Source organism: Mya arenaria, chromosome 5 (assembly GCF_026914265.1).
Source record: "Mya arenaria isolate MELC-2E11 chromosome 5, ASM2691426v1".
Classification (NCBI taxonomy): domain Eukaryota; kingdom Metazoa; phylum Mollusca; class Bivalvia; order Myida; family Myidae; genus Mya; species Mya arenaria.
In genome coordinates, this window is record NC_069126.1 from 78,095,964 (window position 1) to 78,161,640 (window position 65,677).

Sequence of the window (65,677 nt, forward strand, 5' to 3'; positions counted from 1 at the left end):
ATTTATCAGCGAATAAAGTAAAACAAAACGTTTCAACAAAACATTTCCTTGTGTCACTGCTTTATGACCTTTACCGAATGTAAACATCCAGTACGGTTTCAGGTAGTACTCGTTACTGAAACACGGAATGTGTCATTCTTGGTAAAACTAATTTCACTATTATTTCACTGAAAGTTCCATTTTAATCCCTTTAAAGCTTTTAATAATGTTTAAATGTTTGCCTACAAAGTACACGGCGGCCATTTTTATTTTCGTGAAAATGACGTCAGTGTGCACGTTCTCGTCTTCGTCAGGCAATTATGCCATAATCGCCCTGATGTGCCGTAATAATCTCACGGGCGGAGACAATAATCATTATTGCGGGAACGAATTTCCATAGTAAAATGTTACTATTTATAGTAACATGTGTATTATTACGGTATTAATTCTGATACAAAGTCGCCTAAATTGCTTTTTATTCTAGGACGAGCTAAAAAGGATCTGTCAATGCAGTTGATATAATGCTTGAAGAAAGATAAGTAGATGAATATTATAAATACAGAAAATCATAACAAAAATGTTCAGTATTTTATCAATAATATGAATGTTGCTTTAAAGGCAATTTAAATGTCAACGCTTATAACTAATTATTCATATTAGTGAATTTGTATTAAGAAACTTTTGACCGCAAGATAACCTGATCATCTGCTGTTTCTCATGTTTAGATTGTTCACAGGAAAGTAGCGCGTATGCGATTAAATATCTTTGTGGAACAATTGTTAATATGCAACTTATAATCGTTAATAACAGGGAATGTTTTTCCATAGTATGAATACAGATTAATATATCCAATTGTTATCTGCCAGTGTTTTCCTAACCGTTTCATGAAAGGGGCTTGACACCAGATGATGTTATTGCAATATTTATGCAAAAAGCTCAAAAAGCAAAAAGTTTAAACATAAACCCGCTTTAATGGCACTGTGTAAACGTCAAAGACATACAACATAAAATCGCAAACAAGAAACATAGAAGAACCTTTTGCTACTGAGCTTCTTTTTGTAGTTTTTCACATAAGTATTGATAATTCTTGTTTTGTATTGAGGTGATACTGTTTTTGCCGATTTTGGAACCATCTAAAGTCCAATTCTTTAAAGATGATATAATCGCAAAATATGTTCTTATTTTAACATTCTGCATCTATTTCAGCGTGCCGATCACATATTGGCCAGTTATGTTCACTGCGAACTAAAACAATGAAGGAGTGTTTTACATCTTGGGCGGTATTCTGTCGATTGCCGTGGTTTCAGGCATATTTGCAGGTGGCCCTATATATGGCTGTTCGGGGGTTGATAAGAAAAGAAAGAATCTCTGTTTAAGCGAGGCACTTGAGTGTGTTCCAACAGCTGTGTGATTATTCTCCGGCGTGTATTGAAACGACAGGTGTGATCAATGAGTTTAGGAGTGCATCGAACACGTCGTCTTGGTTATGCTGAATTATATAACATATTGTTATAGGTCACTTAAGACTGGCATGGAGATTATTATGTTTGGAATTTTATTGACCTAGGTATTCTTGAGACGTTCAATGGACTTTAAGAGCTTTTAATTTCACCGTTTTATCATAAATATATACAAATGTGTGGAGATTCGTGCATGGTGTTCTCTTATACCCTTTAAAAGAAATTGCCATATAGAAACGCTAACGAATATAATAAACGAACAATTGTTTTGCATGTTGCTAGTGACAGGTTTTCCATCCATTGTTATATGTAAAATCAGTGAGAATCCGGGAGATGTTTTGTACGGTTGTAGTAGGCTTCCAACTACTAGAACTTAGTTTGTCGTGGACATGACTTACTATCTCGTTCCCACTACTTAGCTATCTGAATGCCATTACAAAATATTTACACCTCAACTTCCATTCCTTAAATGAACGTCTTTTCGGCGATTCCGTTCATCAATCGATGAACGCAACATCTTCGGATATGTTCGGATCGTAATTCATTGCATAACAATATACATGAAAAATATTTCTCTTGTTATTGTTTATATTGTGTCAGAAGGTCCCGTAAAATATAAATCAACATTTTAGAAAGTGTTAGTTTTTTAAATTTTAAATGTGTAGTTGCCATTACTGTTTGATATTTACGTTTAAAAGTGATTTCAAGTGGTTGATCTTTTCCCACGATATTGTGACGTCATTTGAAAAAAATGCTTCCGGTTAGAGTCGGGTCGTTCTATTTACAGAATGGGTTACTGAAAAGTTTTTTTTAAATGAAATTAAGTTTTTTTAACAATTCTTGAATGAAATATTGAACTGTTGGTGTAAATATAAGTAATGCATTGCGGGCTTGATGACATTATCGTGATATGAACGCAATTGGGTTGGTCAAAGTACTCGTGGAGTAATGACATCAAGCGCACAATTCATTCCTTAAGTTATGTCATGGCCGCGACATACAAACAGGTCTTGTGCCAAAGGTACTCGCATCTACTAAAGTGAACGTATTTTAAAGTCCGCAGGAGGGCTCAAACCCGTTCTTGTAATGTTTCAAACGTTTGATAATGTACGAAACAATCGCATGATATTCTAGTAATGAAGTTTAGTAACGCTGACTACCTACCAAATATACCTAAAATACAGGGACTTTGTGAGAGCAAAATTTCTTCTTTTTTATAACTTTATCTCTAATCTCTATATTTTCCACAATGCACGTTACGCTTTTCAGTATTTTTAAACATGAAATTAATGTTGTATGGTATAAAATATACTATTTGCATGCGCATGAAAACATAATTACATTAAAACTTATTAATCTAAACGTAATTTTCACAACTTGCGGGAGGGCCGATTTTTAATGATGTTCATATTGGTGAATATTAATGCCTTATTATATGTTGAAATAATAAAAATAAAATATTGTGCATATACAGAGGGGATACTATGATATGACGCTTTTCTGGTGATCTATATCATTTCGAGTTCGGGGAGTAAACACGTATCCGTCGAGACGAATACATGACACACCGAACGAGACGGAAATACTTTTTGCATAACGTATTTAATAAGGGATCAATGTCGTATGATTGTTTATTATTTTGAAGTTAAGTAGTCGGCAACGAATTTGGGCGCCAAAAGGAAAAATCAATAAGTCATACATTAATTTAAGCTTACTGAAAAACAGTATTTAGCTTTTCCTACTCAAGTTTCCAAGTTTATTTCGTATAACTCATGTCACAAAACATGACAAAAAGAGTATTGAAATATATCTATATACAACTATGTAAAGAACGAGATATTCTCAACATTTTAAGACATAATCTATAAGAATAAATAAATTCAATCAGTGTCATCCAATATTAACATTAGACCTTTATAATGGAGGAGGCATTTAAAGGGAAACAAAATGCATCAATGTATGTATCATTATGAGAATCGAACCATTATCTCTTTAATAAGCTTACAGAGTTTTTTTTCAAAATGTATACCTGAATAAGGTCTTATTTGCATTACTTGTTTAAATTTAATAATATTTGGATGTCTAATATATTTATTATCAAGACAACTTTTTCTTTAACCAGCAAATTCTTGACATTCCAACAAATAATGATATTCATCTCCTATGCTATTGTCGTTACAAAATAAACATTTTCTGTCGTTGTATTCTACATTATTCCAACTTCCAATTTCCACAGGTAATTTGTTATTTCTAGTTCTAAATTTTATCACATATCGCAAGAGTTTGTAAGGTGTCTGTACAAGATAATTTTCAAATTCAAACTTTTCTTTATACAATCTATAATTTATACATTTTCTAGAAGTATTTATAGTAGAAAACCATTCATTAATAAAGAGATCGGACAATTTTTGATAAACAGTTTTCTTTAACCATGATCTGTTTAAAAAGTCATGACTCTGCCAAATGTTAATATGCCCGCATTTAATCAATATTTCCTTAATATTACGAATCCACTGGAAATGGGACTGTCGTGGATTTTCGGAAAACATAAATCTACTTAGGACAATATTATATAAATATACAGTAAGTTTAGGTAACGGTGGGGTTATTAATTTTGACCAAAAGTCAATCAAACGTGTATTAATGTCAATCTTTAGAGGTTTAACACCAGTTTCGCCATATACAATACAGTTTGGTGTACTGCTCTTGACACCTAACACATATTTCAAATACTTAAGTTGCACTTTCTAGAGAATATTAATATTACGATAACCCCAACATTCAAATCCATATAACAAAATAGGTTTGACAACTTTGTGAAATAAATCAATTTGCAATTCAATAGAAAGACAATGATATCTAGCTTTCTTCAACAAAACAAACATAGCTTTAGTGGCTTGCTTTGCGATATATTATTTTGCTTTGAAAAACGAACCACTTCTACTAAATAACACACCTAAATATTTATATTCGTTTACTATTTCTAATTTATCATCGCATAGAAGGAATTCGTGTTCAACACGTCTTCCCTTCGAAACAATAAGCACTTTTGTTTTAGTGGTGTTAACAGTAAGTCGCCATCTTTTACAATAATTTTCATATATGTTTAGAGCATTTTGCAGATCTGTATATGATTCTGCCAATATGACTGTGTCATCTGCATAGAGCAATACAAATAACTTTAAAAAATATATCAAACGAACATCATCATCATGTTTATACACAATTGTACCCTTAACAATATTACTATTTGCAAAGAAGCTATGTAAATCGCTCACAAACATAGAAAATAACAACGGAGAAAGGCTCTCGCCCTGCCTTACACCTATAGTACAAGGGAAATAGTTTGACTTTACACCATTAACACGTACACAACTTTAAGCATTTTCATACATATTTTTTATAATTTGTATAAATTTCCCTGCTATACACATTTTATCTAATTTAAGCCACAAGCAGCTTCTATTTATGGTATCAAAAGCTCCTTTAAGATCTATGAATGCACAAAATAACTTTTTCTTTGAATTATGAAGAAGGTCTATTAACATATTTATGACAAACATATTGTCCACTGTTGAATATCCTTGTCTAAAACCTGATTGATATTCACTTAACAAATCCTGATTCTTGACAATTTTTTGAAATCTGTTATTCAGTATTAAGGTAAACAATTTACCAAAACAACTAAGTAAAGTGATTGGTCTATAATTTACAGGATCAGATGTATCACCTTTATTTTTATAAATTGGATGTATAATACCAACGGTCCAGTTTTGTGGTACGAGACCTTTATCAAAGATAATGTTAAAAAGTTTAATATAAACTTCTTTGAAACAACAATAAGAATATTTGATATGTTCATTTAAAATATTATCTTCACCACACGCTTTATTGTTCTTTAATTGTATAAACGCTTTTTCAATTTCATCATATGTAATTGGTATATTTAACTCATTTCCGTCAATATCAATATTTTCCATATTATCGTCGTTCAGGTCAATATTATCAGAATTAGCGTTTGAGTTAATATTTTTGAAATGATTATACATATCTTCTAAAGATGCATTGACATTACTAGACTGTTTAGATTTTAAAACTTTCCAAAATTCTTTTGGCTTAGCCTTACTCATTTGCTTCAGTCTAAAAGCCTTTTCTCGTCTATAAATGTTAAAATTGCTATTCAAAACTTTCTTATAATGTTTACCTTGTACATTCAAATTTTCTTTATTTGCATCATTTTTCTTCAATTTAAACATAAACCTAGCTGTATGAAAGTTTCGTCTTGCAGTTTTACATTTAGCATTAAACCAACAACGTGATTTATTGTTTGTCTTTTTATCAGAGTTATTTAATCGTGATTCACATCCGTTTGTTTTTATTGCAGAATCTAGAAAAACTTGACCAATACTCGAAACAACATGGTTCAATGCATCTATACTTGTATTGTTTTCATTTTCAAGACTAGTTAACTCTCTAAGTACATCCTCAATCTTATTTGAATTGATATTATTAATAAAATCATCTTTTTTGCTAGCATTCCACAGTTTTGCAGCAAATATATCATCACAGGAATGTTTAAAACTAGATTCACACTGAAATTTTAACAACATATGTACAGGATTATGAACATCTGAAAACATGTTAGAAAATTCATCTATGCTTAATTGGATAACATTAGCAAAAATATTAGGCGTACAAATAAAATAATCAACCGTGCTTACACCTTTGCAAGTTGTTTTGCCTTCGAAATCACCAATCGTACGGCCATTCAAAATGTACATATTGTTTAGTTGTAAAAAGTCAACTAGCTTTCGACCATAATCATTAGTTATTAAATCCTTATTAAATTTCTGTTTGCGTACATTAGCTGAAAAATATTTTTCATTTATCTGTAATTCTTCATAAAGTTCATCTAAATGCATTTCATGAAATATATCTTAGTCACTGTATATATACTCATTCATGTCTTTTGTTTTCGAATTAAAGTCGCCAAATATGCACATTTTATCAAACCTATCTGCAAAATGGTCATTATCATTTTGTAATATCAAAAACGGGTCGGCACTAGCATAATCCGAGTTTTCGGGGGGCAAATATACAACACCATACAATATATCACCTCTGCCTGTAAATGGTCAGACATAACAAACCATAACACAAGGTCACTATCTGAATCAATTATAGAAATATACGGTACTAAATCATTCTAAATGCCTAAGCATATCCCACCTGATTTTCGTTTAGCAATAGTTTTCCTATGTTTAAAAAACAATGTAAAATTTTCGAGATCTACTGCGTCTAAAGAATCAGTTTTCGTTTCTTGAAACCCAATTATGTCAAAATCATCAATATATGTGCAAAATTCTGGAATAGTTTGTTTCGAAATAAAACCACAAACATTAAGAGATAAAAATTTAATAATCCGTTCTTGGCCTAAGTCTTCACTTTCTGACCTAAATGTATTGTCATTAACACTCTCCTCCGGCCTGTCCTAAACACCTACACCGGCAGTTTGCACATTTTCCTCGGGGTTCGCCATGCTTGACGAATCAGGCCCGACGGGGGTAGAAGTGTCGTCTCGGGGTCGTTTCAGAATAGTCTCGTCAAGCGGGGTTGGTGGTGGTACTCAATACCCGATAAATGTTTTGTCATTCTGAATGATATGTTTACCGGATATGAGCTAAAATACACTTATTCATACTAAAGGGAGATGACTTTATAATGTGTTTTGATGAAAATTATACAATTTGATAGCAAAGAAATTCATCACATGAAGATTAATTTTAACAAAACCGATTTCCTTGTTGAAATATAAAAAACAGCCCTTTTCTCAATTGAAGCAGTTCTGGAAATTTAATGACATTTTCCCGCTGAGGAATCACGTCAAACCTATTAAACTAGGCGAGAAAGTGTGTGTACGAGTTGCCTTTTTAAATAAACAAAATCAGCATTACAAATCAGGTTTAAATTTGGACTCGGACATCAATGTTGCAGATATACCTTTATCAATAAAGCGATTACCGTAAATGAAATAGCAGTATTGGAGTTTGTCGCACAAAAAGTGATACAATTCCGGCAAAATATGCTTTGGGATAAAACTGATTTCTATTAATAACTATGCAAATTGTTTATTATGCGTTCGCAGTCAAATTCAGGCGATCATGCCCTACATGAGTAATTGCAGATTTTATTAAATTTTAATGTTAACACCAATCACAAATTCTGCATGATTCCTTTGTGATTTTGATAGCAATTCGAGGAATAATTGCACATTCTACAAAATAATAGCACCTACAATTGCCGCGAAAAAATAAACGAATGGAGAAAAAGAACAATTTCCGTCTACTGCTTACCGCCGGATACTACTATCAAACCAGTTTACATGATTTATAAAATATTTTACTGTACAATTACACAAAACCAAAAAAGATATTGTTTTCTATCCGAAATACAGAAGGTTTTTACTGTACAGTTCTGCGTGTAATTAGGTTATGCCTGTTTGTCTTTTCATGCATGAACTAAACAAGCATAAAAACCTTTACATGTTTCTGTAAACAATGGAATTTAAAAGTGGCAATGGATGTTTTTTTCTTCAAAAATTGATTTTTTGTTGGTAACCTCTCGCTGGTTACTGCGTCTTATAATAAGCCATCGTTTCATTCTGCTACCTTTGTAAGGCATAATTATTGAATATCCTCGGTGATTTTCGCGACATCAGAATTTAAAGATCATTTAGAATGAACTTATGAAAAATAAGTATTTCTACCACTAAAAACGGAGTGTTTAAAGAATATCAATATGTATTTGTTGAATCAATGGACGTCACGGATGTCAAACCACATTTTGATTGTGTATGTATTATTTTTGCAATGATTTATTTATCATGTTATACATTAAACAGAAAAACGTCCAATCATTGTTGGCTAAGACCACAAATCCGAACACTTAATGAGGCATCTAACAGTTTCTCTTGGAGAGGTTTTGTTTAAGTTTAATTTCTTATGAACCATTTTAGTCAATGTGTCAACATCCGTCAAAGGCTCAAAATCTTATAAATTTTATGGACAATAGATCACCATTCAAGTCATGCTATTGAGGGCAAATACACTGAACAAATACAAAAAATACCGAACACTTAATATTTTTCTAAGATAATACACCATTCTTAAAAGGTCTTGCTTAATAATGACGAAAGGATGTAGAAACTTAATGCTTTAAGTTTAGATTGAATCAAAAACTAATTGAGTAAAATAACATCAGACAATTAATTGGTTCTAACCTGCGAAAAGTCAACCTTACGAAAATTCATGTACATGAATTTGTGAGTAATCAGTATACAGTCGAACCTCGTTATGTCGACTTTTTCGGGACCTAGTGAAAAAAGTCGAGATAACGAAAAGTCGACTCATCCAAATTACAAAAAAAATATCACCAATCCCAACACGTTTGCGTTGGATTGTCCGATGTTTACATCCACAATTGAACGTTCTTGTTGAAAATTTTCGTCGTGAAAACAGCAAACTTATTATTGAAAAATAAAGTGAAACAAAAGAAGACTTATTTGTGTCAAATTTATTTCTTTTGCGTTTATGGATCACACAAAACACATATAAAACCACAATTGCATACATTTGTACATTGTAAGATTTTATACCGGGTCCTTCTCTGAATTGGTCGAACAGAGCAGTGGAACTAACATTTGAAATTTTGAAGTTATTTTTTCTGTTCCCATTCGGGATTGATATCAAATAAAATGTTCATGTTTTATACAATACCAAAGAGCTTGAGCAATAAATGTCTCTTTAATTAAATACATAAACAAACAACATTAATTATTCGCACTTACCAATTACATTTTTGTATCCCCCAATTATAACAGTTTGTTATATTGACACGCACGATATTTTGCGACATGCCGCAAACCGTCATGAATATTTTCACACCTACGTCTCGATCTACAGTTCGACATAAAGAACATAGGAAATGTGTGAAATTCGACCACTGGGACTGAAAAACGAGGTCGACATAGCGAAAAGGTCGAGATAAAAAAATTGACACAAACAGATTTATTTTATATAGAATAAGAAGGAATAAATTCGGGACCGGAAAAAAATCGACATAACCGGAAAGTCGACTTATCCGACGTCGACATAGCGAGGTTTGACTGTACTTTTTGAATTTTAGATGCTTAAAACTTAGATGCCAAGTTAAATGTTGTTTTAGCTGTTTTTCAAAACACGTGTTTCGCAAACGTAAATCTTGAATTCATTTTATAAAAAAATATTAAATGTAGGTCAATGTCACTGCCAGGGATCAAATATGTGCATGCGAAATGCAACGTCCCCCACAAACTACAGCTTGATCATTAACTGAATTTAAATGAAACATTGAATGGCATTTTTGAAAACAAAATCCGCGATAGTGTTGCTAAGTCAAGCGTCTGTTTTGATCTTGATGTTGAACGCGTGTTTAAACAGGTTTTCGGGATTTATATCCTGTTCGGATTTTTACCATCAACAAGTACCGTTAACTTATGAATATTTTTGTTGTTGTATTTAGATTTGTTTCCTTTAAATTGCACAATTTGGTAGAGTAACATCTTAAAATATAAAGCCTTTTCACTTTTATTGTTATTTCACTTTTATATGCTTAGTAAATGAATTGGGCTTTCTCTGTTTCGACGTATCTATTTCAACGTAAACGCATATACTTATTTGCTGCTAACTTGCCACAACTGAGTCGCAGATTGCCACTTTAGTTTAGTCAATTTCAACAACATTCAAAGGCGATTTATCCTTTATTAACACCTTAATCCACTTCAATATTTCTTATCAAGTGCCTTAATGTTCATACAACAGATAAAGAGATAATTCTCATGAGAACTTAATAACTAAGTTGTAACGAGAAACTGCTGTTTCCATTTCATTTCGTACATTTCTTTTGCCAAACAATGACTCATGTACATTTGTAGCTTTTCGCTTCTGAAATGTGACGGACGTATTATTACAGAATTCGACTCCTGGTAATTGCGACTGTTAATGAATTTATATGGACACCATATTCTCATTATATGAGCAATTTCTGAAAATACAAGCGAACAATTCACATACTTTAAACCATTGATTTTACTCAATAACAATCATTCGATTTCGGCTTTCAACACCATGGACTCATTTCGGACACCTGTGGTCATAATGAAAATGAATTTTAATGATACATAATTCAAATGTTTAGATACATTAATCTTAAATCCTTGATAGACTTTTTTTATATAATATATATGCACTGTGTTGTTTGTGGGGTTTTGTGCTGTTGTTCCATGTTTCTTGTTTGAGAATTTTTCGTTTTTATATTCAATGTTCTTAGCGTTTACCCTGTGCCATGAAACGAGGTTAATGTTTAAACTTTTGGCTACCGAGCATGTTTCTGTAATTTTTCACATCAGTATTGAAACAGTTACATATGAATAAAGCTGCCCAAATATATCTGTTAAATATATCTAGTAAGACAGGTGCGTGAGAAAAGATGTCAATCACACTATCAAAAATCGTTTCAATAGAGGTGAGAATAAAGATTATCTACTCAGCATCAGTGAACTTCTTTCAATTTTATTAATGTCAGATTTTGCAAAACTAAATTTACCATTTTAACTAGCATACCATACTAGAGATACTATCCCAACGACGTAATTTGACCTATTTATCCGTTGAAGACGCACTAGTATTACAGCCGTCAGTCAGCGTCGGTTGTATTTAAAACACAATACCCGGTGATCTAGATACTTATTTTGATTGCGCCCCTCATGACCTGACGATAGGCCTATCCAAAGAAACGTTTTGTGGATTTCCAGACATATTCGTAGGCATTACAGCTCCCGTCGATTTCTAGCACACCAATAAACGGTCATTAGTATTAACACGTACAAAGCATTTGCATACTCATCCACATAAACACTTTTTACTTAATGTGTCATATTTAATAAATGTAACGATGTTGAACATTTATAATTTTGTATATATTTATTGTCCAAAATATAACATGAATACTATGCATCATACACTTACATATGTCGTGTCCGGCTTTACTTGGTGAAGAATAATTTCTGGCAGCAGGCTTATTTTCCTAGGCCGTCATGTCGTTTCCGACAATGCCGTTTTTAACGTAATGCCACACACACGGCAAGACAGTGACATCATTGAAACAGACCGTAAGCATTATAATGATAATATAATAAATATAAATTTTAAAGAACTTGCCGCAATAGTAATGGATATTTGAAATAGACTAATATGTTCACTCCTCATAATGAGATGCCTACGTGCGTTCGCCATTTTAGCTAGACTTCGTGCGATTGCTACGTGCTACGTGCATGAAAATGCGTTTGCCTCATGAACATGCGAACGTGCGTTTGCCTCTTGAAAATGCCAATGTGCGTTTGCCAAATTAGAAATTCTTTAGGAAATGCATTTTTGTACAAAACTGCATCGCACAAAATATTCATAACACAAATAAACACAATTATTGAAGAGCTTAAGGGAATACATCTGTAAACCTCTGTAAACAATGTGGCTTTTATCTAAATATGTGACCTTTTTATACTTCAATTTAGAATTGGTATGATATCCTTGCTTATTGGTCAGGTCAATACCTTTGTTTATGTGGCACTATTTATAATTTTTAATTGATGGTAAAAATCATATTATTGAGAAATATAAATCGTTTTGGAAGTGTTTTCTTAGCTAAATGGCTACGTAGCTGTCAATGTATTTAAGGCATAGACCATGTACTTATCATAAATTGACAAACATTACTGTTGTGAAGTGGTTTCAAAGACGGGGTGAATGTCCAAAGTTGTGAGGAGGTTGTGATCAATATGGGAATGTCTTATTCTAAGTCGTCACATAGTTGGAATTTTCTCAATTGTATAAAATATATGCAGGCATACCAGAAGCGCACCTCGCTAATAATCCGACGGTCTTTAACGACGCGAGTGCCAGCCCCACACACCTTGAAAAAATAATAGTAATAAAGACACATTATTTTACCGCTTATAAAGTTAAGACTGGTTAATATAAGAGCGGTAACATTGAAGTTCAATGTAGGTTGAACACCAATCACCTTCCTCGCACCCCCTAAATCCGGTGATGTTTCCTGATCAAACCCTTCTTCAGTGAGTTAATGCTCATACAAAAAACTATGTATACTATTGTAATGGAATAACGTATAATGTTTCAGAACGATTCCAATTTTAATTCATGTGATAAGAGATCAAATTATTTATTCACACTGAAACTGTCCACGTTTGCCCGTCTACATAGTTACCTTATCTGTTTGAAATCCAAAAGCTTCTGTCACGTTGCCAATTGCCTTGTATCTTATCAAGGAGTGCATTTTTGCACAATTGCACATATTGAGCTAAAACTTTGTGAAAATAGTGGAGAAATATATTTTAAACCTCAAATTATAGAAAAAGTGGCGCCTATTATATCTGGACATACTGATGTGAGTTTCAATAGGTGAAATAAATAAATGTAAGAACGTATAGTGTTGCTGTTTCATGCAAGAACTTTTGTCGTACGCATTTTGTTGCTCTTTTTTTATCTAGCACCGCTTTTATACGTATTACTCGTGTGATCATTAACAACAGCTGTTGAACGTGTAAGGTTGCTTTCATCATTAACAAACGATGTTGTACGTGTTACGTTGCTTTCATCAGTACCAAACGATGTTGTAGGTACTCGGTGGCTTTCATCAGTACCAACCGAAGTTGTATGTATTACGTTGCTTTCATCAGTAACAACCGATGTTGTACGTATTACGTTGCTTTCATCATTTACAACAGATGTTGTACGTACTAGTTATTTTTCATCAGTAACAACCGATGTTGTACGTACTAGGTCGCTTTCATCAGTAACAACCAATGTTGTACGTACTAGGTCGCTTTCATCAGTAACAACCAATGTTGTACGTACTAGGTCGCTTTCATCAGTAACAACCAATGTTTTACGTACTAGGTTGCTTTTATCATTAACTACTGATGTTGTACTTAATACCTTGCTGCCATCAGTTACATCCGATGTTGTACGTATTACGTTGCTTTCATCAGCAGCAACCGATAATGTACGTATTACGTTGCTTCCATCAGTAACAACCGATGGTGTACGTAGTACGTAGCTTTCATCATTAACAACCGCTGTTGTACCTACTAGATCGCTTTCATCATTAAAAACCGCTTTTGTACGTACTAGGTCGCTTTCATCATTTACCCGCTGTTTGAACGTACTAGGTCGCTTTCATCAAAACACGCGATGTTGTACGTACTAGGTCGCTTTCATCACTAAAAACCGCTATTGTACGTACTAGGTCGCTTTCATCATGAACAACCGATGTTGTAGGTACAGGGTAGCTTTCATCATTAACAGGCGATGTTGTACGTACTAGGCCACTTTTACATTTACAACCGCAATTGTACGTACTAGGTCGCTTTCATCATTAACAACCGCTGTTGTACGTACTAGGTCGCTTTCATCATTTACAACCGCTGTTGTACGTACTAGGTCGCTTTCATCATTTACAACCGCTGTTGTACGTACTAGGTCGCTTTCATCATTAACAGCCACTGTTGTACGTACTAGACCGCTTCCATCATTTACAACCGCTGTTGCTCGTACTAGGTCGCTTTCATCATTAACAACAGCTGTTGTACGTACTAGGTCGCTTTCATCATTAACAACAGCTGTTGTACGTACTAGGTCGCTTTCATCATTTACAACCGCTGTTGTACGTACTAGGTCGCTTTCATCATTTACAACCGCAATTGTACGTACTAGGTCGCTTTCATCATTAACAACCACTGTTGTACGTACTAGGTCGATTTCATCATTTACAACCGCTGTTGTACGTACTAGGTCGCTTTCATCATTTACAACCGCTGTTGTACGTACTAGGTCGCTTTCATCATTAACAACCACTGTTGTACGTACTAGGTCGCTTTCATCATTAACAACCACTGTTGTACGTACTAGGTCGCTTTCATCATTTACAACCGCTGTTGTACGTACTAGGTCGCTTTCATCATTAACAACAGCTGTTGTACGTACTAGGTCGCTTTCATCATTAACAACCACTGTTGTACGTACTAGGTCGCTTTCATCATTAACAACAGCTGTTGTACGTACTAGGTCGCTTTCATCATTTACAACCGCTGTTGTACGTAGTAGGTCGCTTTCATCATTAACAACAGCTGTTGTACTTACTAGGTCGCTTTCATCATTAACCACCGCTGTTGTACGTACTAGGTCGCCTTTATCATAACACGCGATGTTGTACGAACTAGGTCGCTTTCATCATTAACCACCGCTGTTGTACGTACTAGGTCGCCTTTATCATAACACGCGATTTTGTACGTACTTGGTCGCTTTCATCATAAACAAGTGATGTTGTACGTACTATGTCGCTTTCATCATAAACAAGCGATGTTGTACGTACTAGGTCGCCTTTATCATAACACTCGATGTTGTACGTACTAGGTCGCTTTCATCATTAACAACAGCTGTTGTACGTACTAGGTCGCTTTCATCATTAACCACCGCTGTTGTACGTACTAGGTAGCCTTCATCATAACACGCGATGTTGTACGTACTAGGTCGCCTTCATCATAACACGCGATGTTTTACATACTAGGTCGCCTTCATCATAACACGCGATGTTGTACAACTAGGTCGCCTTCATCATTACACGCGATGTTGTACGTACTATGTCGCCTTCATCATAACACGCGATGTTGTACGTACTAGGTCGCTTTCATCATTAACCACCGCTGTTGTACGTACAAGGTCGCTTTCATCATTAACCACAGCTGTTGTACGTACTAGGTCGCCTTCATCATAACACGCGATGTTGTAAGAACTAGATCGCCTTCATCATAGCACGCGATGTTGTACGTACTAGGTCGCTTTCATCATTTACAACCGCTGTTGTACGTACTAAGTCGCTTTCGTCATTTACAACCACTGTTGAACGTACTCGATCGCTTACATCATTACAAACCGCTGTTGTACGTTCTTGGTCGCTTTCATCATTTACAACCGCTGCTGTACGTACTTGATCGCTTTCATCATTTACAAACGCTGTTGTACGTACAAGGTAGCTTTCATCCTTAACCACTGCTGTTGAAAGTACTAGCTCGCTTTCATCATATCACGCTATGTTGTACGTACTAGGTCGCTTTCATCATAACAACCGATGTTGAACGTACTAGGTCGCTTTCATCATTAACCACCGCTATTGTATGTACTAGCTCGCTTTTAACATAACACGCGATGTTGTTTGACTAAGTCGCTTTCATCATTAACCACCGCTGTTGTACGTACAAGGTAGCTTTCATCATTAACCACCGCTGTTGTACGTACTAGATCGCTTTCATCATAACACGCGATGCTGTACGTACTAGGTCACTTTCATCATAACACGCGATTTTGTGCGTACTAGGTCGCTTTCATTATTAACCACCGCTATTGTATGTACTAGCTCACTTTTAACATAACACGCGATGTTGTATGACTAAGTCGCTTTCATCATTAACCACCGCTGTTGTACCTACTAGGTCGCTTTCATCATAACACGCGATTTTGTTCGTACTAGGTCGCTTTCATCATAACACGCGATTTTGTACGTACTAGGTCGCTTTTATCATAACAGGCGATGTTGAACGTACTAGGTCGCTTTCATCATTAACAACCGCTATTGTACGTACTAGATCGCTTTTATCATAACAAGCGATTTTGTACGAACTAGGTTGCTTCCATCATTAACACCGCTGTTGTACGTACTAGATCGCCTTCATCATAACACGCGATGTTGTACGTACAAGGTCGCTTTGATCATAAACAAGTGATGTTGTACGTACTAGATCAGTTTCATCATAAACAACCACTGTTGTACGTACTTGATCGCTTTCATCATTTACAGACGCTGTTGTTCGTACAAGGTAGCTTTCATCCTTAACCACTGCTGTTGTACGTACTAGCTCGCTTTCATCATATCACGCTATGTTGTACGTACTAGGTCGCTTTCATCATAACACGCGATGTTGTACGTACTAGGTTGCTTCCATCATTTACCACCGCTTTTGTACGTACAAGCTCGCTTTCATCATTTACAGACGCTGTTGTACGTACAAGGTAGCTTTCATCATTAACCACTGCTGTTGTACGTACTAGCTCGCTTTCATCATATCACGCTATGTTGTACGTACTACAATCACGGACAATATTCCTGATATACACAGTTTACTGTACGCAGATGATGTGGCAAATTGTGCTGATACTGCCATAAACCTTCAACGACAATTAAACGCTATTTCCGACTTTTGTAATGAATATGGGATGCAGATTAATCTGAACAAAACTGAAATTATTGTATTTAGAAATGGAGGCCATTACACCAGTATGAAAATTGGACACATAATGGTAACATCGTCAGAATTACATCGATGTACAAATATATGGGTTTATTGTTTACTCCAACATTATCTTGGTGCAAAGTATTACAAATGCCTGAAAATAGATTCCCTAGAAATTCATATATTATGATAAAAAATCTGGATAGTTTAGGATAGGCGTACTTGGGCAACTTATATAAAAGAAATATTGTTTACATATGGCTTTGGGTATGCTTGGATTGCCCAGGATGTGGGAGATATAAATATATTTATGTGTCATTTTAAAATAAGGATTGCTGATTGTTGTAGACAAACATGGCTTGGTGATGTAAATAATTCCTCACGTTGTGATACTTATAAATGCTTTAAGTCTTTATTGAATGTTGAAAAGTCTTTATTGAATGTTGAAAGATACCTAAATATAAGTTTACCGTTTCCTGTACGAAAATCATTGGCTAGATTTAGAACATCTAGTCATAAACTCCATATTGAAATTGGTCGATTGTTTTGTATTGACAGGAATGATCGCTTTTGTATTTATTGTTTATTGGATAAAGACATACTTGTTATTGAAGATGAATATTGTGTATTTTTTAAGTGTTCAAGATTTAATGACATCCGGAAAAATTATTTGTTCTCTTGGTATCGTGGAAATACTGACATTGTTCATTTCTATAATATGATGGCATCGGAAAATGTTACCCATATTAAATCCATTGCTCTTTACATTCATAAACTCATGCTAGCTATAGATAACACTTAACTTGTTAACCAAGAGACACAACTCTTATTTAGTTACATATATGCATTTTGTTATATTTGATATGCATTGTTACATGTATTATGGGCTGGAGGCCTTTCATTGAATAAACTTTCGTTCGTTCGTTGAAAAACTAGGTCGCTTTCATCATAACAACCGATGTTGTACGTACTAGGCCGCTTTTTTCATTAAACCACCGCTGTTGTACGTACTAGGTCGCTTTCATCATTAACCACCGCTGTTGTACGTACTAAATCGCTTTAAACATTTACAACCGCTGTTGTACGTACTAGGTTGCTTTATACAATTATACACTCCGCTGTTGTACGTACTCTGTCGCTTTTAACAATGTAACTTCCGCTGTTCTTCGTACTCTGTCGCTTTTTACAATGTAACTTCCTCTGTTGTACGTACTCTGTCGCTTTTTACAATGTAACTTCCGCTGTTGTTCGTACTACGTCGCGTTTTACAATGTATCTTCCGCTGTTGTACGTACTATGTCGCTTTTTACTATGCCACTTGCGCTGTTGAACGTACTAGGTCGCTTTTTACAATGCAATTTCCGCTGTTGTACGTACTAGGTCGCTTTTACAATGAAACTTCCTCTGTTGAACGTACTAGGTCGCTTTATACAATGCAAATTCCACTGTTGTACGTACTAGGTCGCTTTTTACAATAAAACTTCCGCTGTTGTACGTTCTAGGTCGCTTTTTACAATGAAACTTCCGCTGTTGTACCTACTAGGTCGCTTTTTACAATGACACTTCCACTGTTGTACGTACTAGGTTGCTTTTTACAATGAAACCTCCGCTGTTGTACGTACTAGGTCGCTTTATTCAATTATACACTTCGCTGTTATACGTCCTACGTCGCTTTTTACAATGTAACTTCCTCTGTTGTACGTACTTGGTCACTTTATACAATTATACACTCAACTGTTAAACATACTACGTCTCGTTTTACAATGTAACTTCCGCTGTTGTACGTACTTGGTCGCTTTTTACTATGCCAATTGCACCTGTTGTACGTAATAGGTTGCTTTTACAATGAAATTTCCGCTGTTGAACGTACTAGGTCGCTTTTTACAATACAATTTCCGCTGTTGTACGTACTAGGTCGCTTTTACAATGAAACTTCCTCTATTGAACGTACTAGGTCGCTTTATACAATGTAATTTCCACTGTTGTACGTACTAGGTCTCTTTTTACAATAAAACTTCCGCTGTTGTACGTTCTATGTCGCTTTTTACAATGAAACTTCCGCTGTTGTACCTACTAGGTCGCTTTTTACAATAAAACTTCCACTGTTGTACGTACTAGGTCGCTTTTTACAATGAAACTTCCGCTGTTGTACGTACTAGGTCGCTTTTTACAATGAAACTTCCGCTGTTGTACCTACTAGGTCGCTTTTTACAATGAAACTTCCACTGTTGTACGTACTAGGTCGCTTTTTACAATGAAACTTCCACTGTTGTACGTACTAGGTCGCTTTATTCAATTATGCACTTCGCTGTTATACGTACTACGTCGCTTTTTACAATGTAACTTCCTCTGTTGTACGTACTTGGTCGCTTTATACAATTATACACTCCACTGTTATACATACTACGTCGCTTTTTACAATGTAACCTCCGCTGTTGTATGTATTACATTGCTTTTGTTAACAACCCCTGTTGTGTGCATTAACTTGCTATTTAACATTCAAGAACCGCTGTTATACATTTTATGTTGATTGTATGCAAAAACTGCCGGTGTTATATTATGTCGCTTTATATCATGTAAGAACCGCTGATGCTGTACTATGATTTTCGAACATACTACTTCTATTATTGTCGCTTACATGCTCCTACAAACACCACTCCTTCCAGCACTACTATTACCACACCACAACCACATCCACTATTATCACTACTACTTCCACTACTACAAAAACAAATGTAACCACTATCATTACTTCTACTACTACTACTACTACTACTACTACTACTACTACTACTACTACTACTACTACTACTACTACTACTACTACTACTACTACTACTTGACTACTACTACTACTACTACTACTACTACTACTACTACTACTACTACTACTACTACTACTACTACTACTACCACCACCACCACCACCACCACCACCACCACCACCACCACTACTACTACTACTACTACTACTACTACTACTACTTCCACCACCAACGCCACCAACACCACCACCACCACCACCACCACTTCTACCACTACTACTGCTACTGCTTCTTCTAATTCTACCACAACATATTCTCGCATAATTTGACAACAAGTTATTCCGTTGATGTTTTAAAGATAAAGATAAATAAAATGATGATAGTTTTATTTTAAAGTGCATAGCACAATTTAGACTATGTTAAGTAGCAATCAAGTATCATAACTTTGACTTAAATTTACATTATAACCGTATTCAACAATATTGTGGATTACTTTTTTCATAAAGTATTATTGTAGTAATAAAATAAACATAGCTGTTTTGCGTTCTGTTTTGTAGGGGGCTTAAACAAGTTTAACATTAGTACAAAATACTCTTTTCATTAAAAGTGAACTGTGAATCCTCCCGATAAAGAGCTCCCAAATTAAAAAAGTCGATCTATTTATTATTCAACCTTTATTGGTGTAATGTTGTTCATTTTTAAGCAATCCGACAAATTATCACAATTGTTTGCCAACATTACACGTACATGACCAATATTGAAGATTCCGAAATATACAGATCGAATTGCGGGCGATTACAGGTTACATCATCTACTTTTTTCTCATACCGGTCAAAAGCAGACAACAGCCATGTTGAATTTTACGAAGCATTTAACAACAAGTTTAGTCGAATGCATGACCTTTATATTGATAAACTTAAGGTAATCATTGAAATAATTGAATATGAAAAAGATCAATATTTGTTTTCAAAATCGAGATGTTCAATGTTTATATGTTTTTATCGTTAAACGTTTTGCTACCGAGCTTGCTTCTGTAGTTTTCCACATAAGTTATAATGCTAAAACAAGAATTTCTACATTATCAAGTGAAGATATGTAGCATTGAACCGGTCCATTTAATAAATTCCATCATCATATGGTCAGTTCACCACTAACAGTTGATAAGATGGAATAATCGCCACGTAATGAAATGGACACGAACTATTACATGCAATACAAATTCGTGCCTTCCTTGTCGAAACAAGTAATTGCATCATTGCAAACTGAATGAAATTAGAAATGTATTTAAGATTAGCACATAATTATTCCTTATGGTTCTTACTCAATAAAGTCAAATGCACATAATTATTCCTTATGGTTAATACTCAATAAAGTCAAATGCACATAATTATTCCTTTAAGTTCTTACTCAATAAAGTCAAATGCACATAATTATTCCTTATGGTTCTTACTCAATAAAGCCAAATGCACATAATTATTCCTTATGTCTATTATTCAATTAAGTCAAATGCTAAAGATGTGCAAAAGCACCTAGACATGAACATATAATTATGGCGGTGTACGGGCGTCTTGATAATAGTATTGCTAAACATGTACATGGCTATTACATATCTACTACTTACAGTATATTGTTTTAATAGTTTTCTGCAAATATGTTTGTTGCATAAAACATCATGTAACCATAGAAATACTGATGAAAACTAAATATTTTGCAAGTTGTTACTATGGATGATATTAACCATACGCAGCTGATATACTAATTTCCAGTAGTTGTTGTCTTATTGTTGAAAATATCCGTACTGGGAATAAGAAATCTTTATTTCTCCCAGAAAGCAGCAGGGTTCGACATGATATATAATTAACGCCCGACAAAACGACATCCACTAGTTGATCGACGTTCTAGTCTAGCTATATCCGAGGCTAACTATTCCGACTGGTTGCTTTCTGAATCGGTCCAAGTTCCTCGAAATAATGTCTTCAAAGGAAGCAAAGCACAAAATAACGGTAAAATAGTTGCGCCTCCACGATAAAAAAGAAAGTAATTTTAACTTACACACTCTCGCTAGCACGATGTTGCACGAGAGTGTGGATTTGTGTTGTTGGTAAAACTGGTGAAAACCCACTTTTCCAGCTTGGTGACCACCAACCGAGCCCATAGGAGCCCATGTCGGGAACAAAACCCGGGTCACCTTGGTGAGAAACAAGTGCGGTAACCACTGCGCTAACCGGACAACCTTTGGCTTTCGATAAGCTTTTGTACTGAGATGAAGGCTTACATAACAATGTAATATTTGTTTAAACCGAAAAGTCTTTTGTTGGCAATATCCAGCCGACGATGTTGTAATTATCTTCAGATATAATACTTTTGAGCCTTCAAATTAAAACAGAATAAGTTTTCATTGTACCCTATTAACATAAAATCTGACAATTATATTATTTTTTTGAAGCTAATAAGTAATTATTTATTGTTGGTTTGGTAATAAAATAGGAACACAACATGATAAAGAATGTACCGTTTATTAAAATAATGGCACACATGAATCAACGTTAACTTTTGGATTAACAGATGTTTATATTACGGTATTGATGACACAGATAATCATGCATTAATGTATACAATATGTAAAACATTAGAACATTTATTTCTACAGCCCATATGGCTTTTATATTAAAGTTCAGTGAAGACGCGTTTATCAAACACAATGTTGTAGTCTGTAACTTTACGTTTAGTCATCACACATCGAACGGTATGATTATTTACAATATGTTTACATATACAACAAAGATACGACTAACTTTGCTGTTAACAGTGATCATGTCTTTAATTATATTGAAAGTTATATAAATCCTCTCAGTCCTGCACAACCACCCATTTTAATCCGCTGATAGGTCATGGCGGAACCCTTCTTCAGTATTAAATACAAATAAAATATAACCATGACAGCATTTGTTGTTAAGGTCAGACACCACTTAATAAATTTTCTATATATTCTAAAATCAATTGACCAATTTGCATGGAAGATTCCATTGATTTCTAGTGCTTCACGACCCCAACACCATCTAGGGGGATAAAGTTTCACTCATTTTCTAAACATTTAACAACAGTAGAGAACAGTTACGTTTCTCCTAAGAAAAAGAAATGGTTGAAGGTAACCGCTGTGTATTCGGTAAAATGACAGTATATTTTGTATACGGACAAACAATGTAGTGAAAATGTAAACAATACAAAGTAGATCAAGTAGATCCAGCTTATTCAGCCTTTTTTGAAATCACAAACCATTCAGCTTAAAAACCTACAAATATGAGAGGTAGTCAATGGTCTGTGATGGTTAAGCCATGCTTTGATTTACTGCCATGTTTCAATTACAAGAATTAAAGCATGTTACAATTTTAGTATTAATGGATCATGCAAGCAAAACAACTAAGAGGGTATGGGTCCAAGTCCAAGAATAAATATTTGTCAACTAGAAGTATTTTTTTGTATTGAGTGGAAACATTTGGCTGGGACGGGGTGCCAAATGTATGAACAGTTTCCACCGGAAGTGCTGGATAAACGCCGCTGGCTGATCCCCATGATGAAGGAAGCCAGGAAAGAGGGCAAGCGAGCATGGATTGCTTATGACACCCTGTACGTGGGCGGCAAGCTGGTGTGGCTGTAGGGGCACGTAGGGGGTGAACTATCCATCCTTTCGTGGAATGTCCATGGACTTACGAGGGAGAAGAAGGAGAGCATTGAGTTTGTAAATATTTTAGAAAAACACGATATTTGTTTTTTATACGAGTCATGGTGTGATTCTACTAGTAATATAGATTTAAATGTAATAATAAATCGTATACTTTTTATCGTAAATTTCAACATAGGAACGCTAAACGAAATAGTGGTGGAATAGTTTTACATTACAAAAAACATTTAAGTGATGGTATTGAAGTAATTAAAAATCATTTTGATACAATAATTTGGCTTAAACTTGATCGCACCTTTTTTAACATCCCCGAAGATATTTATTTATGTGGTACCTACATTTGGGGTGAGGACTCGCCCATATACAATACTGTTTATGTTGATTTATTTGATATCTTAGAAAATGATCTGTTTTTATACGATAGTCTTGGTTGTGTATTTGTTTGTGGTGATTTGAATAGTAGGGTTGGAAATAAAAACAAAACACTATGTTATTCATGATAAATATAACTCTTATACTGATAGTCATGATTACGAATCTGATTGCACTCCTGACAGGGCCTCAATCGACAGATCAAATAATAATCATGGGATAAAACTATCAACATACATTTATGTCACATAACGGCTATTCTTTGATTGACTTTTTGTTATCGAGTGAGCGAAATTTTTCACAGATTAAAGATTTTTCTATAGAATCATTCAATGAATGGAGCGATCACGCTCCGCTAAATATTGCATTACTATGTAATAGTATTGTACCTGATACTACAAACTACTCAGAGATTAAATACAAATGGAATGTCTCTTTTAAGGACCAGTTTCGCTCCGGGATTATTGCAAATTTACGTACTTTTAATAATATTGTTAATAGTGCAGATTGCTCAAGCAAAGACTCTGTTAATAATATGTTACTTATGTTTACGAACACAATACGGAGTGTAGCCGACCCATTGTTTTCTAAAGAATGTTTTTATAAAGATGAGGTATATTTTACAAATTATACACATAGTAATAAAAACTAGTTTGACCAAGATTGTATTGTTGCACGAAACCTGTATTTAGAAGCACTAAGAAGTATCAATAAGGATAACTCAGATGCTAACAGATTGATTTTATGTGATCGGAAAAATAATTATAAGAATATTGTCCGTAAAAAGAAGAATGTTGATTATAAAAAGAGAATAAGCGATATTGAAAACATAATAAAGAGCAAACCTAGAGAGTTTTGAAAACATTTTAAGTCTAAATCCTCTAATGAATTAAACAAAATACCACTTAACGAATTTCGGGAATATTTTGAAACAGTTAGCAATAACAGTTTTGGTGGTATTAATCACGATGCAGAAAATTTTAATCATGATTTTAATGATCAAAATAGTTATTTTCCTGAACTGGATGAACCTATAACTGTACAAGAAATTATAAATGCTGTTAAGTCATTGAAACAATGTAAAGCCTACGGCAGTGATTATTTGTAGAATGAATATTTTATCGAAACTGTTGATATATTATTTTCAAATCTATGCGATTTGTTTAACGGGTCATTTTCCCGAGCAATGGACTGAAGGTATTATTTTCTCCTTCATAAAAAGGGTTCAGAATCTGATGTCAATAATTACAGGGGAATTACTTTAGTTAACTGTTATCTCTGATACAAAATTATTTGTATGAAAATAAAAGACTATATATTATTTTTGTCGATATGATGAAATGTTTTGATACTGTTTATAGAAATGCATATTGGTTGAAGATGTATAAATGTGGAACACAAGAAAAATACTTAGAATTGTTCGAGACATGTATCAAAGAGTTAAATCATGTGTTAAATCATTGTCATCATATTCTGATAATTTTAATGATATTAATTGATGTTGATAGATTTATATCAGTTTTCAAATGAAGAATACATGATGCTTTTAAACAAGATGTATGGTGCTTAAGAAAACAGCACAGTGCCAGATAAGTATGTATTTTAAGGCTAGTTTTGAATGTGAAAGTTATTTAGACATTTTACCTCAACGTTTACGATTTTTCTTTTGTAGACTACGACTCTCTGTGCACCCACTTCATATTCAGACTAGTAGATACGCTAGAAATAATATTGTTCGAAACCAAAGATATTGTCTTTATTGTCATTCCAATGATATTGAAGACGAATTTCACTTCATCTGTGTGTGTCAAGATTTTAATGATTTTAGGAAGAAATATATTAAGAAATGCTATTATACAAAACCGTTTGTATTTAAATATTTACAACTCCTGCAATCTAATAATAAAATAGAGCTTATAACACTTTGTCTGTTTGTTACAGATTAGCTTAAAGTAAGATGTTAGAATTAATATTGTAACATTTGTTCATCCTCTGATATTTAGATAGATGATTTTTGTGTTTATATATGTATGTATATATATTTGTTTGTATTACATTGTTTGTTATTATGCATACACGTTGACATTGATCATTATAAACATATGTGTTGATGACGATGTACAATGTACAAGTCGAAATAAACTGTCTGTCTGTCTGTCTGTCTGTTATTGTGTTCCGCCTAACAGGTCAATTTCCTTTAAGGCATCCTATCTGTAACCGCTGATCCTTGGGTAAGTCTCATCCATGAACTTTTTTCCTTTCATTTAAATGTTTAAAGAAGAACATTAATGACCCTAAAGCCAAAAAAGTTAGATGACATCAGTTTGCAGTACTTACTTCAAGCGAGTCAGTTCCAAGTCCATTTGCAGTACTTACTTCGAGCGAGTCAGTTCCAAGTCCATTTGCAGTACTTACTTCGAGCGAGTCAGTTCCAAGTCCATTTGCAGTACTTACTTCAAGCGAGTCAGTTCCAAGTCCATTTGCAGTACTTACTTTGAGCGAGTCAGTTCCAAGTCCATTTGCAGTACAAACTTCGAGCGAGTCAGTTCCAAGTCCATTTGCAGTACTTACTTCAAGCGAGTCAGTTCCAAGTCCATTTGCAGTACTTACTTCAAGCGAGTCAGTTCCAAGTCCATTTGCAGTTCTTACTTCAAGCGAGTCAGTTCCAAGTCCAGATGTCACTAGCACCTGACTGTACCTGTTTGTATTTGTTTTACTTTTGCAGTAAAAACAACAACTGTGTATAGATATATATGTTATATGTTGACCTTTTGTAGCTGTCAGATATATCTTAGCCTAAATATGACAATTAAAACTTCTTCGTTAACTGTATATGTTGAGAAAGCAGTGTTAAAGCAAATTTAAAAAAAAAGTTATGATATCCATGCTTTTGAGTCAATTGAATACCTATGTTTAAGTGGCACTGTTTAAAATTTGAAATTGATGTTCAACCTCAAAGGTTGGAGAATATATAAATTGTTTTGGAAGTGTTGCCTGAATTGCTACGTGGTTATCAATGTCTTTAATGGCATAGACCATGATAAAACGAGTATGTAATTACAACAGTAAATATAATGTAAGTGAAGTGGTGTAAATGAAGGATTGAAAGTCCGAGTTTGTGAGTCTTTGTCCATGGTAGCGATCCAGCTATGAATGTCTAAATCAAAGACGTTACAGTGTTGAAATTTCCTCAACTTTGATATATAAACATGTCGGAAGTGCACCTCGCTAATAATCCGACGGTCGTTAACGGCGCCGGTGCAAGCCCCATACAACTTATTTCAAGTTCAGAATGTTTTCATGATAGACCTTATAAAATAAAGTTATTATTGGCAAGTATTAGAAGGGTAACACGTAAGGTGAGCAGCACCCTTCATCCTCGCACCCTCTAAATCCGCTGATGTGTCCTTGCCAAACCCTTCTTCTGTTAATTATTGCACATACATAAACACTATGTGTATTATTATTCAATCGCCAATATATTAAGGACAGGTTATAAAATACGTATTTAGGTTTCAAAGCGGTTCTAATTTTAATTAAATTTGATAAGAGATCAAATGATTTATTCACACTTAGACTGACTGTATTTGCCCGTCTACAGACCTTATCTGTTTGTACTAAAAGCGTTTGTTACTTTGCCAATTTAGCTTGTATTTTATTAAGCAGTGCAATCATTGCACAATATCAAATATTGAGTTAAAGTTTTGTAAATATAGTGGAGAAATATATTTCTAAACTTCAAATCATAAAAAGTTTTAATGGCGCCTGTTATATCTGGACATAATGTTGAGTTTCAGGTTATAGAAATAAATGGTAAAACATTTTATGTTGCTATTTTCACGCAATAACCGCTGTCGTACGTATATTGTTGCCTTTTTAGTTTTTATCATGCAACGCTTTTGTTCGTATTGTGATGTTATTTACCATTCAACAACCGTTGTTTTTTTATAATACTTTGCTGTATAATTATAAAAAACGATATTTTTACGTATTACGTTGTACTTTCACCATTAACAACCGCTCTTATACGTTGTTTTATCATTAACAACCGCTCTTATACGTTGTTTTATCATTAACAACCGCTGTTATATGTATTATTTCGCTTTTTACAATGTAACATCCGCTGTTATACGTATTAAGTTACTTTTGTTAACAACCGCTGTTTTACATGCTATGTTGATTTTATGCAACAACTGCCGGTGTAATATTATGTTGTTTTATATCATGCAACAACATCTGATGCTGTACTTTGATTGTAAAACATACTACTTATATTATTATCGCTTACAAGCACCACTACTTTCAGCACTACTATTACCATACCACAACCTCATGTCAACTAATATCACTGCTACTTCCACTTCTATTTAAACTACTACCACTATTACTATCACTACTTTTCCATTACAACTACCACTACTACTACCACTACTACTACCACTACCACTACCACTTCTATTTCTTTTGCACCACCACCACCACCACCACCAACACCAACAACAACAACAACAACAACAACAAATACCACAACTACTACCACTACTACTACCACTACTACTATAACTTCTATTTCTTTTGCACCACCACCACCACCACCACCTCCACCTTAATCACAATCACCACTACCACCACCAACACCACCACCACCACCACCACTACCACCACCACCACCACCACCACCACTACTACTACTACTACTACTACTACTACTACTACTACTACTACTACTACTACAACAACTACTGATACTGATACTTCTACTTCTACCACAACTTCTTCTCGCATAATTTGACATCTAATTGTGCCTTTGATATTTTCCTACTCGTATTTAATTGAAATACTTGGTTTTTCTGCAGATGAGTGCGGTCACTTTCCCCTGCGTGGTCCATTGTGTGATTTTGATGATGCCGTCTGTCATAAAGCAGTGCGATCATAGGTCTGAAGTTGGAGGCAACATGTTCACTCTCATTGCAACCATTATCGAGGCTGCTCGTTGGCATGGCGATTGTCCGCTACAAATGTTGTTCACATCTGGGAAAGACGATGAATTGATCCGGTTTGGACTAGTTGAACTTTTTACGTTCATACCGACTATCATTCACATTTTGAGGATGTGTAGTGATTGCGAAAATACAAAATTATACGAAAATGAATGTTTAGGTTGTTACAGCGAATTAGGAAAACATGTGTTTCTGCTTCTTGTTAGTTGGCTTATCCATATTGTTGGCTTTGGTATAAGGCTGAAAAGGTGAATGAAATGACGCTTATTTAATTTGGAAGTGCATAGCACATTTAAGTATATGATTAAGTAGATGTCCAGTGTCATAACTGTGACTTAGATTTACCTGATAGCCGTATTTAAACAATAACGTGGTTTTCTTTCTTTATGAAGTATTATTGTTATTATAAAATAAACATAGCTGTTTTGCATTCTATATTGTAGAAAGCCTACCAAAGTTTCGCACTAAGTCTAGTACAATGTACTTCACACAAAGTTTAAGGTGGACGCCAGCTATAGCAATGGCCTAAGTTTTCCTATATTGATTTACTGCTTACCATTTCAGTTAAAATTCGGTGACCGCCTCAACTCTGATCATAAAGTTGTTTTTTTGTGTGTGTGTTTTTTTACATTATGCTACCAACTTCGTATTGAACACAGCTTGTATACAGAATATATAATAAACCTATCAAACCATGGAAAGTCAATACAAACATATAACCCATGTTTGTCGTGAAAGCATTTAACTAATTTTGAGAAAATTTAATAATTATCAAGGGAGGGAACTCTTTCTTAGCGCCGAATGTTTAATTGTCCGCCCTTCTTTATTTTGGCGTCTTTCTCACTTGTTCTCTAGTTTTAATCCGGTTCGGACGTGTGTTTTCTCCCTCCCTCCCGCCCGATTCTTTTCTTTCTTTTTGTCGAACAAGTTCTCAATTTTATCTTTGCTTACATAGTTACCCCTTTTCTTCCCTCTTTTATTTAAGGATATTGAATATTATATTATGTTTTTTTTTCACTTTATTATGCTTTCTGATGTAGTGTATCCTTGCATTGAGGATTTTTGGCTGCTTTTGACAAAACTTTATATCTATGTTAATTTCATTTACAATCTAGCAGCCCATTATTTCGGCCAAATTAAATTTATATTTTACATTTGTCTTTGTTTTTCCTGAGCGCAATAATTTTACACAGTTTAAGGTCACTGAAGAGCTCAAAGGCGCCCTGTGTTCGGCGTCCGTCGGCAACATTTTAAAACGTAAATAAAATCCTTGATTTTTGGTGTGCAGCTTCATGTTCGGGTTCTTAAACAAGACTGCTCAAATTGTGCCCATAGGGTCAAAGGTGGCCCCGTTCAATGGTTTATAAGTTTTCTATATACGTGTTTTGAAAAGTTTCTTCTCTTAAACTACAAGGCTCAGATCCGTGATATTTGGTAAGCAACATCATTTAATGATTATTTAAGAAAATTGTTGAACTTATGGCCCTGGGGTCAAATGAGGCCCCAGACCAAGGAGTCTCATGTTTTATTTATATACTAATATAGTAAATGTTGAAAATCATCTTTGAAAATGAGACCATTAATATTTTGCATGTACACTCAAGATGTGGATTCTTACCAAAGTTGTTTCGATAATGCCCTTTGTGTCAAAGCTTGCCATGCCCTGGGCCTTGCCATTTTTTTTAATAATTATCGCAATTCCGTAACTCTGATGTTGGTATTTGAACCTTGGGTTTCGAGACTTTTAGTTTAAAGACAACATTATTTCGCTTTCATACATTAAACCATCGACACCAGTGTCAGTAAAACCAAGGCATTGTATCTTTTAGCACTCTAAGTGCCTTAATAATGTTGTTTCTGTATGGGCAATCTAAGCGAGATAACATACACAAGTCACCTAACTTGCTCACCATTTTTAACTACCCTTGGTTATATTGTATACATGTGTATCCTGTCACTTGCACACTTGTACCTGTCCAATAACAGGGTGCAGTGTAAAATTAAGTTTATTTGGATAGTTGACACCGTGCTGCTTATATACATGTACAGTCCGTCGGTCATGTGGATGCGAAAATGGACTTCTTTTTGTTTCTGAAATGTCAAAAGCACAATTAATGCTTGAGAATCTTATCAATAATCTGCCAAAAACCGACCTGATTATGATTTACACATATTCACTTTAACTATATGCTTAGTGAGTATTTATTTATGTCAAGCCGTACTTAAATGCTATTATCATTATTAGTTCAGTTAATACACAGTTCTAATACTTTATGTTAGGTAAAGCTGTTCAGATAAAAAATTAAGTGCGTGACTCCGACTCACTGCCGACGAAACTCTTGGCTCATAAGCCGAAGGTTGGCTACGCTACTGCCACGGAAATTATGGCAGTGTCACTCAAAAAGTTTGAAGTGCCAAACAAAACGACGGAAGTACAAAAATAAATGAGTGGCAGTCAAGTGACCGCTACAAATAATGAAAGCACTGATAGTGCTGAACGGCTTGAGCGATGATTCCTTTTATTGAATACTCGCTCGATAAGACCACGCACTTACCGACGCACTCATACACCCATAATAAGCTAACTTTTTCACTGCTTCTGATCAGTGCAGAAGGGAGAAAATCGAATGAATTAATTTTGTATTGGATATCTGATTTTCCTCCCCTTACCTTATTTTAGAATTATTATTCAGTATAATTAAAATTATCTGCCAGGGGTTTTCCAGTTAATAGGAGTTTACCTTTCTGTATTTACTGTTAATATACGCAAACTATTACGCACACTTACTTTTGACTAAACATGGACTTACTTTTTAAATCTGGAACATTCTAGTATGATTTTCAACTCCACATGGACTCAATTGAAATTTTGTGGTCTATAACAAAAGTCTTGAGATAAAGCTCAACCCTTAAAATACGTCTTTGAAAAAGTACGCTTATTCCTTTATTCACGTTTATATCAATATGAGTGATAATAATTATTTCTCATGAAATTTAAAAAGTTTGAATCTGAGTCTCAAACTCAGACTAAATACGTTAGTGAATACGTACACAATTGCTCGTGCTTGAATAATTGTAAAGCCATACCCCTTTTAACTTTGAAATAACAGACGAGTGGCGGTTTTCACTACATGGCTTGATTGTTATTTGAAATCAATGCAATATCAGATTTGTCATTAATGATCTTTTACCTTTTTCCATTGTTTTCAAAAGGTATTCAAATTTGTGGAAGCTCAGCTTATTAATTAGGATGTTGACATATCGATAGATGGAAATGTTTATTATATCAAACTATCTATAATCGTAAGAAGCAACGAAACAATAACGTGTTTGTACGTATCTATTTATTTTCGTTCTTGTTTTGTTTCCAAATATAGATATTTCCTTTACAAACTCCTATGTACAGTTATCTTTGTTCATCGTTCGATGGATGTGTTCAGATGTTCAGCCTTGATAGTAAGAAGTTTTAACGGATATCTAATAAAAGGTTTACAACCTCTAAATTTGTCAACCCTTTATAAATGATTATAGAAAATCAAATCAAGAAACAAAAAAATGCAATACAATCTTATCAATCAAATGTCCCTTTTCAGACAATGTTTGATAAGGCCTTAAAAAGAATGACTTTTATAAACAGGATTTAAAAAACACTTCAAATCAGGCTTCACCTGTCTCCGAAATAGCACCGAAACAAAAAGGAGTATTAGGAGAAGGAAGAGCATGATTAGCTACGTACATCAATATTGCCTTTCTTGAGTAGGTCGACAGTGCATTTTGTCAATCTAATTGAATGCTATGTGATAGCTCCGTTCGACTACGTTTCCCCGAGGTATTGAAAGGGATAATGTTGTTCGGTTAGCACACTCGCTTCTTACCTAAGCGACTCGGGTTCGATTCCCGGCCTGGGTGCATGTAAGTTTGGTTTGTGGTCACAGAGCCGGACAAGTTTGTTTCCTCTGGGTACTCCGGTTTCTCACACAAGACAAGACCACACTCTAAATTAAAATCGTGCCAAGGATAGTGATTAATATAATGCTGTTTTATTATCTTTATAAATTAAATAAGATTTAAGTAAACAAAAAGAACGAGATTATGTGGACTTTTAAGAAGGAAATATCTATTTTGTATCACCAATCAATTTTCACGATATTATTATACTAAAGTTATAAGCTAAACATAAGACATTAATATTTTTATTTTGAATAGCTCTTTGTTACACCACAATAGCTAAAATGTATTTTAGTTTTTTAGAACAAAGAAGAATTAAAACACGTGTCTTATCGTACTGTTCATTACTTAAGTGAGAGACGGTGCAACAACATGCAACAATATGATGCGAGATCATGAGACAGTCCAAATTGTCGCCAGCTGTTGTTCACAAATATAATATAAGACGGTTGTAGCAATTTAACAATATTACAATTGTTTTCATTCCAGGGTAGATGAGTGTTTTACATTTTTTTCGGATTCATGATCTGTTATTTTGTACAGCGTATTGAAGTCAAAGAACACTTTACATCTTAGTTATTATATAAAATTTAAATATTCATAAACGATAATTTTGCTCAAGTCAAGGATTCATAACAGAACAAAACATAAAGAAAACCAATAATTCAATGGTTACATTTTTAACCATTTATGTCAATCGTAACAACTCGACCATCTCTGGAAATCTTTGAGATAGACCTCGTTCAATTGCATTCATAGAAATAAAGGGGAGTGTGAAATGAAAATCTTAAGCAGATGTTTAAAATCTTAAAGCAATGCAACGAAATGATATAATGCATGGACTAAAACACTATTTTTGACGAAAACTGTCCTTTATCAAGCTGATGCATACATAGTATTACAATGATTAATGTGTCGTCCAAGTTCTTGAATGTTTCACCAACTCCAATAATTTTGATCCGAAAACAAATACGAATTTCTTGAAATTAACATGTTGTTAATGTTCGGCAAGATACTATCGAATTTATTTGAAATATTGGTAAAGTGCACAAAAAACTTATCTTGCAATTAGCATTTACTTTCTTTAAGCATAATGAATTGACCTATGGACAACGTGAGACAACTCGTCTCTACATATTCACATATTCCTTTTCCCAAACCATTATCTTTAAATTTAATTTTATCATTATCACTTTCATTTTTAGAATGGTGAAAAACAACACCGACCAAAACACATATGCCTTTATACCGCGTATCCTAAATATTTTTACAAAGTCACCAACAACCAGACACCTACCGGTGTGAACAAGATGAGGAGGCAGAAGCTTTTGAAGTAAGCAGTAGCCGTACCAGTGTCTAAAGACTATTGCGTTTATAATATTGTTGGTCATAACACAGTGATGATCGGATAAAACGGAGGCTTCATTGTGCTTACAAAGTGCATGTTAGCGCGTTTGACAATTTCCAGTTGGATTTTTCTATTTATTGAAAGGAACCCAGCTCTCATAGATTTCTAACTTCCGTTCAAGTTTGATTAAGATACTATCAACACCGAAGATTTAATTGTGTTTATAATATAGTGGGTCATAACCTAGTCATGCAAGCAATTGTTTACGGATGCATGGTCGACTGTCACAATAGACGCATGGGCTTTTCTGGAAATTGGAAAGAAGAGATAAAAATGGAACAAATGGCATTTACATAAGAAATACCAGAGACAGTGTCATGGTTAACACACATGCATTTCTACTAAGTAAGATATATCTTTACACAAAATTAGAATACAATGCCCAAATAACCTTTGTACTGCACTCCACCTCAATCAAACCTTTCTGTAAATACCAAGCTGTCACAGTTGGTGGCGAATGCCCCAAAATGCCACAAAGTTCAATATATTATGCAATTACTAATATGCCTACAATCAGAAACAGCGTACAAGCATATGTCGTTATTTCCCCGTTTCCCGAACACATGTGCTATACAGCGTGCGTTATACGTTATACGTTTATGCAGCAGTCCATATTGACTAAACGCAAAAAAAGGCCTTGACTTTTGAGGTAGGGATGTTGGTTTTTCAGACGACACGTCGTCTTTATGTACCGAACTCATGTGCTAATTCATTATAAAATATCTCCGTGCACCATGATACAGCCTGGACACGATCAACTATACTCTTATTGTTGTGCATATATGCAGAACTTCTTTATGATTAGTGTGACGTTGCATTTCATTTAGGGTCATACGTCTTTAACGCGACACATCGCCATTTTGTTCCAAGCACATGTGTCATTTTAAATCCCTCCGTGCATTTTACAGCCTTGACACGACTAAATTTACTGTATAATCAATTGTTCAGCATTCCGTAAGGTTAACTTGTAAGTTTGATCTGATCTTTAAAGGTGGACACGTAGGTCTTGCGAGAGACACGTCGTCGTTATATCGATGAGAAGGTTACAGACTGTACCCGACCAGCTATACAGCGTTTATGCAGCAGTCCATATTGACTAAACTCAAAGAAAGGCCTTGACTTTTGAGGTAGGGATGTGGGTTTTGCAGACGACACGTCGTCTTTATGTACCGAACTCATGTGCTAATTCATTTTAAAATATCCCTGTGCATGACAAAGGTACGGCCCGGACACGACAAACTATACTGTTTATTCAGAAGTATCATTCCATAATGATAAAACATCAATAATTCAAATATAGACTTGTCACCTTGTTGATACTTCATTAAAATACATATTTAATAAAGTGTTAGGATACTGCGTTTTACAGTGTAATTAAAATTTAGTCAAGAAAAATGACTCATGCTTGGGCACCTTATTTTGTTCGTCACCTGTTATTATGATGTTGATGTTTATTGTGCATTTACCACAATGCATTGTGCATATTTACCAGATGTCAAGATATTTAAAGAGGAAAAAGAAAAAAAAGAAAATTAGTTTGAGATGTATTATTCATATCGTGGTTGCATGTTTAACATGTATATTTTGATCAGAGAATTAAAGCCATAACTTGTTTTAAGTTTTTAATATAAGAACAAATGAAAACTTATTTGAACTGCGATTTCATATAAAATGTGAAATGTTACCGAATAGTGTTTTAACTTTAATATAAGTTAAATTTGATTCATGAACTGTTCAATATATTATATAGACTAATGATAGTTCCCTAGACGAATTATATTATTATTATTATTATACCTTTATTTGAGTCTCGTCCATATACATACTAAAAATTCCATGCAATACATAAAACATATGGCCATTCTATACAGAATTACAAGGAACTATTTGACATATTCACAGAACATATTATCACAAAATAAATAATTATTGTTATAAAATATGTCACTGATACTGACTGATAAAAACACCTGTACGTACAGATTAAACATAAATATGCCACACAAACAATTTTCGTCCATCAATGAAAATAAGATTTGCTGTTACAGCTTATAGAAAAAGTGAAACACCCGACTTATTACTGACAAAAGCTCCCAGAAACACTAAAACAGGTAGGTGAACTTGGAATAATAGACCAGTATATAGAAGGTTCACCTAATAATAAGGAACCAATATCATTTGTGTGACGTTTTAAAATATAGCCCTCACAAAGTACAATAAAGAAACATCTACACACTCAAAAGCATATACATGACCGCAATGACTGTTTACACAGATACAACTGTTTCAGTTTAAAATCACAGGTTTTGGCAGCAAGTCGTAGCAATGCAGAATGACAGGGTATAAATTTCAACTTTTCAGTATTACTCATAGTTAGAAATAAGTTATCAGTTTCAACGGCCTTAGCAAACAATGTAACACAGTAATCATCATATTCTTTACAATCAACGATAACATGAGACTCATTTTCTACAGTATCACAAAAAGGGCATTTTCTAGCTTCAACAGGTAAGTTTTTATATCTGTCAGTTTCAATTCGTAGAGGGGCTTCACCACATCTAAATTTACTCAGTGTCGACCTATGAATGTCTTCGTATAAATAACATAGAAACACCCTTTCCCGCTTTTCAATTATCGCTATAAAGTGACAAAAACTGCCCAAACCAGTTTTGAAATGGCTACGTTGAGAAAAATTTCTCCCCAATACGATAAAACGGGGAGAATAGCATCAATAAACTTTGATAAAAGCTATTGACCAAACATGAAATGCTTTTCATCGGCTATTAACTAAATGTAAATGGAAAAATCATCGGCCTCTTTATACAAACTACAAATGAAGAAATGAAATCGTGAAAACAATAAACTTGAATCAAAGATTTAGAGTGTTTTTAGTTATGGTCATACAAGGTGCTGATGTATTATATGCTTTGGTCATCTTAACATTTGCCACATCATTATTTTAGTGCAATTAGTATTTTTCGTCTGTATATGGTCGGAAAATCTTGTCCCTGGTATAGTCTCCACTGCGGCCATACCAAGTCATTCATCTCTTGCCATACATTGATGAAGCTATGAGATCTTCCTGCCTGCCTAAACATCTCCTCCACCTCTATTCCAGGTAAGCAGTAAGCCCACCACATGTTCCACATCTCCACCCATAGCTTCTCGAGCTTGTCCCTCCATCGCCCCTGCTTTATCAGTTCAGCTGAAGGCATCTGCAAGGCTAAACGCACTTTAGGGCATCTCATTATCACAAGGGGACCTTCTTGTATCAGCATGTCTAGCTTAGCAATCAGGTGATGACGTTGTGTCAGGTTAATTCTGCCTCTAAGGAGGTTCCTGTCCGGGATCATGTAATAGGGAAGGAAGTTATCTCTGATTGATTGTTGTAGCACTTTTACGCAGGAAATGATATTAACAACCAGATTGGAATCTTCTTCTTTAGCCTTGCGTATAAGTTCCAGTCTGTAATACCCAGGGTTGCAGTACTCATTATCCATGATGAACTCGGTGAGAGTGTCAGGCAATGAGCTGGTTCCATCTTCTTGCAGTCTACATACGACTGTTTCGTGGATAAACATCACGTCTCTATCACTCTCAAAGGGGCAACAATAGCCCTCTTGCTTACTGCCAATAGTGATCCCTAAGTAGTCCGTCCGGTGTCTGTTAAGTAGCCTATCCAACCGTTCAGTCGCTTCACACCGATATCTCACCATGGACTCACTGTAACCCAGCTGGTCTAACACCTCCGACACACGCACGGACATTGAGTATAGTTCATCTAGCAACTCTGAAACAGCATAAAACTTTAGGTTAAAGTGAACAAGATAATGCCAGTTCATTTAATGTAGATGTAATAAGCCGACAAAACACATTTTATTCTGAACTGTAGGGAAATACTCAATGAGGTTTTCCTGTTCACCACACACTCGGACAGACGCCGACGAGACATTATGTGGCAGTGCTGAATATTAAACCATGAGATGAATACGATTATACTTAAGGTATCATAAATATATAGTAGACATAATGAAATCGTAGATGTTTATTGACGTCTTTCTTTACTGTAACGGTTATACAACTTAATGCGCTGTTCATTTACCCTTTTATTAATAACATAACTTGAGGCCTGTAATGTCATGTATGGATATTGTTTCGACAACAACAGCATTTTATTTTGTATATACTTCATACCATCTGCACCTGTACCGAAGTGACCGTTGACAACGAATTCCATCAAGTGGTGTTTTGGGGGAAGCGAATCTGCATGAAAAAGCTTATTTGTAAACAAGTGCACAAATAAATGATAATGTATTTAATAGCAGAAAGCGCAAAAATATTAAATGATTGGTGAATGCCAAAAGATTTACTATGGTCTGCTATAGTCTCATAAGGTAGAAATACCGTATTTCTTTCAAATTAAACTTGGTATCCTTCATAAGAACTATTGTTTTTGACATTTATTCATACTTTTTGGAATATTAAAGCAACATTATTAAATGTGGTAAATCCCCTAGGGAGTAAGAGTGCATATTTAAGTAAATAAGAAATATCAAATAAAATTCAAATTCATTCTACGATGATAGTTATTTACAATTATACAGAACTCATTACATAGGACATCCAGTACAACTCGAAACTACAGGGAGCGAAAAGGAAATCACTCAATCTTTGAAATTTACTTTTGTAATATTAATATGAAAAAACCTACAGAAACAAGCCCTGTAGCAAAAAGTTTAAACATAAACCCTGTTTAATGACACAGGGTAAACGCCAAAGACACAGAACACAAAAAAAAAAAATCACAAAACAGAAACATGGAACAACAGCACAAAACTCCACAAAAAACACAGTACATATATACTATTTAGGAAAGGTGTGTTTATCTAGGATTGTTAAGTAATAACTTAATAGTCTTATCTTAATCAGGTACAAAAGGTTTAAAAATGTTTCGGTGACACACTTCAAAGAATCATTGTACGTGAAAATTTTCTGTAGATATATTCAGTCTAATAACAAAACAGAAAGAAAGTATGTGTCGAAGTGAAAAGTTATATTCAATACAAACTTATTGATTTTAGCAATGGTGTTTACTATAAAAACGTACTTATTTTGATTCAGGTAAGAGAGAAAGAACACCAGAAGTATAGCATATACTATAAATATTACAACTAAAGACTTTCAGATTTGTTTAACTATACCCTTAAAGTTGCCGACTCGCTTATTTTTTATAGCAAGACAACATATTTGCTCAAAAAAGGTTTTGAAAACGACAATTTTCATTTTCGCGTAATCAGTTCAGTTAGAGCGTGATTGGTTGATAAACATTATCACGTGATTTTATCAATGTATGCTTATTTATGATAGTCCTCGTGGTATTTAGGTAAAAATGTCTTGACTTAATAGGCGTGGGTTCGCACCCCACTAAAACCCCTTTTTATTCTTTAAAATCTGCAAATCGAGTGTTAAATAATGATAAAATAAGTGTATTCAGATGCATTACCGGGAAATTGTTAAAACCAAAAACATCTGAGTTTAAAATACGCAATTCTAATTTAGGTGTTATAAAATCACGTGTTATATATATATATATATATATATATATATATATATATATATATATATATATATATAACACGTGATATATATATGTAATTTAATTTGCAGCACGGTCAAACCGACTGTCTTTGATGTGTTGTCCCTTAGGCGACAAATCGCCAATACATTAAGGTTGAATAACTCTACAAAATATGAAGCAAAACGTCCGTGCTAGAGTTTAGATTGTCTAGGAACATAGAATATTGATTTATCCCTACGATTGTGTTATGCATATTGGCAATAATGATAAGTCCTTTGTGTTTGCTTGTTGCGCACTCAGATAAGGACCAAACTGCGTTCCAGCTAATTTAACACTTAACAACGAGTCGTTTGGCTGCAATACTCATAAATTAGAGCTTGCACAATAATTTCGAACATAGGATATTACTCCACCTGAATTTCTAGTACCGCTTTGAAGCGTTTCTTTTAATGTTGGAATCTGCTTTTTAATCATTGCTACCTAAGTTTCAGTTAAACATAATATATCAGTTTTATCGAATATCGACCGTAGACTACTGTATTTAAGTATGTTTTAAACTATAACGTTTTTATGATGACATTTTCTTAAGGCCAATGATTATTTTTATATGTTTTCGTTTCCGATAAGCATTGTGACACTTCCAAACGGAACACCAGGTTTATTTTTTGCGCTCTAGACAATTACAATCGTACTGTTTACATCATCTGGTTAATGTACACCGCTAGTAAAGCTTAAATTTGCGAATATGTCTGGATATGCTTATCTTCCAGTCATGAGGGGCGCAATCAGAGTAAGCTTCTTGATCACCGGGTATTGTGTTTTAAACACAACCGACGCTGACTGACGGCTGTAGTACTAGTGCGTCTTCAACGGATACATGTGTCAAATTACGCCGTTGGGATATTTTCTCTAGTACGTATATACGGTATGCTTGTTGTTAAACACATCAATTATCGATTTTTATAGCCGACGAGTTCGGCTGAGTATTTTCATTGCACTTTGTTCGAATGGTAAGATTTTTAGTCCTTGCATGTTGGCAATCGTCATTTTTTTAATATTTCAAATGGCAGGTGTTGTCTCGATCAACAATATTCCGTGGGCCTGCGATGTTTATCGCGAGACACATGACTGCGTCCACTTTAGGTTGATAACCAATGTGTGCTCTACAAGGGTGCTGTATCCGTTTAATATGTTTCACATCAAATACGCTCTGGTCCAGGTTCATGTGATAGATAAAGTCACGCACTAAATCATTCCTCGTGCAGGAATTTAGATACCTGGGAAACCTTCGACACAGGGATTTTTACAAAGTCTCTCCTCCAGAGATAAACTTGCAATCTGTCAAATTCCTTTATAAGGGGCAAACATGGGCATGTGCATTAACAAGCATACAAAGTAAAACTGTTTTACAAATAATATACGGATATTGTTACCCATTCATAGTCTTCATTATTCATTCAGTTTATTAAACTTAAATTTTGGGAACAGGTAAAACTCCTAAATAAGATCACTTATAACTTTTATGTATAGGGCATGTAATCAATCTGTATTGAGTTTTACAAACTCTCCGTTCTATTCAGTGTATCATTGAAAATGCATTTAAATTAGCAAGTATTTTATTACAAAGGTAAGTCTAAAATCTGACATAAATAGAATTGAAAGAAGGTTACTTATGCTAAGTAAATAATCTTTCTTCTCACCTTTATTTTTAAGTTCTTCTACAGGTGAATAGACATCTATTTTCTTTCACCTGCCATATAAAAAGATTTGGACAGCTTTATTCGCATGTACCTGTTTCAGACTTTATATTGTTTTCTTAAGATATATTTTAGAAATGTATCTTTTGTTAACAATGAACATATGTGCCTACGTAAGATAACACGCATAACCCACTTAATGTTATATGAATGTGTCTATGTATATAATTTATCACATAGCGTCTTTATACACTATACATGCGAAAAGAGTATTCACTGCTTTTGTCGTTTTGATACATTTTTTCTTATTATGAATACGCTTTGAAACAAGTAACATTTGAGTTTAATCGTACCTTAAGCATCATAGCACTGTCTGAAGAATAAATTAATGTATCTTCCAATTTCACAAAATCCAAATTAGCTCTCGCTAAATTTGAAATTGAAAACCAGTCTATTTTAAGGTTTGCTGATTTAAAAACTGGGGTTTATGCAATAAGTGCCGTGATCGAAACCTGCATACTCGTTTCAAATTTCTTAATTTTTTATGCTAATAACTTATCTTAAACAACACAACACAAAAATCAAGACAAATATGTCCATGAGTGTTCTGATTTAAAATAGAAAATGTATTAGACAAGTATAAAGTAATAAATTACATTACGAATGCATTCGTACTACCTTTTGACTGGTTTAAGATGCACTCTTACTCCCAAATAAGATTTACCACAATTAATAATATTGATTTAATTTTCCAAAAAAGATGAATAAATGTCGAAAACAATGGTTCTTTTGAATGGTACCGAGTTAATATGAAAGAAATTGGCATACAACACGGTATTTCAACCTTATAAAACTACAGCAGACCACTGTTAATCTTTTAGCATTCACCAATCATTTATTGTTTTTGCGCTTTCTGCTATTAAATACACGGTTACAACCTTGTTGAGTGAGTGGTAAATATCAAATATTTCCATAAATGCATAATTTAGTAATTAGTTAAAAGTTTATCACTCAAAATTTGTAAGTGTTATATATGTGTATGTATTGATTTAGAATAAGAGTGTCCCTTTAACGCAATTTTCATGAGTCATTGATTACAGTTATATTGCAATCAAACAGAACTGACAATATTCTTTTTTCTTTATCAAATCCAACTTGAACCATGATTAAGACAACAACATGTACGAGTTATAGTAGAAATATTAATTATACACACATTGGAGTGATAAAAACAAACCGAAAATATTAAAATGAAAATGTAAATAGTTCCACGTGTAGCATGATACATGTAGACATTGAATGTACATTAGACGGTGAATCAAGCTTACAGGTGTAATTTTATACTAAACACAATTATTGTAGTGCAGTTAGGTTTTAGTTCCGTTCTTTTTTCTCTGGTTCGTGAATTTGCAAAAACATACAGTGTGTGTTTATATTCGATATTCGATTCCGGTATTATGCCAACGACTAAATGCCACCAAAGTCCGAAACGATCGTTATTGACAATACTGGTTGTTTTATCTGAAAATTTGAAAGTAAATGTGGCAATAAATAACAGTGCTTAAAAAGTTGATACTTTGTAATACCCATAACATATTTGGCCCGAGTCAAAACTTGTATCATCTCGACAATTCAACCTCTTGACCTCTTATCAAGCCAGATAAATTGCATTTAATTAGATCTGTAAATATTTTATATAGTATTTAGCCTAATTATTAAAACATGAAATTTATTCATTTGAAAACTACTTGACGTTGTACGAGTTGTAAATCTCTTCAACTGGCGATCCTTTTCAAGGTTTCACTGTAAGCCTGACGTCATGAACAAAAATTGTTTTAATTGATAAGATTTTGTTAAAGTGACACAATTTATCAAAATAAGTTAATACATTTTGATTAAAAATAGATTTTATCGTTTTCGCGAGATTGAAGTGTATTGTTGTTTGTCACGTTGCTAAGCAATCGGAATACTCGGTCGTTACCGTTAATGCTATGACGGACTGGTTCAGGATATTTTACGGTAGTTTAAGGTACAATTTTTACCGATATTAATCCGGTCAATGAATCGTGAATCACAGTTTTATGGTAAACTTTGAGATTTGCGGATCGAAATAAAAATGCCCGCCCAACCCGCCCAGTACTTAAATGTTTTACATATTAATATTTATGCGAAAAGCTAAAGAAACAAGCTCAGTAGCAAAAAGGTTAAACATAAACCCGGTTTAATGGTGGTGGGTAAACGCCAAAGATATAGAACACAAAATCACAAACAAGAAACATAGAAGACCAGCACAAAACTCCACAAACAGCATAGTGCATACATACTATATATAAAAAACTAAGTATGTTTATCAAGGATTGTTAGGTACCTCCTTAGAACGGTCAGTAACATGTAAGTTTACCTGGGGTTTAAACCAGTTTAAGTGCACAAAACCTCATTCTTATCCCAACAATCCTAATTAAAGATAGAACGCAAAAGGAAAATCTTATCAAAGTATGCATTAACTTGAGGAAACTTAACAATAAAACAAATAATAAAAAACTTATTAGTTAAACCCCATGTACTTCTATGATTGGAGACCTATCTGCAGACGGAGGAATACAATTCAGAGCACCTAATGCAAAAACTTTTCAATGGTACGATGCAGTCATTGTTTGAAACTATAAACATCACACACAGTTTGCCGTATAAAATAAAAGGTTTAAAACTGTGTGATCATAGAGTTCACAACTGGGAAGAAATAAAGAAAACATTATCAAAAATAAAAGCGATATGTATAAGCTAATTTTTCCTTCCAAATGATTTGAAAATGTAAAATATTTGAAGAAAATGAAATCACATGCAAAAACACTCCGAGTCAGCCAAAACCACCTAGCCAAAAAAGGTTTTACAGATAACATGAATTAGCAAAATCATTATAAAATCAAAGGACTGAAAGCTGAGTTATGCAAGGATGCTATATTCAACCCTATATTTTGTTTCAGGAATTCATCTTCAAATCTAGAAAGCAAGTGCTCTTCAAAATATTGCCTTTATATTCACGGTTTAAATAAAATCCAAGTAATTCACTGAGTCTATCTGCCAATCTACCTGCTGGAAACATTTTAATTTTACAAATTTTCTTTAAAACATCACAATAAAAATCGAGATTAGAAGTACTATTAGCAATCAGTGATTTAAGACTACTTTTGACTTTGATATGAGATTATAATGAACATTAACAAATTTAGAGAAAGTGTTCCTTAATTCATAATATCTGAAACCCTGTTTTAGAAGTTTTTCCGTCATAAGTTTACTACGAGAGCTGATTTTTTTTACATCTGTACATAATATAGCAAATCTTATCAACTGTGCAATAAAAACACTATATGATTGTGAACTAGGAACATCTCCATCTAAAGTAGGGTATTTAATTATTTTAAAATTATAATCATCACGTTTATCATAAAGATTGATACTCAATTTATCTTCTCTTACTTCGAGTTGCAGATCTAAACAAGATGCTTTTAAAACGGATGTATTAGATTTATTAAGTTGCAATTGTGAACGGTTTATCGATTGAATATAATACCCTCTTTGGTAGCTACATGTTATATATTGTATTTGAGTAATTTAGTTTGCTAAACTTTGGTTAAATATATATTTCCCGCATTGCTGTTTTGGTATTTTGGCCCCGCAGGGCGTGTGACCGCGGTGGTTTTGTCATAGCGCCAAATTTAGCGGAGATTGGGCCTTATATAGAGTCTCTGGGGTGCGGGGGCATTTGGCCGGGGTTTAACCATCAGTTCGTCCCCGCAGGGATCATAACAGACCAAAGACCAATACAAGTCAGAAGTTTCATTAGAAAATAACATTATTATCAAAGCCGCACCAGAAATGATTGACAAACAACATGAAAGAAATTCATTTAGGAATGGATCAAACAGTATCAATGGGCTTATATGACCAAATTTACTTCAGTTTGGATACAATTTTCCATTATATAATCTTGAAGTGCTAACAAATTTTAGCATGACGGCAAGTTGGCATACACCAAGTACAGCTCGGCCGGGTGGTCTGGCTGGTTCATCATCATTTCCTCCCGGGTCTGTTTAAATTAATAAGAAAGGAAAATTAATTTAATGCACAACACCTACCCAAACATACAATCATTGACACCCTTATAGCCTATACAACATACTCAATTTACACATCTCTGGCATACCAGTTTAAATTGATGGGATTCAATATTTATTTGAGAGCTGGCTGAATTTTCAAACAGTTAAAAAATATATCAATATGTTTGAAACAGTGAAAAATTGTTTTTATTGTTTATAAATGTCTATAAATCACCACAAAGCATATATAATAAAAATGTTTTGAGTTTTGGTATGCCTATGCTTTAATACTATATTAGAACTGGCATTGTAAATGTCTTGTTAATTTTACATGAACAATATCGCTTTTTAAGTAATTCATATAGACTGTGTTTTAAGAACAAATTGAGAAGAAAATATTTCTCGACCATATTCTATCTCAAGTCGAAACAGCTATTAGGAAGAGTAAATTGCACACATACAAGCATGTTAAAAACTTCTGAAAAACATCGCAAAAACTGCCACTGTTTTTGTGCTGAACTAACGACCCCGCATTTTCTGATTATATGCAGGAGAAAAAAAGGTATTATTAACATTGCTTGTCCATTTAAATAATTAATTACTTAAATGTCATTTTTTACTTCGTAGGAAAGAATTTGTCTAAAACTGTCTTGCATGCTTATACATGCCTTCATCTGAATAATTTTGAAAAGAGGTTAACTTAAAGAAATTCTGTGCGAAAATATGTGCCAGTTTAAGCGAGACATGTCAATACATTTCATCTCGCCTAAAGGTATCCTTCTGAAAACCTTGGTAAAATAAAATCACCAGTAAGACACTGTAGCTCTAGTGTTATCATGTAATTCTGCCAATAAGAAACACTGCCTTTTATGCTGAAGCCTCATCCGGGTTCATAATCTATAATACTCACATTATAATGCTTGTTGAAACCAGGTCAAACATGCCAAATTTGATGGTTGTCGGGAGGGGAAACCCCTCCCGAATCCTCCCATTAAAAACAAATTATAAATTACTAAACATTTGATTTCATTATTTGTGCTGAAGTGTTTTTTCTGTAATTTCATTCATACATCTTTATCGCATAATTATTCGCGAGTCATATGCCCAACTCCGCCATGACAAAAATATTATTTCAATAAACATTTTTAATTTTAGAACTGAGTCATTATTCATGTGTCAATATATATATATTTATGCTGAAATAGTTTGTGTGTTTGGGTTAGGACCAGCCGCCCAGTTAGCTCTGAGTAGCTATATAGAGTTCCGGCTGCCATGGTGGGTTTAATCACCTCACTGGGCATAATTACACTCAGGTTAACAGGGTACCCACAATCGTGGCAGCAGTAAAAGAGCAGGAGTGCCTACAAGTCGGCCTAAATGGTTGAAGGGACTGTGTCACAGATTAGCACAAAAAAGTCTTTTTCTGTAATGAATCTCAGGACAATTATCTTATAGAATGTGTTACGCTTTGATATACTGGTATTAATTGTAATAAAAAAGTACCAAAATGTAAAAAATAAAGTGTGTCGGAGACCGGGTTCCCACCGGGGTCACCAAAATTGAAGTCCAGTTTCTTACTCACTGAGCTATCAAGGCTTACACAAAACGGGTGACAAAATTAAGCGATTAACCTACTTGGTAATATCACGTGATAACACCGACTAGCCAATCAGGCATAAGCAATGAATTCTACCTAGTAGACATACCCAGTAATCTTTTTTAATTGAAAAATACGAAATTACTATATTAAAGTATTGAAAAAAATGTTAAAATTTAAGAAGTGAAAACTAACTCTAAAAGAACATTTGTTTTTCATTAAAAATCATTGTGCATGCTTATGGTAAACCACAGGGGGCAGAAACAAATTATTTTCTTATATGTATATTCATATTTTTTTTTCAATACTTTAATTATACAATACTATAAACGAAGTACACAGTCGCCCAGTTAACAGTTAGTTTGGCATCTATGATGAGTCATAAATTATGACCTGAAGCCGTGAAGGTCATATCGATTGATGATGTGGATACCGATTGCATCAACTTAGCTTGTTTATTACGTAAAAACCAACGTTATGTCATTATGGTGTCCAAACAGTAACATCTGAACGATTGAATTTACAATAATAAGTATAATTCTTAGTTCAACTAACCGTGAAAGCAACGTTAAATCCGTGTAATTGCATCATGATATTGATATATGCGAATCATTGTTTACTTCAGATGTCGTAAAATGCGCATAAATTCATTTATCTTAATTATTTAGATATCCGGTTTAGATAGTATTTTTTAAGATGAGGGGTAAAAAAACAATTGTTATGACAAACCCTGTTCGTGTTGTATTATTATTGCAGAGTTATGAAATATAATTTCCGGTTAAAAGAAGTACTCTTTAGAAGTGTATTCATAATAACTGTTCTCCACTCCTTTTATGGAAGTGCCGAATGTGGATTGTACATGTACCTCGGGTATTTCCGTATTGATTTTCATTGGTTAACGGATGTCAAACCCCGCCCTAAACATGTACAATTTGCTTGCCGGCATGCACGCGCTTTATATGAACAATGTATGACGAGCTTTTCTGGCTCTCATTTTCATGGTTCAGTGGTGCCCAAATTCTTTAATGCCTATCACTCCGGCAAAAAGAGGTAGTCCCTTGCATACACGTACAAACCGTAAGAGGGCTTGTACAGACAAACGCTTCGAGTTTGTCTTCAAGCCCGTATTAACTAGAGATAATTGTGATGAATCATAACTGAAACTCATGTGCATTTGGGTTCCGTACGTGACACTCAACCGATGCTAACATAAAGAGGACATGACAGATTGTTCAACTCCCACTTTAGTTTTGTTTAAGATTCATTGTACTGGACCAGCCTTCTTTACATCGTGTTAGGGTTGGTAAATTGTACTTTTGTGGAACTAATTTTGTTTTAGATTCATTTGACTGGACCAGCCTTCTTTACATCGTGTTAGGATTGGAAAAATGTAGTTTCTTTACCTGTGGAATGTGCATCTATTTTGTTCTTTTATTTAACCATGTCTAAATAAGGAACCATGGACATCGGAAATACCTTTCTGTTTGCAAAAATTAGCTCCATTTTTGCTAAATAATGAACTTGTATTATTTGGATATTAAGGGTAGACGGCATTTTCCGTAGTATTTAATATTGGTTTCCGCTTTCCAAGGTTCCACATGTAATTCATAATTCAATTTTAGTCAGTCGTGAAGAAGGGGAAAAGTTCGCAAGCCGAGATTTGGTTGGGCTGTCTTCCATTACAGTCTAAAAATGCATATATACATATATAATTTGTATTTTAGTTGTTTTTGGGCTTGTCGAGACCTTCACCTTGGTCGAGCACCTCGGTGCTAGTAATCACTGGGTGAGGGAATCCACAAATAGGCTATAAATATCAAATTGGGATTTATACACTAAAGTCAATTATTTTTTATAGAATATAGATATTAATATCACTGATAATCCCGATGCTGGAATTACAAAGTCAGAACGAGTCTGCTGTTTGTATATTTCTCAAGGCCGGGAACGTCCAAGTACTTGGCGTCCCGAAGGTTACATAGTTGCGTTGCGTTGCATTGCCAGGATATTGCTGATTTTACATTGGCTATTGGCAATTGGTGGTTGCATGATTGCGTTGCGTTGCATTGCCAGGAGATTGCTGATGTTTCATTGGCTATCGGAAATTCGTGGTTGCATTGTTGCGTTGCGTTGTGTTGCCATGAGATTGCGGATATTGCATTTGCTATTGGCAATTGGTTGTTGCATTATTGCATTACCAAGAAATTGCGGTTTGTGTATTGGATTTTCCATTGACTATAGGCAATATGATTGTTTAAATGCAGACAGAAGTTGCCGGGTTATCCCACTTTGCTTAACAGGCTATTCCAGCACGGGTAGGGCATAGGTCACTATAGCATTAGCAAAATGTTATTACTCTTTGTATATAACATTTGTGTCACTAAGACCTATTATGGAGTTCGTTCGTTTTCACGGCCATATCTTGCCAATCCTTTTACTAACTATTTGTTAAGCTGGTGTACCTATAGCGGTTTTTGTATAATAAAGTGATTATGCTCTATCACGTTGGTTATGTAGAATTTAACTCACGAACTTTCAATGTCGTTTTGTAAATACATACAAAATACAGCAAACAAGCAATACGTTTACTGCTCAATCCTGCATATTAGCATATAGTACATGCACATTCACTCTGTAGTATTATACATTATATTGTGTTTTCCAAGATTATGAGTACGTCATTTTATATACTTATTGAATTAAGATCATTAAATGATATTGTTTCAACTATCAATAAAGGAACTGAAAGACGACTTTAGGAAAGTAATATATAGTATAATCATGCATTAAATAATAACTGCAATGCATGATATATGGTTCTGTTAGCCTATACAGTTAAAAATTCCGCTGAAGAACAGTGTTGGACCCCTTGCTGATTTGTTGGGGCGACACACCTCGCGACAGTAATCGGTTTTTGGATGTCATAGCCATCCAATGAATACATTTTACAACTATATTGGCCTTGCTCGTCATTTATTTTATTTTTATTGTTTCTGAACTTTAGTACCTTAATTTTTCCCTAACGTGTATGAATAATTTTCCCACGTAATCACTCGAGAACGGTTCCAAGCGTCCTGTCCCGTTCCGTCACTTTCCACATACATATAGCGTTGCATGTACCTCCCGAACTGTCCTAGGAGTTTTCCACACGGTCAGTTCTTATGCACACTTTATCCGGACAATGACTTGGGTACTGTATGATCTAGGACCATAACACTTCAGTAGTAAATTATCATTGACCATAAAGGCGTTTGATTTTGAGGTCATAGTGTGTGTGTCAAAATTCAAGGTCACAGTCAAATGTCTTATGAGAACTTGCGCACTTACATGAGAACAGTGTGACCTACCACCATAGAATGTAACTTGCCATTGACAAGTAGATATCTCCTGTTGTTTCGGAGGGTAGAAGGGTAAATATCAAGGCCAAAAGTTTTATGAAAACTACATTCTGTTTTACTGTATACTACAGGGACCTACTAGATGTAGCGAGGGACTACCACCTGATGCTTGAGAGGCGGCCATAACTATATTCTGTTTTACTGTATACTACAGGGACCTACTAGATGTAGCGAGAGACTACCACCTGATGCTTGAGAGGCGGCCATAACTACATTCTGTTTTACTGTATACTACAGGGACCTACTAGATGTAGCGAGAGACTACCACCTGATGCTTGAGAGGCGGCCATAACTACATTCTGTTTTACTGTATACTACAGGGACCTACTAGATGTAGCGAGGGACTACCACCTGATGCTTGAGAGGCGGCCATAACTACATTCTGTTTTACTGTATAATACAGGGACCTACTAGATGTTGCGAGGGACTACCACCTGATGCCTGAGAGGCGGCCATAACTACATTCTGTTTTACTGTATTATACAGGGACCTACTAGATGTAGCGAGAGACTACCACCTGATGCTTGAGAGGCGGCCATAACTACATTCTGTTTTACTGTATACTACAGGGACCTACTAGATGTTGCGAGAGACTACCACCTGATGCTTGAGAGGCGGCCATAACTACATTCTATTTTACTGTATTATACAGGGACCTACTAGATGTAGCGAGGGACTACCACCTGATGCCTGAGAGGCGGCCATAACTACATTCTGTTTTACTGTATTATACAGGGACCTACTAGATGTTGCGAGGGACTACCACCTGATGCCTGAGAGGCGGCCATAACTACATTCTGTTTTACTGTATTATTCAGGGACCTACTAGATGTAGCGAGGGACTACCACCTGATGCCTGAGAGGCGGCCATAACTACATTCTGTTTTACTGTATTATACAGGGACCTACTAGATGTGGCGAGGGACTACCACCTGATGCCTGAGAGGCGGCCATAACTATATTCTGTTTTACTGTATTATACAGGGACCTACTAGATGTTGCGAGGGACTACCACCTGATGCCTGAGAGGCGGCCATAACTACATTCTGTTTTACTGTATCATTCAGGGACCTACTAGATGTTGCGAGGGACTACCACCTGATGCCTGAGAGGCGGCCATAACTATATTCTGTTTTACTGTATTATACAGGGACCTACTAGATGTGGCGAAAGACTACCACCTGATGCCTGAGAGGCGGCCATAACTACATTTTGTTTTACTGTATTATACAGGGACCTACTAGATGTTGCGAGGGACTACCACCTGATGCCTGAGAGGCGGACATAACTATATTCTGTTTTACTGTATTATACAGGGACCTACTAGATGTTGCGAGGGACTACCACCTGATGCCTGAGAGGCGGCCATAACTACATTCTGTTTTACTTATCATTCAGGGACCTACTAGATGTAGCGAGGGACTACCACCTGATGCTTGAGAGGCGGCCATAACTACATTCTGTTTTACTGTATCATTCAGGGACCTACTAGATGTTGCGAGGGACTACCACCTGATGCCTGAGAGGCGGCCATAACTATATTCTGTTTTACTGTATTATACAGGGACCTACTAGATGTAGCGAGAGACTACCACCTGATGCCTGAGAGGCGGCCATAACTATATTCTGTTTTACTGTATACTACAGGGACCTACTAGATGTAGCGAGAGACTACCACCTGATGCTTGAGAGGCGGCCATAACTATATTCTGTTTTACTGTATACTACAGGGACCTACTAGATGTAGCGAGAGACTACCACCTGATGCTTGAGAGGCGGCCATAACTATATTCTGTTTTACTGTATCATTCAGGGACCTACTAGATGTAGCGAGGGACTACCACCTGATGCCTGAGAGGCGGCCATAACTATATTCTGTTTTACTGTATTATACAGGGACCTACTAGATGTGGCGAAAGACTACCACCTGATGCCTGAGAGGCGGCCATAACTACATTTTGTTTAACTGTATTATAATAAATCGAGAACGGTTTGGTCTACGACCATGATTCTTTATTGGTTGGTTGCCATAGTCCAACATATGACCTTCATTGATTTTGAGGTCAGAAGGTCAAAGGTCAATCATCAATGCATTTCCTATTGCTATATTCACATGTATCTAAACCTTACAAAGGCATTGCTTTTATTGAAAGCTGTAATTGGGTTATGTAATTGTCCTTTTCCATTCCTTTGATAATCATCATTTACAGTGATGCTTACTTTTGCTACCATCAAAGAGGATATTATGAGATGAAAGGTCAGTTGACTATGACTCTGCCAATTCCTTATCGGGGGCATTTGTCACGTTCAGTTGACAAATCTTGTTTCTTGTTTTTTTTCTAAGTCAGAATGGTATGTATGGAAGAAAATAACTTGCTACACAATACGACGTTTTAAAGTTCCTTAACTTTAAAGACCGTAACAATAAGTGAAACCAATGATATAAGTTTTTAGGAAGTTGAATGCCTTAATCAAAGAACAACTTATTCCATGCATTAGAAATATTTTTATATTATCAGTGCCTTTCATATATACAATGTAAAACCTTTTAAACTTACATTTCATAGAGAAACATTATAGTTTATGATATCAGTCTATACAATAGCGCCGCGTGATTTGATACTTAAACCAATACTCATAATGCAATCCAAACTACAGAGACGACGTTCATCTAAATGGGATAATGATTGTATCACAAAACTCGCATGAGGTAATACCGATCAATATATAAATTCAATAAAATCGAAAGTAAAAAACCCCCATGAATTTAGTGCCACGTCTGCACTGCCAAGGAAGTTTCTGACTTGGATTGGTCTTGAACATCTAGATATTATCGGAACTGTATGTGTGGAAATGGTAAGTAAGCTTTGTTTAAACTTTTTATTCAATTCTTACTTATGGATATTAATTTTAAAGTTCAAGTTTGACCGAATGTTTTCTTTTGCGATGGAACAATGTTAATATTATTATTACGGCATTACGCGCGGACCATAAACCTGATTTAGGACTATTTGCGGTTACGGGCATTGTAAACTGATTATTTTTTGGATTTAGTGATATAAAGTTGTAACAGTGACTCTTGTGTTTTTGTGAGCAATTTATAAAAATAACAGAACTAACGAATTTAAATATCGTTTTTGAACATGGGCGTTTCATACATACCACAGTCTTATACCTACCAAGCAATGTTTCGTTTAATAAACTGTATTTTTCATGTTATTATTTTAATACAAGAACGGAGCTCGTAGGAGACTTAATATATTTTGGGATCAATAGTTAACAAATATAGAAACAAAAAATGTTTTCCATATTCATACAGGTAAAATGTTCAGTTTTCCGTCTGCTTCTTAATAAACAATTGCTAACGTAATAAACTGTTTAATTAAAACGGTATGATAACCTTTTGTGGACTTTTTAAACGTACTGCATCTATTTCAGGATCCACATCATGTTTTGGCATGCATTCTTCACTGCGTCATATTCGCATTGCCATCAATGTATAAAGTAAGACATAAACTGGTACATGGAAGGAAATTCAAAAAGGATCTGAAACATGAGATGTACGTGCTTTATCTTATCAGCGCTGTTCTGTTGATTGTTGAGGCTTCAGGCATTTTTGGACCTTGTCCTATTTATGACTTTCTAACGACAAACGAGAATGATAAAGTGCTAAGCATTGTGAAAATCTGCATAGCTGAGTGTTCCGTGTGTATGGCAACAGCGTATCATATTTTTAAGATACTATGTGATGATTCTCCGACATGGTATAGAGATGACAAGTGTAAAACATGCTTTTCAGAATGCATTCAACATGTCGGGTGGGTACTTGTGAAATTCGGAATACGTTGGGTTATGCGTGATATAAGACTGGCATGAAAACTATTTTGTATAGCGTGTGTATGACATAGACATTAACTTGTACGTTCAAGACACGTTGAACTTTTAAACATGTATTTTATTATCTAATACAAGACACTAAAGCAACACGTTAATTAGAACTTTGATGATTATTTTTTACCTGAAATATTTAGCAGAACGTTACACACTATAACTAAATGTTAATTGTAGTAAGGATATATCAATAAATCTGTATATATATATATATGTACGACAACACACTGAAATCTCATATATGATATATATGTTATTACCCATGTGTACAAAGATGTGTACTAAATGACCTTATTTCTATGACCATTAATATCGAAAAATTTAATACTTGTGAAAAACTACCGAAAGAAGCTCAGTTGTCAAAGGTTTAAACATAAACCACGTTTAATGGCACTGGGTAAACGCCAAAGACATAGAGCACACAAAAAAGTCACAAACAAGAAACATGGAACAGCAGCACAGAACTCCACAAACAACACAGTGCATATATAATAAGAAAACAAGGTATGTTTATCAAGGATTAATGATATATTATGAGTAATGTTTAGTGTGTGTCTATAAACACTATATACATGACTGTATAAAGTCAATTTTTTTTCCGTAACGTATATCCTGTTTAAAAAAAAATGATACGTCTTCAAAAATTCTTCTTCTATGAGTTCGGGAACGGCATTTCGAAAAGCCGCAGTGAACTTTAAAATTACAATAGTACACACGCATTTCTTATTAATCTCGTTAATCTTGCTAACACATCTTATACTTTATCGTTAGATCGCTATTAAGAAATGACGTGAGAGAAGTCTAGTTGTGAAGATGTGTGTCTCTCACCGTTAAGGTTGTGAGTTCCCACCAGGTGTACCTTATTGCGGCCGCTCAAAAGGACATGATACTGGTTTCTGCTTAAGATTTGGAATCGAGAGTGATTCATAGCTGATTTTACAATCGAACTAAATTAATTTGCACGTATGTAGTATCATATTTGCGCTGGTAAGACGCTCCGACGGTTTCTGTAAGAATCTGCCTTACTCCATGTCCATTTTGAAGCAATTAAAGCATAAATATGCTCTTTCCTTATTAGTTACCCCTTTTATGCAGGCACTTGTACATTTACACACTTGCAAGCTAATTGTAATTCAATAAATCACAAAAATGCATATTCTATATTCTTATCTTGCATTGAAAGGCCTCATCTTCAAATAAAACATCAATAATTATAGAAATTTTCATTATTACTAGAAGGTTTATGAAACAATAACAAAAAGAGAAACATTGATGTTCTTAAAGTGCTCAAATAAAGGAATAGTGTCATTATAGTCAATACTTTTTTTTCATGCTTTTCGATGAAATATGGGGTTTTAACATTGAAATAACAACAGTGAAAATATCAACTTTCAGAACTACTTTTAATTTCCTTTGTAGTTACTTGCCTTGATCAAAACAGAACACTTGACGCTTGAACCAGTAAATGTTGGCAAAAAAATATTTAGAAATTAAATGTTTTATAGATCGAAATAAGTATATATTTGGAAATTAACAACTTACCGTTTATGACCGGTTAACATTTTCTTGATCTTTGAAGCTGAATGTTCGAACATTTGCTTTCATACCAAACAAATTACAGATAAAAACAACTGTTCGAACATAAATATAATTTTATATCATCGTCTGTTTGCCGTTGTAGTACGTAAAATGAGCTTCCTGGAAAATTCACACAACAATTAACAAAAAAACGATATTTTTTACCCCACCCACACCTCAAAATTTGTCAATAAACTAGCGTGCCATTCACTCTTTATCTGGAAAACAAACCTGTTTTCAAGTGAAACAGACTGGTCTCTGACAGTAAGATGACTGAATATTAATTTACTATGAAACACATGCAGTCTTAAGCTAAGAAGAATGTTTAAAGTCAAATGAGTATCCGCATTTGTTTTGCTTACACATTTGACCTTCCAAATTTGCATTCATTAAATAGCGGCGTAGTAATTTGGTTATGTATTCATTCCCCACTAAAAATAAAAGTGTTTTCATTATTTTTTTGAACATATGTGCACTTATAAAACTTCATTGATTACTGTTCATAAAAGCATTGCACTAAAAAACTAGCGAATAATAAACTATAAGAATGAATAGCAGAGAACTATTTCACAACAAACCGGATATAGAAAAGTTGACAGCTATAATTTTGCATGAGGGGCGCCCCACGGGAAGCGGCGTAAAACCCACCCTTATCAAAAAAGGGGGTAATTAAGAAATAAATAAAAAAAAACTAATAAAACTCCGAAAATACGCTTATAAGCTTCGCCACTCGTGAAACTATGTTTTTCTATGACACTCGTGAAATAAAATACGATCTTACACTGAAATTAACAAATATCCTCTATATCTCAAACTTCCTTCTGAAAATCCTATCCGGTTATATACTTTTCATCATTGTCACAATATATGATTGTTTATGTATGCAACCAGACCAACACTTACCGAGTTATTTATGTAGGAAAATTAGTAGTTATATACATGAACAAGAATATTTTATAATGTATCCTTACACCCCACATATTTAACAAAATATAACAAGTAACAACAACGCTTGAAGCGAATGCTATGCATTCATCATGTATCAGATCGCTTTCAAGAAAATACACATAGATATGTGACTTAGTCTGACCAATCAATGCGTGCGATTATAACTTCATTTTTTAAAAATTAAAACCGCACTGGCTCTTCAAGAATTATTCCCATGTGACTCAAAACAAGCCGTCAGGAAGAGTTCTTTAAACATCTCGGTAAATCTTTTAAAAAGTACGTAAAGCCTAAGCAAATTACATATGAAAATACTTGAATTTATCCAATACTGATTAAACAGGACAGCAAACTATGAATAACAATTCATTATAACTTTTGCTCCCATAGAAGCAAAACTAATATTATAGCATAGTTTTTCATGAATAATGTTGAAACTATACGGAGCCCTTTTCAGGCTTCATGTATGTATGAAATATGGTACTACTTTCTTTCAAAAGTGCTCCAATAATCAGCCTTAAAAGGTAATCATACTGAACGCTCGAATGCCGGAGACCAAAATTTCATCAGAGTATAACGAAACTGCGGGCAGTAGTTTTCGTTCTAACCAAATCAATATCATGTATAACTATCAACTGTAGCTCTACATCAAATATCTTTCTATGGATTAAGTCCAAAGCTATATTGAGAAAGGAGTGCTAATTATAATTCACTGATACTAAGAGCTCAATTTGAACAAACATTGATTTATACTGTAATCTGCGCTTTATCAGCAGTAACTTTCAAGTGAGCAAAATCAGTGGTTCAAATAGCGGTCATAACATGAAACTGAACTGATGTCTCATAGCATAGTTAAATATCACCAAAGGTCATCCACTATACCAACAAAAAAGCAAAGAAAACAGAAGGAAATATAAAGACAAATTGACATAGAACATTAAAACGTGAGAGCAAAACAGATACTCTTATTGCAAAGCAGCTATAGAATTTTTTTGCAAAAGAGCAAATTAAAGTAAGAGCAAATACACTCGGACATTACAGTAGCTAGTGGAAAACGTGCTAGAATGTTCTCAGAACATGTTTGTTCTTGTTGCAGTAGAATGTTGCGCAAATGTTCAGTTGTATGTGTTGACAATGTACCTTTTCAAGGTGTTCTATTTTCTAAATGTTTATCTCACAGTGATTCTGCTGAACACAAAATGTTTGCGATATATTAGGCCATGAGATTAAAATGCCTCCATAGGCAGATGCCGACATAATAATATACCATACCATCAATAGATACATAATGACTTGCAACTACTATAGATTTTTGAAGAAAGATTATTATCACATCGATATAAATTCATGAATATGCAAGCATTTTCAAAAGTCAGACAGAGTGCAATAATAGCAAATGTCTATTATCCAGAAAAGGTTGACACAATTCCTGAAAGCTTTCCTGGAAACCCTTCAGGGGCTTGATTTTTGCCTTAAAAACTGAAGCAGGCGATGGACTACAAGGTCATTAATTATTTCTTTCAGTACATCAGAGCTGGCAGAGTAAAAAGTGCACTACAGAGATTTATACAATTAAATGTCGTGTATAAGAATTTGGACATACACACTACATGGGAGGCTGAATGGGTTGAAGATGATAGTGTTACTTGGAATAAATTAATTGGGAATAGCGGTTAATCGTAAGACGTTCTGTAAAAAGAAGACATTCAGAACAAGACAGTGGCAAAAATATATCAGACTGAAGAGAATAGCTCAGACGAATCTGAGACAGAGAAAGTAATGCCTATTTCAAATATTACATAAAAAGTACAATTTCAAATATGCGTACAGCCAACTGACAACTGATGCAAGAAAAATACTTTTAAAGGGGCTGTAATCCATATGATGAAAAAAGGAACATTGTCGAAAACTGACATAAACTTGGTATCAATGTGTACAATGCATTGAAACGTACTTACCGAAGTACCATATAGTTTACAATTAATTAATTTTTCGCAGTTTTTTCGTATTTTTCCATTAAAAAAGATTCCTTATGTGTGATTGGCTAGTCGATGTTATCACGTGATATTACCAAGTTATGTATACAGCTTAAATATTCCAACTGTTTAGGGTTAGCCTTCGTAGCACGGTGGATACAAGACTGGACTGCAATTTTGGCGACACCGGTTCGAACCCGGTCTCCGTCTCGATTTTTTTTTACATTTTGGTATTGTTTTACAATAATGGTATCAAAGAGTAAAACTTTTTATTAAATAATTGTCCTGAGATTCGTTACAGAAAAAAACTTTTTTCAAGCCAACCTGGTGTACAGTCCCTTTAAATGCTCAATGTTAATTGCAAATAAGAATACACACTTATTCCGTGATGAGAATCTTGAAGAGATTAGCTTTCCTACATTATTTCCATCTGGTAAATTTGGATACACTTTCCAAAAGCCGGTGAAGTTGTCCGTAAAGAAATACTTCCAAAGAAGAATATTGCAGAAAGGTGGTAACCTTGCTTGAAACATTTCGTTCCTGTTTGTTGCACATATTATGACTGAGTGGCATCAAAGTTTGTCCTTCGTGTTAATTGCTCTGAGGAAATTAGTGTAGGCCAAAATGGTGAGTTCTTCAGAATACTGAGCGCATAAGTACATAATATCAATAAGGAATACATTTTTTATACATATAGTATCATCATGATAATTTAAATTGTTTAACCTGGAATCAGTACGTGTGATGATATGCTTTTTGCAACAGTAAGTAAATATCTATAACCTTTTTCTGTCTTTTATACCTTAACGAAACAAAACATAACAACAAAACGCATACTTTATAATTGCTCATCAATTGCAAATCATCTTAAGTCCTTAGAGCCAATGTTTTATCCTTAACGGTCTGTTTAATTTCAACTTTCCGTCCAATAATGCATCATTCTACTTCCAAGATGGCTGACTTGTCATTTGCAAAAAAGAGAACAACAAAATTCAAAAATGAAGTATTCATGTTGAAAAAGCTTATGAGTGTGAAAGAAACAAGACAGCCACGAACTCTTCCTACAGCAACAAAGTAACCAACCAAAAATAGAAAGACACTTGGCACAAAATCGCAGAAAAAAATCCTCTTTGGGTTTTGCCATAACAACAGCAGATGCATTTCAAAAAAAAAATGCAGAACCTGAGAAGGGTTGCCAAGGAAGAAAATACATGGTGAAAATAGTTTTATTCTATATTGCAAGATTATAAAAAATATCTTCAAAAAATGCAAAAATGAAGATATTGACAATTTCACTGTGTTGTTGTTTTTTTGGAGGAGTTTCACCGCACACAAGTTTTAACCAATGAAAACTGTTTGTGACTATACTATTTGTAATATAACGGTTAATGGAATTATAAAGAATACTTAAAACTTACAGTAAAAAACTCAGGAATAATAGAATGGCAAGCCTAGCCAGCCAGAAGGTTGCCTCAGAGCAATAACAGAAGATTGCTTCTGTGCATGTAAATGCAAGTTTCCATGGCATAACTGGAATAAATGATCTTTTTGACATAAAAAATACTTAGAATGAAAACGTAAGCATGAATCTATGCTATTTCAAAATGATACGTTTTTAAAACGTAATACGTAAACACAAAGAAACATGAATATTATACATCAATTTGACACATCAATGCCTAACAACACATCGATTTGTACCTGTGAATGTTAACAAGAAATCTCATTCAAATTAATTAACTGAGTATTAAAGTACTCAGGACAGTCACACATGTATTAAAAACTTGCTCGACATATACAGAAGTCCGTGGTGATTCTTTAATATAAGATGATTTATATACTCATTTCAAAGATTTGTCCGGACACACCGCATCAAAAATCAAGATAGGCCTAACATTACAAACGTAAACGATGAACAAATTAATAATAATTTACATGACATAGAAAAAAGTGTAACAGAAATAAGAAAGGCTGTATCGTCTCAAAATACCAATACATGTCCAGGCATTGATCAGCTTCCAGCGGAAATATTTAATGCCTCAATAAATGTTATATTACCTTTCCTAAAAACATTATATTATCACATATTTCTTCACCATGAGTATCCTAAGTCGTGGGGAAGAGGCATTATCGGGCCATTTTTTTAGAAGGCTGATATAAACGACGCTAAATATTATAGAGGAATCACTCTAAAAAGCATCAAAGCCAACATTTACTCACAAATACTCCTTAAAAGATTTACAAATTGGTCCGTTGTGAACTATAAGCTCACAAAAAATCAATTCGGTTTTGAGAAAGGGAAATCTATATCTGACTGTATTTTTATTTAAAAAGTCGATTATCTCAAAAGTTCTTAGCGAAAAAGAACAACTTTACTGTGTAATTATTGATTATCAACATATTTTGACCGCATTGAACACACATATCTTTGGCACAATTTGTTAAATAATGATATAGGTGGCCACTTTGTCGTTGCTCTTAAAGCGATGTATAACTGTGTAATGTCGTGTGTTAGATATCAATCGTCATTATCTCCCTTTTTGAAACTTCTCTCGGGGTTAAACAGGGGGATCCTCTTTTAGCGATGTTCTTTATAAATGAACTTATACATAATGTTAATTCTCATCTGCCGGGGTGATATCTCTGAATGATATTATATATTTCTTTTATTTTTATGTCGATGATATGGTACAAAATCAGCTGAAACTCTAAGATTAATGTTAAATGACGTCGAAAATTACTGCGACAGGTGGGGAATAAAAATTATTGAATCAAAGACTAAAACAATGATCTTTGAAAATGGAAGGGCAACACACATAGACTTAAAGATTGATGGTAACCAAGTAGAACTTCCATATAAAAATAAAATTTTGGCCACTCGATTTTAAATATTTAGAATGAACATGGTTTTTCTGACATTTGGCGAACTAAAAATATTGATAATTACTCATTTGAGGTAATCAAAAAGAGATTTATAGAAATATATTGCCAAAGCTGGTACGCAGATGCCAATAATTCACCTTGAATAAGAACATACGCCTTATTTAAACATGCTTTCATAAGAGAAAACTATTAAGAAACTATCCATGAAAACAAATTTCGATATACTCTTGCACGATTTAGAACTTTTGCCCATAGACTTGGAATCGAGACGGCCAGATATACTAACACACCCATAAATGAAAGAATATGTGTATCATGCTATATAAATCAGGTGGAATCTGAATTTCATTTTCTACTTGTGTGCCCAAAATATAGGGAATTAAGAAACAATTTTAAGCCTTATTTTTGCCACTAGCCACGTTAAATAAATTTGAATCCATGTTAAGTTGTAACACAAATAATAACACATATAGATTAGCAACATATATCTACTTTCCTAACCAGCTAAGGAGGTTTTACATAACTAGGCACGTATTTCCTTTTATGCCTGAATTGCTGCTATTTAATGTAAATTTTCTAACAGATTTAGCTACATTTCTATTTATGTAATCACACTCGAAGAATTATAGGATGTTATATCATTCATGTTAAATTTCTCCAGAAAATTGTACTTTTGTACTTTCTCCATTCATTGTATTGTATGTGATATGCTATTATATATTGTATGATGTTTTACGCAATAAACTTATCGTATAATATAAAAACTATTTGCATGTAATAATGCCTACAATTATGACATCGGTTTTTGCAATTGGTTATGTAAAACGAACGTCTTGCAGCAGGCTTAAAATGTCTTTTCGGTGTTAGATTAACGTATTCCTTCTGGTAGAGAGTTCCAAACTTTCCCATTGTAGCATGCAAATGAGTGTTTCTTGTATTGAGTTTTATGTCGAATGTAAGGAAGTCTTGTCGCGTTGAAGATCCTTATTCATATTTTGTATAGTTAGATATCCTAATAATGCCTCTTATATAAGTCGGTGTAAGATTGTTTTCATATACCATAACAGCCGTTTGATGTTTGCAACGGTTTTCAAACTGAAGCAATTCAATTTTTATTAATAATTCATGTGATGGCGTTTTAATAGGCTTATAGAGAAAAAATTTGCAGCGCTTTTTCGAAGCATGGTTGTTCGTTTCATATGCGTTTGCTTACTACCCCCACCCCCTTCAACAAGAGTCAAACAGAGGAAGTATATATGATTTATCAAACAATTGCCTCATTTGATCCGTTAAAAAGAACTTTAGTCTTTTTAAAAGGGCTATATTTGCAGTTACTTTCTTGCAGACAAAGTCAACTTGCAGATTCCACGACAATGATGAATCAATAACAATTCCAAGCAATTTCTTCGAAGTTACTTTTTCAATAAGTACTGCGTCTACGAATAATTTGAGTGCACATGCATTTCTTAACTTTGCATTTGAACTCAGCAACATGCAAATTGTCTTCAGTAGATGTATTGCCATGTTGTTTATTTTGAACCACTCCGATACCATATCTAAATTTATTTGCAACGCACGTTCAATTTCCTGCGTATTTGAACTTATGCATATATAGTAGTAGCATCAGCATATAAGTCAATCAAGGAATTTTCTTTTTCAAAGTTAATGTCATTAATATATATATATATATATATATATATATATATATATATATATATATATATATATATATATATATATATATATATATATATATATATATATATATATATAAAATAGGAATAGGTCCAAGAATGGATCCTTGAGGAACTCCAGACCTTATACATCTTTGTGAAGATTGGGAATCCCCATTCTTGCATACCGCACGTATGTTTCCGGTCATGTGACCAGTGCTGGAAAAACTCATCTTACATACCCCATAATAATTTGAATTGAAATAATTTGAATAATTCCGGATTTAATCGCACCTCCTCAAAGCGGAACATAGTACATTTCATACGGCATGCATTATGCTTTAAACATTATTGCAGGCTATTTCAAACATCCCGATAATAATAGTAAAGTAAACGTAGACGTTTATGGAATTATACGGCATGTTGAGGACACCATTTTATCAATATGTTTTGCCTTGATTTAGGAAGTGAAATATCTTTTAAAAATCCCCTAAATTTTTGCCCTCTTTGTCCAACGTAGGGAACAGTATAAGCACAGGAATAAGTAACATCTTTTTCAATAATATTGTTAATAACGCAGATTGCTCAAGCAAAGACCCTGTTAATAATATGATATTTATGATTTCAAACACAATACGGAGTGTAGGCGACTCATTGTTTTCAAACGAATGTTTTTTTAAAGATGACGTATATTTAACAAATTATATAATTCCAATTAAAAACTTGTTTGACCATGATTGTATTATTGCATAAAACCGGTATTTAGAAGCACTCAGAAATTTCAATAATGATGAATCAGACGCTAACAGATTGATTTTATGTGGTCGGAAAACTTACTATAAGAATATTGTCCGTAAAAAGAAAATTGGCGATATTGAATACTTCAAAAGAGCAAACCTTAAGAGTTTTGGAAACATTTTAAGTCTAATTCTTCTAACAATTTACCACTGAATGAATTTTATTAATATTTTCAAACACTACACTCCAACTCTTTAAGTGGTATAAATCACAATAAGGAAGATTTTAATAATAATTATGATTTTAGTGAACCAAATAATTCTTTCCAGAACTTTATAAACCTAGTATTGTTCAAAAAATTTGAAATGTTGTTGCTAAGCGATGTTAAACCTACGGCAGTGATAGTATGTTGATTGAATACTTTATCGAAACTGTAATTATTTTATTTCCGCATTTATCTGATTGGTTTAGCAATATATTAAATTCCGTTTATTTTCCCAAGCAATGGACTGAAGGTATTATTATTCCCTTTCATAAAAAGGTTCAGAATCTGATTTTAATAACTACAGAGGATTTGCTATAGTAAACTGTTAAACAAAAGTATTTCAATATTTGTTCGATGTCTTGAAATTCGAATGTAGTATAAAGCCTACTAATCCAAATTGTGTAAACCCGACGGTTTTGGTAAAGATTTGCTAATTAATACTGATATAAGTATAAATCCCTTGCTCTACGGGGATTTGAATACACGAATTCACTTGTTATTTAACAAAATATTATACAGTGTATCTTATTTTATGTTAGCAGGCTTCAGAAGAACTCGGTAATTTATCATAAATACAAACATCGGTGCTGCCAGACAGACATCCAATTTGAGTTTCAAGCCACGACTCAGATAAAACTATAATCAGATGACATCAGTATTGACAGCAATAAAATAGCAATTCTCTTCCCGCTTAATAAAGCATCGCTACCAAAATAGCGTGCGATAAAAATACTCGTTAGCCACATTCTGACAATAGAATTTATTTATAATATCTGAAGTTTCTTTAAGTTTTCCATAACCTGACGTTGTTCTTGTGGTAATGTGGAATATCTTAAAAAAGTGAAAAATAAAGTTATGCACACAACAATATCAAAGCTTAAAGTGTATTAGAGAATTAAAGTAAATGGGCTTAATAAAAAAATGATTAATCTAGAAGTTGAGATTCTGCGTTGAACTTTCCGACGCGAAATATATCGTTTATTAATCCCTCGCCACGGAGTCAGAGTACACATGCTCGTGTCCGCGCTATAACTTACTTATGCATTGATGGATTACCATATTACTTGGTACAAATGATGTCCTTATTAAGACGATGTACAGTGACCTTGACCCAGGTCAATACCTCAAAGGTCAAGGTCACATATGACATTTAAAAGTTATAGTACACATGCTTGTGTCCGGGCTTTTTACATTTAGCAGTGTAGGCACTGCCCCTGTACTCACTATATGTTTATAGTTTTTTTTAATCACGATATCGCCCCATGGTACATAAAACATATTTTGCATTCTACTCCGATGAATATTACTGCAAAGAAAATTCAACATAGCAACGCTTAGCGGAAA

General features: G+C 34.3%; 1 protein-coding gene and 1 long non-coding RNA gene across 2 annotated transcripts; one reads left to right on the plus strand and one right to left on the minus strand.

The window, feature by feature from the left end:
- The first annotated feature begins 27,362 nt into the window (after window positions 1–27,362).
- LOC128235172 (uncharacterized) lies at window positions 27,363–29,813 on the plus strand. The gene is made up of 2 exons (XR_008261156.1): window positions 27,363–27,474; window positions 28,518–29,813. It is a non-coding gene; the product is annotated as an uncharacterized LOC128235172 (long non-coding RNA).
- Window positions 29,814–35,696: 5,883 nt separating this feature from the next.
- Window positions 35,697–41,742, minus strand: LOC128236150 (uncharacterized). Its single transcript, XM_052951021.1, has 4 exons — window positions 41,646–41,742; window positions 41,296–41,345; window positions 38,212–38,280; window positions 35,697–37,807 (listed from the first exon to the last, which is right to left on the minus strand). The coding sequence occupies exons 3-4, from the start codon at window positions 38,252–38,254 to the stop codon at window positions 36,972–36,974; spliced, it is 879 nt and encodes a 292-aa protein (XP_052806981.1). The 5' UTR covers window positions 38,255–38,280; window positions 41,296–41,345; window positions 41,646–41,742; the 3' UTR covers window positions 35,697–36,971.
- Between the last annotated feature and the right edge of the window lie 23,935 nt (window positions 41,743–65,677).

What these genes read in the sequence shown, in the direction of transcription:
- LOC128236150 (XM_052951021.1), bottom strand. Translation starts at nt 38,254, where the DNA reads ATGGAATTCGTTGTCAACGGTCACTTCGGTACAGGTGCAGATG. An exon ending in CTTCGGTACAGGTGCAGATG is followed by an intron (nt 37,808 to 38,211) that starts GTATGAAGTATA and finishes ATGCTGTTTCAG; the next exon opens with AGTTGCTAGATGAACTATAC.